At 37.3% G+C, this 66,274-nt stretch overlaps 5 protein-coding genes across 7 annotated transcripts in view; 4 read left to right on the top strand and 1 right to left on the bottom strand.

The window, feature by feature from the left end:
- The first annotated feature begins 12,164 nt into the window (after positions 1-12,164).
- On the top strand, positions 12,165-25,226 carry polr2a (RNA polymerase II subunit A). The gene is made up of 28 exons (XM_065242367.2): positions 12,165-12,511; positions 13,321-13,453; positions 13,527-13,663; positions 13,778-13,951; positions 14,049-14,330; positions 14,421-14,582; positions 14,698-14,918; positions 15,149-15,281; positions 15,374-15,498; positions 15,601-15,811; positions 16,208-16,417; positions 16,501-16,669; positions 16,743-16,837; positions 16,925-17,128; positions 17,217-17,439; positions 17,595-17,778; positions 18,296-18,467; positions 18,577-18,682; positions 19,384-19,589; positions 19,694-20,165; positions 20,244-20,344; positions 20,565-20,669; positions 20,770-20,952; positions 21,049-21,252; positions 21,396-21,582; positions 21,671-21,784; positions 21,892-22,041; positions 22,131-25,226. Exons 1-28 carry the CDS (start codon positions 12,425-12,427, stop codon positions 23,276-23,278), a joined length of 5,898 nt encoding a protein of 1,965 aa, XP_065098439.1. The 5' UTR covers positions 12,165-12,424; the 3' UTR covers positions 23,279-25,226.
- A 2,632-nt stretch (positions 25,227-27,858) lies between these two features.
- capgb (capping protein (actin filament), gelsolin-like b) lies at positions 27,859-43,418 on the top strand. Its single transcript, XM_065242366.1, has 9 exons — positions 27,859-28,023; positions 37,506-37,699; positions 39,315-39,469; positions 40,814-40,975; positions 41,168-41,317; positions 41,530-41,616; positions 42,309-42,441; positions 42,583-42,674; positions 43,091-43,418. The coding sequence occupies exons 2-9, from the start codon at positions 37,507-37,509 to the stop codon at positions 43,154-43,156; spliced, it is 1,038 nt and encodes a 345-aa protein (XP_065098438.1). The 5' UTR covers positions 27,859-28,023; position 37,506; the 3' UTR covers positions 43,157-43,418.
- A 638-nt stretch (positions 43,419-44,056) lies between these two features.
- Positions 44,057-50,088, top strand: LOC135720317 (uncharacterized). Its single transcript, XM_065242365.2, has 11 exons — positions 44,057-44,412; positions 44,628-44,681; positions 45,296-45,432; positions 45,535-45,633; positions 46,603-46,734; positions 46,865-46,999; positions 47,527-47,655; positions 48,420-48,471; positions 48,693-48,719; positions 48,884-48,910; positions 49,014-50,088. Exons 2-11 carry the CDS (start codon positions 44,651-44,653, stop codon positions 49,556-49,558), a joined length of 1,314 nt encoding a protein of 437 aa, XP_065098437.1. The 5' UTR covers positions 44,057-44,412; positions 44,628-44,650; the 3' UTR covers positions 49,559-50,088.
- Positions 50,089-51,615: 1,527 nt separating this feature from the next.
- mfsd8 (major facilitator superfamily domain containing 8) lies at positions 51,616-63,605 on the top strand. 2 transcript variants are annotated; one of them, XM_065242364.2, is made up of 12 exons: positions 51,616-51,752; positions 54,723-54,796; positions 55,405-55,448; positions 57,078-57,318; positions 58,175-58,288; positions 58,377-58,521; positions 58,613-58,671; positions 58,814-58,922; positions 59,016-59,150; positions 61,760-61,863; positions 62,212-62,438; positions 62,529-63,605. In XM_065242364.2, exons 1-12 carry the CDS (start codon positions 51,739-51,741, stop codon positions 62,733-62,735), a joined length of 1,473 nt encoding a protein of 490 aa, XP_065098436.1. In that variant the 5' UTR covers positions 51,616-51,738; the 3' UTR covers positions 62,736-63,605. The 2 variants fall into 2 exon arrangements, with proteins under 2 accessions (XP_065098436.1, XP_065098435.1); XM_065242363.2 differs by lacking the exon at positions 51,616-51,752 and adding an exon at positions 53,817-54,131.
- A 2,531-nt stretch (positions 63,606-66,136) lies between these two features.
- The window catches only part of zcchc4 (zinc finger, CCHC domain containing 4), a 13,591-nt gene continuing 13,453 nt past the window's right edge, over positions 66,137-66,274 (bottom strand). For both annotated transcript variants that reach the window (XM_065242359.1, XM_065242360.1), the window contains exon 13: positions 66,137-66,274. This exon is cut by the window's right edge and continues 350 nt beyond it. The gene's annotated coding sequence lies outside the window, so the exon portion shown is untranslated.

The following is a 66,274-nucleotide window of genomic DNA, read 5'->3' as shown; positions in this document are numbered from 1 at the left end:
CAATTAAGAGAAAACACTTCCCTGCCAATGACGCTTTCCTGATGAGTTTTTACGGCAATATTAATTTCCGCTATCATCCACTAGGTGGCACTCTTACCCAACTTATAAAACACTAAAGCATCCATGGATTCAAAACCGGTAAAAACTCAGTGTATGTTTTGATCATCATTCTGAATCTGATCTCTAATAAAAGTCCTTTTAAAATATGCAATTATCTCAGCTTTTTGTTCAAAATTTGGTATTTTTGAATAAACCTGTAGGTGATAAAAAGAAAACTAATGAGAGAAGATGGGTGATTTTTTTTGTTGTTTGTTTATTTGAAAGCAGATGGTCTGTTGTTTAATTTGATATATTGTATGTGTATATATTTGTAAAAGAACATTTTCTGGAAGGCATTAAACTTTTGTGAAAATCATAAAAAATTCTGATGATGGCTGGCAACTTTTTTAACAACATTGGCGGGGTAAGAGTTAACTTAATTTGTTAAAGTTAAGTTAAAGTAACATAAAAATAGGCTATATGTTGATTTGACATCATTTTTACAGTGTATTTATACTGTATAAAGGTTTCTATCTCAGTGAACGCTTTGACAGTGTGGATGTTTATTGTGAATTTACAAAAAACAGGTAATTGATAAGAAAGTCATAGAAGATTAGAAGAATAATTGATTTAAGATACTTTTGAAAGAGTTCAAGTCAATAGTTACAGCATAGCTAAAAACATGAGATTGAAGCATTCAGTAATGATGAAACATTTAATATCAGCTTTGCTCAAATTTGTTTAGACAGTAAGTTTGTCTTAACAAATTGTTCACTATTCAGCTATTCAACACGGCATTGTCATATTTCAAATGATCGTTTTTGTCATTAATTTTCTCCAATCTTTGTCTGCTGTGAACTTGCTCAAATGTTTCTCTGCTTACTGCTGATCCAAGGCCATCTTTAACATGACATATGGATCAGCAGACACTAATGAGAGGGCAGTGGCCAGCTGAATCGCCACGGTAACAAAAGACCATGGACATCTGGAGTTAGCCACACACAGACTCCTGGTGAGTTTTGGGAAAGAGGGAGTGGCAAATGTGTGCCTGGAATGGGAGCACTGGATAGCAAATATGAAGCAGTGAGCTGATGAGTTAAATGTCAATTTAACCCTATAGCTTTTGATTAGTGTGGGTGTATTAACAGTGGAAATGATCAATTTTAACATGAGATTAGTTGGAAAACATATACAGACTAGACTCCATCTTTCAATTTATTTCTAAATGTTTAACTATTAATAATTTAATTTGTTTAATGTATTAAAAAATAATTTATTAGAATTATTAGAATTTGAATAAAATGAATTTTAAAAGAAAGGTAAAAAACTAAATTGTTTGCCTTTATATTTGTGAATGATAAACAATGTAATTTCAGTTATTCAAAATAAATGTGTAATTTTAAAATGTATATTTTGCATATTAAAAATGTACTACACTTTTGACTTTTTAAATGCTACATACAAATATGGATTTGCAAAAATGTTATTTAATTTAATGTGAAAACTTTAGTCAACATATTGCTTTCCCACCAGTGTTCAGTGGCGGCCGTTGACTTCTTTATTTCAAGGGCGCACGATGCAAAGTTCGTCACATGTATGTAGCCCGTCATGTGTGTGGTTCGTCATTTCAAAATATGTGTTCTTCGCTTTGTGCATTATGTGTCTTGTCAAAATAAGTGCCTGCTGCAGATGTGTCTAAAGGGTTTATGATAAAGAGACGATACTCGCATAATCTCATGCATAATCAGAGTTTACTGTTACGGGAGTGTCTTGCATGTATGTTGTGAACGTCTTATCATAAACGGTTTTGACACTTGTGCAGCAGGCACTTATTTTGACAAAACACATGATGCACATGGTTCACATGACACAACAAACACATAATTTGAAAACACGAGCAACACACATGACACTTCAAACACATATTTTGAATTTGCACCCCTTGGAAGAGCAGTCACGAGCCGCCACTGCCAGTGTTTATTTTTTAAATGTACTGTTCAATGCAATGAGCTTACTAGGACAAGTAGTCTGTATTTGAATATATTTAATATACAAATGTAACATATTTATACATAAATTTGACTTTTAGAAGCACAAACTGGTTTGGGAAGAGCTTTATGCATGTTAGTGCAGCTGATGGCACACCCTGAAAATGATTAATATCTGTGGTGTAGTGTTCCCATTTCACCAAAATGAGTACTTTTATATGAAACTGTACATCCTGTACGGTGTGTTCTTTTAGAGAGGACATTTATGAAAACAATGTTTTGTCATTTATAAGATCTGTGTACCTTATTTAATCAGGTTAAGTCAGTTTCTCACTACTATTCTCAAACATTTGTTGAATCTCCCTCAACTACTTAAACATATTAGGCATAGGAATAATTTTTTTCTGTTATTTCTAATGCATTTGTGTTTATGGAAGTCTATTTCTTTATAACGTTCTGGTTTACGTTTTCTATAGAGAAAACTTTACATACTGAATCAAACCATTGTCTTATTAATCTTAATAGGCTTTACAATTACGTGTGTGTGTGCGTGTGTGTGTGTGTGCGGCCGGGTAATTATCACGTTGGGGGGACCAATTGTCCCCACAAAGATAGGAATACCAGTGTTTTTGTGACCTCATGGGGACATTTTGATGTCCCCATGAGGAAACAAGCTAATAAATCAAACAGAATGATGTTTCTTGAAAATCTAAGGTATCAGACAGTTTCCTGTGATGGTTGGGGTTAGGGAATGGGGCAGGTAAGGGGAATAGAATATACAGTTTGTACAGAATAAAATGCATTACGTCTATGGAATGTCCCCAAAAAACATGGAAACCAGAACGTGCGTGCGTGCGTGTGTGTGTGTGTGTGTGGCACCACTCCTCCAAACTCAAACTCTCTCTGACACCGTTTTTACACTTTAAGCAGTTTTGTTATGGTTGAATGATTTCTGGTGTTAAATAACATGTCATATTTATCTTTAAAGATAATAATGCTCCTGCCAGAACAGAGATTGTGTAACAATGCTTTTTTTGTCACTGATTTTATTTTATTGGATATGTCTTTAGATATTTTTATTAGTTTCTGTATGGACACATTCCTTATACTCTTGACTGCAATAAAGCTATTGAACATATCCACTACTGTTATTCAGAATGCATTTATTGTCACCAAACTATTATAAATATTATAGCATTTACAACTCATGTGACAGCTTGACCCAACAATATGAGAACTATTTCAGTGGTTTCACTTTCACAATATATTGAATAAAATCATATTTAAATGTACAATAGTTTTACACATCAAAAGCTGATATTGTAAATATCAGTTTATTTGCATATTGTAAAGTTTCACTTAGTTAAACTAGTTAGTTCCTGTTTCCACGTCTAATTTTAATATGTATTTATTTTTTTGTGGTATTTGCTTGACATTCTTAATTTGTTAAAACTTGAAGGTTTAATATAAAAGTTTTAATTGTTTATGTCAGAAAAAATGGCCGGAATACATTACTGGAGTACCTTTTAAAAGGTCCTAATATATACCATTTACGTATAGATACATATACATTTGGTACCAATATGCATGAAATTCTAATATAAACACCTTTGGGTGGTTTCCTGGACAGGGCTGATCCTAGTCCCAAATTAATATGCATGTTTGAGCTGCACTTATTTAAAAACAACTTGCACTGACACATCTTAACACATATCAGTTCCATTATTGTGTCTCAAGATGTACACCATGTAGTAATGTTTCTTCGTAAGGTATGTTTGTAAAAACTACTTTAATGTCCTATAACTAAGGATTAATCAAAACCCTGTCCAGCAAACTGCCCCTTTAGGTGCAAAATTGTTTTTTAAAGGGTATTGTATAGTGGTGGGCCGATACGATATCCAGTATCGATTTTTGTCTCATATTTGCGAAAATGGACGGATCGAATATTGTAGAAGTTGGGGAGTACAATCCGATCTAATACCAACAATGACCTTGTCATGGCAACTTGGCGTAAAGCACGACTTGCTAAGCAACATGAAATTGCACAAAGTTTCACTTTAAATTGTCCAAAGTTTCACCTCAAATTTCATTATAAATGTTTGTGCTGCTGACTAACTAAAATGTTGCTACTAGTCTGTTTGAAACATTTAAATAAAAATAAAGCAGCAGTATTGCACAATGTTTCAATTAGTCTTGAATCATTTGTTGCACAGTAAAACATTTGAGTTCTGTAGCTCTGTTTAAGCTTTTTGTATGGCTAACAAATGTGTTATTTGCAGCTTAATTGATTAAAAGGGCGATAGAGATGGTATTGGATTGGTTTCCACAGATACTCAAGGTTGTGGTATCGACATCGGAATCAGACATGAAAAAGTGGTATCGGCCCAGCCCTAGTACTGTAGCGCCCCCAGTGACATGGACCATTTTTTTTGCTGACTGTGTTTTTTCAGAAACTGTTTATTTTTTTAAGAAAGAAACAGAGCAAGAGAATCTATTATCATCACAGGTGTTTGATTTTTGAGTCCATAGCACAAATACAAAAAATAATAATGTTGAGAAAAGCAAACATTATCTTTCACTATAGATTTCGTATCTGCTTATGACTGCTTTGCTGTGTAAGAGGAGGATCTGGATATAAACAAATTTTTTGTAAATTATTAGCTTGAGAACATTAAAAATTTAGATTTAACACTATAGGGCGGTTTCCCGGACTGGTATTAGTCTTAGACTAAAATAAATATAAGAGCTGCCCAAACTGGAAACAACTTGCTCTCACATGTCTTAAAATACATCAGTGGCCATTGCTTGGCCTCAAAATGTACACAAGTAAAGTGTTTTAATAAGGCATGGCTCCAGACTAACTTTCTTCACTAGGAGCACAGTGGCCCCCAACTGAAAATTTTAGGGGCACAACCAAAAAATTTAGGGGCACACACCGTAAATCAACATGCTAATCAAATAATGACATTTCTACAAATTTCCACTGTATTACTAATAAATACTTTGATGATAGATGCAGAAAGTACAATGCGCTGTTTCAAATTCAGTGTCACATCACAAAAAACAGTCAAATTTACTGGTTGCACATGTGCGACCGGATGTAAAATTCAGTGGCACACTCTCAAATTTTGGTGGCAAAATGCCACCATTTGGTGGCAGTCTGGAGCCCTGTAAGGCATGTTTGATCAAACTACTTATATTTTCTAATTGAACTAAGGCCTAGTCCAGGCTTAAACTAATCCCTGTTCGGGAAACCACCCCTAACCCAGCAAGCAATTTGGGCTAAAACCAGGCTAAATTTGGGCTGTCAGTGAAAATCTAATAGACGTCTACCATAGCCCAAGAATAGACGATACGTATAAGTTTAAAACAAATGAAAGCAACCACCTTGAACACCTGTTGACTTTGCTACATGTTGGAATATCATACATCTTCAAGTTAAAAATGGCATGTAACCAAATTCAAGGCTATTTAGGGTAGAAGTGGGTTACTCATAGCCGGTCTATATTGGGTCTATTGTTAGCCGTCATTTCAACGTCCTGGTTTTTGCTTGCTGGGAAGTATTCACATAAAATAAATCTGTGTGATAAATCTGTAGAATATTACCACTGTGCTTATAAGATTTAGTGGCTTTGATCTTCTCTTTAACTCTTTTTGATAAAAGGCCAAATTGCACACGCTTCTATTCAAGGACATAACAATATATCAAAGACCATTTAAGCATCTACACACCAATATCATTGTTGTGTTTGAAACAATGCAACTACAATTTATTGTGGATAACAATACTTTCAAATGTCCATAAGAGGTTAAATTACAAAAAAAGGTTGAATAATATAATAGACACAGATTGAGACAGAAAGTTCATATATGGAAAATCATTTGGGAGGGAGGGGGTGTCTCATTTGGAGCATGGGGTGTTCCTTTTCCACAAGCATGGAAACAATGGCTAAATCAAATGTATTTGCTTCTTCCTACCAGGTACCAGGAAAGAGAAAGTAACAGAAATATTGATCTAGTTGGGCAAGATCCTGACACCGAAATAAACTGAGAAGAATATGTTTTTGTGTATGTCTGCATGCGCTGATGCAGGCAATTTGGGGAGAGGGATACTGGTGTGAATGTTGTGTATGTCTGCTTTTCAGAGTGCCTCAGTTATAAGCAGATAAGTAGGATGGATGTTTTGCTTGTTTCAATAGTAAGGATAGGTGTATGGTTGCCGAATGGCGGATCTATATGCAATGTCAGAAATAAAGGTACAAAACTGTACCTTTTCTGTCACTGGGGCTGTACCCTAAGTTCCTGTTTGGTACCTTTACAGGAATACAAAACAGAATACAATTTTGGGTAGATTACCGTACCTTTAGGACCTACATTGTTAGAAAAAAGTCAAAATATGTACCCTGGCTGTCAGTGGGTCACCACCCTTTAAAAAGGTAATTGTATGGACCATTAGGTACAGATATGTAAACATTAAGTACCCATATGTACCTTTGAGATACTAATATGTATTTTTCAGCTACAAATAAGCTCTCTTTGGTCCCAGTATGTACCTCTGAGGTACTAAAATAATATCCTTAGGTGCAAAGCTGTACTTTTTGAAAGGGTACAGCCCCAGTGACAGAATAAGTACAGTTTTGTACCTTTATTTCTGACAGTGTACCACACTTTTCAAAGCATCATAGGCAACCTTGGCCTTCCCTTCCTATAATCCAGTGGCTTTCAAACTGGGGGGAGCGCAGTTTTATAACATTTTATTAAATACATTACTTTATCATAAATTCTGTGCAATCAAACCTGATGAATAAATCCCTCCCGAAAAATCACCCAGAGTGGCGGACTGAGAGATACTACATGAGTGTGAGGAATAGGAAGAGGAAGAAAGAAAGAAAAAAAGAAAGAATGGCAGCTGGATCAAAGCAAGCTTTAAAAAATGGGAGAAAGGTGCAAGAAATCATTTGAAGGCCGGGCAGACACTTGACAACATTTAAAGGAGTGGCAAATTCTTGTAAATACAGGTTTTTTTTGAAGGGTGTTTGAAAAAAAATGATGCGATTTCAGTAATCCAAGTTTGGGATAATCAGTGTTCAAGTCATGATCAGAGATTATGTTTTAATTGACACTGTTATACATAATGAGAAAATTATCAAAATATAGATTTACAAACATTTCTGCATGGTGGGTCTAACTTTCTTTAGCATTCATTTCCATCTCGAAACATGATTTTCTTGGTGGGCGTGTTAATTTTGTATGGGTACATGTGGAGCCTTGTGATTACTTAACTGGAACCGCAAGGTTTCCTTAGGAGCCTGTGATCAAAGCACCGTCATTTTCTGCATGATTGTGGCTTCCGCTTTGAAGAGAAAGATCCAGAGACCTCAGTCAGTTGTGTGCTTAGTTCCATCTAGTGGTCAAGTCTCTTTTTTGATCTGTATCCTACAATCTACATCTAGAGAACATCAAGGAAAAGGTTTACAACTTAATCAGATTACAGCAAGTGTGTTGTTAAAAGTGGTTTATGATATAGGACATAAAATATTATGGACAACTTGTTTGGCACACAAAATAGTTAAATGTATGTAATATGTGACCATGGACCACAAAACCAGTCATATGGGTCAATTTGTTTCAAATTGAGATTTATATTTCATCTAAAAGTCAAACAAATAAGCTTTCAATTGATGTATGGTTTGTTAGGATAGGACAATATTTGGCCAAGATAGAATGCTATTTGAAAATCTGAAATTTAAGGGTGCAAAAAATCAAAATATTGAGGAAAAAGTCCATAGCATCCACTTACAGAATAAAAGTTTTTATATATTTATATATTTACTGTAGGAACTTTACAAAAAATCTTCATGGAACATGATTTACATAATATCCTAAAGATTTTTGGCATAAAAGAAAAATCTATAATTTTCTATCATTTAAATATATGATATTTTTAAAAGGGTTGGAAACAGCTATTCTGTATTTTGATTATTAGTCTATGTGGGATAGTACATTTACATTTATACATTTTGTCATTTAGCAGACGCTTTTGTCCAAAGCGACTTACAAGTGAGGTAAACAATAAAAGCGATTATGGCAACACAAGAACAGCAATACATAAGTGCACTGGAAATAGTCTCATCAAGTCCAACACAATATACATAGCAAAGGGTATGTTAGTAATTTTTTATATATATAGAAAAAGAGGAAGGTAAAAAGAGAAAGAGATAAGGAGAAGGGTAACTAAAGAAAGATAGTAAATCTGTAATTAGGAAGCGAGGTAATGGCAGAAGAGATGGGTTTTTAGCAGAGTCTTAAAGACAGATGTGTCAGCGGATCGTGTCACGACCGGCAGATCATTCCATAGTTGTGGAACAGTTCCTGAGAAGGTACGCGTTAGTGTTTTCTTCCCTTTTTGAGATGGTACCACAAGCCGTCGCTCAGTGGCAGAGCGCAGTGATCGAGAGGGTACATAAGGCTCTAAGCAAGCGAAGGTAAGGGGGTGCTGACCCAGTGGTGGTTTTAAAGGCCATGAGCAGAGCCTTAAATTTGATAGTATGTACAGTATTCAGCGTTTTGTATACATTGTCATTACTATTGTTTTGTAATTTACTAGATATTAAATACTATGTGGTTTATGTTCAAAGGATAAATGCTGAACTTACATTAAGGCATTTGGTAGACGCTTGTACACCCACCAACCTACAGTGCTATCCAACATATATTTTTTGTGTGTGGGATCAAACCGATGACTTTTGCGTTGCTAGCACAATGTTGTACCAGTCGAGCTACAAACAATATACTTGAAATGTTTGCAAACTCTCTACATACCCTTTCAAATGAAAAATCTAATGTAATTTTTTCAAAGATCTTTGTAACCAATAATTATTTGTAAACCCTTGTATTATCAACATTTTATAAAAAGTATTATTTATTTATTTTTACTATTATTTATTTATTTATTTTCCCTTCTGTTTAATTAAAAATGGTTTCTTCATTATTTATATTTATTTAATTCCTTTAATTTTTTTGCACTTTCATATTTGAACTGTAACTGTTTATGGTGCAATGTGTCTGCCTTTCACAGTTGTAGTTTGTCTGTTTTCTATCGCATGCCTGTTTTTGTATGTACATTTAACATTCCATTAAAAAAAGAGCTACAAACAATAAACTTGGTTACCTAGTGAGGTAACTCTGTAACTAAAGTTCCTTTATTTGCCACTAGGTGGGGCTGCCTGTTTGGGATACAAGGACACCCGTGTAACCATCATCACTCAGGTAAACAAATAACATTAGGCAATGTGTACTTATGTTCACCTCATGAAGGTACATGATTTTGATAAGAATTCGGTCTTGAATAACAATAAAACTGATTTTGATTAATATTTTTTATTAAGACACATATAAACGTGATAACAAGTGATCAAATACAAAACTATTAACTTACAAACCCTTCGCAACAAGTTGTGTGACGTAATTATTGTAAACAACAATAGCCCGCGTCTTTGACAACTGAGATAAACGCAGATTACAACTTGTTTCCAAGTTCATTTAAATAGTCAAATGTCTCAAAGCGAAACCTTGCCAGGTGTGTCCTATTCTAGTACAATTTCCTATTCCAAAGTTTTTTACACGATGGCCGTATAAAGAGTGCCACAGTTCTAGAAATTGATAACTTTTGTGACAGTCAACAATATTATGATCATCATTATCTTGCCTAATGTGTCAAACAAGGAAACATTTTACACGCAAGGAATGAAAAAACAGCATGCCAAAGCACACCAGACTCCATGTTGCACAGGCTAGTTGACGACCATACGATCCGTACTTTTATGTGGATTGTCAAGTCTAGTTAACACTTGTTTTCATGCATAACGATTCATTTCGAAAGCATCTTATTCCCTTCCACGTGTAACTGCTTGAAAACTGTGGAAGAGACGAGAGTTTAGCTTTCGTTTTGTAAAAACAGTGAATGTTAGCTTAAGCTTCACTTTAGTCTGAAGTTACGCAACTCCGCTTCCCTTTCTGCCCTATAAACCCGCCCAAGTACACAGCGACTCCATGTTTGTTCATCTTACTGTACCCGCCATATACGAGATTATTATTTAAACAAACGTATAATATAATGTATCGTATCTAAGCACGTTGGGAATCTGACGTTACTTTGACATTTACTTAAATATGTACGTTTTAATAGAACACTTGATATTCCCGCTCAAGTATTATAACGTTTTTCACAGTACAGCTTAAACCAACACATTCTAGCCTAACGTTACTTTAACACCCAAATAAAACCATCCAACGAAAACCGGTGATATATTTTATATCCCTTGATACATTTTAAATACTACAGTACGGGATGAAATGAGTCGATTTGATACACGACGTGGAAGGCAAGTTCTTCCATTATCCGATTAGCTTTGTTAAGATGACAATTATAAGCATCTTTTTCTTAAACTGTAAAACTACTCGTGTATTAAACAAATGGCGTGTTTGTTAGATTCGTTTCATGACAAATCTTAAAGTCAACTAATCTTCATTTAATCAAATATCTAGTTACATACACAACCACTTAACCTCGATGCTAACGGGCTAACATGGACGTGATAAAACACATGCTCGGTTAAACAACGACAACTACGATCAATAAAAAGATAAAAAAAACAAGTTTAATGAAAGTATGAAACAAAAGTGACAAATTAATGTTCATCAGAATAACCGCCTGATGCTTAATCTCTATAAACATGTAAGTTAACGGATAAAATTAAGTATTAAATATTTGAACACGCAAGGAACAATTTTAAAACCTTATTCTTACATTAAACCAATTTGTGTAAACGATTATTTAAGAAAGAATTACCCAGTGTCTACAAAACAAAGCAACTTTGGTTCTTTAGCTTAATGTATTTATTATATCTGATATAAACTAACCGATATTTTTAAGAAAACAGACCTAAAAGAGGCTAACGTTTTACACGGGATGTTGTTTAACGTTCCCATTCCACAAAGGACGGAGGCTACCAAACTAGCATAAACTCGCCACGGTCGCCAAGTAACATATTACGTTACTATACTCGTTTTTTCGTGTAGGTTTTACAATAAGTATGATTAAAGTTATTAGACTATGTAAACTAAAAATAAATCGTAGACTTGCTATAATTTTTATAAACGATCATAAAAAGACGTACAAGCTAGCGTCTTTCTAATTGGCCTAAAACGTACAATTCTGTTTCTTATTTCATAATAAACCTACAGTTACAAACTTTTCACAATCGCTTAAAAAAAACACAAAGTGTTTACAACGACACTATTTCTGTAATGTTTTTCTCTTTTAAATAGATTTTGCAAAGCAATAGGCTTTCAGCGGACTTTCCAAATGAGCATACCGAAAAAAGCGCGTGTCGTCCAGCCTTTGCTTTAACTCAACCTCGTGGATTCTCGCTTTTTCCCGTACAACACCAATAAATCAGGGAAAATCCCAATTATTACTTCGAGCGATTTTAACAAACGTACAAAATAAAAGCAATCTGATAATTTGAATGATCTAAAAAATTATATTTCAAGCAAAAAATACACGTGTTAATCCCCAACGTAAGATGTAGGCCTTGCGCACGAGCTTCTTTTCCAACACTCTTCGCTGATCCAGAGCGAGACGGACGAAACAGCACGGGTTTTTTTTATTTTTGTTCAGATGGTGAAAAAAATACCAGTCGGGTAAAATCGGCAATGCTCGTAAAGAAGGCGGGCGGTAAGACCGTTTTAAACATTTGTTGCAATTGGACGATTTCTCACTGCTTATGAATATTAACAACAAATTTGACAAATAACGTTTCAGAAAGTTGAAACTTAATTAATATTAATACAGAAAGCACTGAAAGATCCTCCCTTGGTTTATACGGACCTATTAAATCTCTACATACGTTATGTCCCGCCATCAGCTGCATGTGATTGGCGGGACTCATCAGCGCAAGGCCTCATTGGTTCCGATTGATATTCACTAAATGATTCATGAGCTGCAGTCTCTCCGCCAGTAAAAGCTCAGAAATGCCGATCCATAACCCGCCCTGTGACTGTTCAGCCCCTGCCATGTAGACTGTGTAAACCTGTAGCAAAGCATCCAGTCTATATAAAGACGTGTGAGAGCGGTTTTCTCTCAGATGCGCTTAGAGCGCACCGGAGTGTAGATCAGGGGAAGGGAAGGGGCTTGCCGGTAGCTACAGTAGTTAGTATATGAACACAAATTTAAAAAGCACATTGAGTAGCAAGACACGGTTGTCACTGGGAAACCGCCATCGGACACGTTCCGGTCACCATTGTGTGCCAGGAGAGTCTTGGTGGCGTTTCAGAGGTGTTCCTTCTTACAAAGCGGCGTGCCGGGGGAGGACGCGTCTCTTTGAATAGACAGGATGCACGGACCGCCTTCCAGCGACAGCGCATGCCCATTGCGCCTCATCAAGAGAGTGCAATTCGGCGTCCTCAGCCCTGATGAACTTGTAGGTTTCGCTCTTGGGAGGGAGTATTCTCTTCATTCTTTGAGTATTACTGTGTTACTCAGTACTCATTGTGTTAAAATCCTATTAAATACGAAGAATATCATAAACAGTCTTGTGTGAGCCTGTGTTTAGCTAGCATAGCTAGCCGGCTAGCCAACGCTTGTAGTACGAGCATGTGTTAGAAAGTAGATCAAACACTATACAAGAGTCATACTTTAATAGTAAACAATCACATTGCTTTAGTTTTTTATAATTATAATACGTTATATAGTTTAATGATGATTTTTTTATTGTCCGTTTAGCTTTGACTGTTCTGGAGCTACATGGTAATACTCAAAGTTAATCCCAAGTTTCCACATTGTTCCCTATGTTTCCCTTGATGACAATAAATTTTTGAATTTTTATATGCATGCTTTGGTTATTATTTTTAAGGGGTCAAATACATGTACACATTCACATTTACAGTTTTTCAAATCCAGTTTTATGTGCTAAAGGAAATTTGCAATAAACGTGAGACAAACGTGTTTAAGATGTAACGTTAATGTTTAATAAAAAATAACTGGGCTTTAGTTTTTATTAACAAACATTTATTTTGTGTAATAGGGAGAAGTTTAAGAAAATGTGTTTATATTTATGTTCTTGTAATTTAAAGAGTTTTTGAGCATCCATTAGATATCCTTTAGAGGTGTTCATGTAGTCAAACAAATGGTTTAAGTTTTATGCTGAAGATTTTTGTCAATTCAATGTTGCTTTTGATGTCTCTGTGTATTTGTATAAAGTGTTTCTCACTTTAGTGCTGTTATTTCCAGAAACGGATGTCCGTTACTGAAGGGGGTATTAAATACCCAGAGACTACAGAGGGAGGACGCCCTAAACTGGGTGGACTCATGGACCCAAGACAAGGGGTCATTGAGAGATCAGGCAGATGCCAAACATGTGCAGGTAAGTTCACATGCATACAAATATTTTTGTATATTAATTTTAAAAAAAGTAACACTTATTTCTTGTCATTTAGGTAACATGACTGAATGCCCTGGTCATTTTGGTCACATTGAGCTGGCCAAGCCAGTCTTTCATGTTGGCTTCATCACAAAAATCATGAAGGTCCTCCGCTGCGTCTGCTTCTTCTGTTCTAAGCTGCTTGTGGATGCGGTATGTTGTGTTCTCAGTAACCATTTTTATTTCTTTGTCATTTTGTAAAATTCAATTCTCAGTTTATGCAGAGCTTTTTTTAAAACCATTTTTTTACTTTTTTTTTTTTCCCAGAACAATCCAAAAATCAAAGACATTCTGACTAAGTCGAAGGGGCAGCCACGAAAGCGCCTGACCCACGTCTATGACCTCTGTAAAGGGAAAAACATCTGTGAGGGTGGAGAGGAGATGGACAACAAGTTTGGTGTGGAGCAGCAGGAGACTGAAGAAGACATCACCAAAGAAAAGGTGAGATCTATAACCTGACATTGTCTTGCATGCTCACCTTTGCATTAGAAGTTTATCCTGTTTATTTACCAAACTGACTGAATTTTCACATCTCAAGGGTCACGGAGGTTGTGGCAGGTACCAGCCACGGATCCGTCGCTCTGGACTGGAGCTGTATGCTGAGTGGAAGCACGTCAATGAAGACTCTCAAGAGAAGAAGATTCTTCTCAGCCCTGAACGCGTGCATGAGATCTTCAAACGCATTTCCGACGAAGAGGACGTAATCCTGGGAATGGAGCCCAAATATGCCCGCCCAGAGTGGATGATTGTCACAGTTTTGCCTGTGCCCCCTTTATCCGTGAGGCCGGCTGTGGTCATGCAAGGCTCTGCTAGAAATCAGGTTGGTATTTTATTAAACTTGATGGAAATAAGTCTGTGTTGCAAAGGTTTGTAGTAATTGTGGTTGCATTATGCACCCTTTGTCTCATAGGATGACTTGACGCATAAGTTGGCTGACATTGTAAAGATCAATAACCAGCTAAGGCGAAATGAGCAGAGTGGTGCCGCAGCTCACGTTATAGCAGAGGATGTCAAGCTGCTTCAGTTTCATGTGGCCACCATGGTGGACAATGAACTTCCAGGTCTACCCAGAGTAAGTTCTGCATATACATGTTCATTAGTAGATAGGATATTAATCCTCTAGTAGACAGTGACATTTCATATGCTTAAGTCCCACCCCAGTTAAGACTCTGTGCTTTTTGATTTAGGCAATGCAAAAGTCTGGCCGCCCGCTAAAATCCATCAAGCAAAGGCTTAAGGGGAAGGAAGGACGTGTCAGAGGTAATCTGATGGGCAAGCGTGTAGACTTTTCTGCCCGAACTGTCATCACGCCTGACCCCAACCTGCAGATCGACCAAGTGGGAGTTCCTCGTTCCATTGCTGCAAACATGACCTTCCCTGAGATTGTCACACCCTTTAACATTGACAGGTAACATTTGTATGAAGTTACTTTCTTATCTCTCTAGCCTTTAATTCTAGGTGATTTCCATAACAGTGCACTCAATTTTTTGCATGATGTTACACCACAGACATCTTAAAGTTATTTAGGGATTGTAAGTCTAACACTGGAAGAAATGTAACCTTGAAAAGTACCCTTAATTGCTTTAATATCATCCTTTTTTGTATGAATAAACATACCTCTTTTTCTTAAACTTGCAGACTTCAAGAGCTTGTGAGGAGAGGTAACAGTCAGTACCCTGGAGCCAAATATATCATCCGTGATAACGGGGACAGAATTGACCTGCGATTCCACCCAAAACCAAGTGACCTTCACCTTCAGATAGGATACAAAGTTAGTTCGTTAGGAAAAGATGAATGTAAAAATGTCCGTTTCCACATAACATGGTGACCACAGTGTTGAAAATCAATGTGTTTTTTTTCCAGGTCGAACGGCACATGTGTGACGGAGACATTATTGTGTTCAACAGACAGCCAACGCTGCACAAAATGTCTATGATGGGCCACAGAGTGCGAATTTTGCCTTGGTCTACATTTCGACTTAACCTTAGGTATGTAAAATCTTTCTAAAACGTAGGACATGGTGTTTAATGCAAGATCTGAAATAATGTTTTTTGACTATACTGTATTAAAAATCCTTTCTGTACATTTAGTGTAACCACCCCATACAATGCTGACTTTGACGGTGATGAGATGAACTTGCACTTGCCACAGTCTCTGGAGACCCGCGCTGAGATCCAGGAGCTGGCTATGGTGCCTCGTATGATTGTCACACCACAGTCCAACAGGCCTGTCATGGGCATTGTACAGGACACACTCACAGCAGTGCGCAAGTTCACAAAAAGAGATGTGTTCTTAGAAAGGGTACGTTTACAAGCTAGTGATGCATTGTTGCGAAATCTTTGTATTGTTGATCGTGTGCTGTTAAGGTCGGGACACTTTGATATTAAGATGGCTGTCAAAAACTGTTCCAGTCAGCCTGAATATTAACCCGGTTTTATTCAAATATCTCAGACAATTCCAATTCGTTAAATGTTGATTTAAAGGTTCGATGTATACTTACAGTGCATTTAAGTTTTACATTTAATGTATTTAAGATAAATGCTTTTGCCAAATTTAATGTAAAGCGGTTTTTGGGGGATGTCAGGAATTTGAAAATGATGTCAAACTTTTGTCTTGGGCATACAAAGTAATGGGCACATGTGGATAAGAATAATGCCAATTATTCATGAAACACTCCTGTTTTTTGCTCCGTTTCAGGGTGAGGTGATGAACCTCCTGATGTTTCTTTCCACATGGGATGGTAAAATGCCACAGCCTGCCATCCTGAAGCCTCGGCCACTCTGGACAGGCAAACAGATCTTCAGCTTGATCATCCCAGGGCACATTAACGTCATCCGCACACACAGCACTCATCCTGATGAAGAGGATAGCGGTCCTTATAAACACATTTCCCCTGGAGACACCAAGGTGCAGCAGCAACACCGGCAACTTTTTTTAAATACATTTATCTTTACGCAAATCTTGTTTTCTAATCATGATGCATTTTGCAGGTAATTGTGGAGAATGGGGAGCTGATCATGGGGATCCTGTGTAAGAAATCTCTCGGAACTTCTGCGGGCTCACTGGTCCATATCTCATACCTTGAGATGGGCCACGACATCACACGACTCTTCTATTCCAACATCCAGACTGTTGTCAACAACTGGCTTCTTATTGAGGGTAAAAACAAATAAAAATGTAAAAGTTGCTTCAATATATTTTCTTGCACCTATTGACACTTTTTACGCTTCAGGTCACTCTATTGGTATTGGAGATTCCATTGCCGATAAGGCGACATATCAGGACATTCAAAACACAATTAAGAAAGCCAAACAAGATGTGATAGAGGTGAGATCATGTGATGTTGAATATTAGGGACTTTTGCAAGTCTTCTGTTTTCAAGCTTCCACAATTCATGTTTTCACTTCCTCATAGGTCATTGAGAAAGCCCACAATAATGAGTTGGAGCCCACCCCAGGTAACACACTGAGACAGACCTTTGAGAACCAGGTCAACCGTATTCTGAACGATGCTCGTGACAAGACTGGATCCTCTGCCCAGAAATCACTGTCTGAGTACAACAACTTCAAATCTATGGTGGTGGCTGGTTCAAAAGGCTCTAAAATTAACATTTCACAGGTGAGGAAAAGTCTTTGATGTAACTGGTTAACCTTACACATTTGATGTTGAGGAAATGCGTTATATTTGTTGTTCTTCATTCCTCCAGGTTATTGCTGTGGTAGGGCAGCAGAACGTTGAGGGTAAGCGAATCCCTTTTGGTTTCAAGCACCGCACTTTGCCTCACTTCATTAAAGACGACTACGGTCCAGAGAGTAGAGGCTTTGTGGAAAACTCCTATTTGGCCGGTCTGACACCAACTGAGTTCTTCTTTCACGCCATGGGAGGAAGAGAGGGTTTGATCGACACAGCTGTCAAAACTGCTGAGACCGGTAATAACCCCAGAATGAACTAATGGGGGCTAAACTTAAACGCAATCTGCAATGCCTGATTCTGGTCTTTCATTTAGATGCGTCATGCGAACTGATTAATGTTTATAAGCGTTGGCATTTTTTTTTTAAATGTTCAATTCCTCTTATTACCTCAGGTTACATTCAGCGTCGTCTGATCAAGTCTATGGAGTCTGTCATGGTCAAGTATGATGCTACAGTCAGAAACTCCATTAACCAGGTTGTCCAACTCCGATATGGAGAGGACGGGCTGGCAGGAGAGGCTGTGGAGTTTCAGAATATGGCTACTCTTAAACCATCCAACAAAGCCTTTGAGAAGAAGTGAGTCTGCATTTAGGCCCTGTCCGCACGTACATGGGTATTTTCAAAACCGTAGGTTTTTTTGCCACATGCAAACGCAGTATCAGGTTGCTGAAACCAAACTTTTATGAAAAAACTTCTACTAGGGTGAAGAATTTCAGAAACTCCAATTGCAGTGTTTTCGTGTAGCCGGTGAAACTGGAGGTTTTGGCTTGCAACCTCGTTGTTAGTGCAGATGCAAGATTCTGAAATGAATTCTGATTGGCCAACGTTACTTTATGGTTAAGGATATATTGCCATCTGTTGGTTTGGCAAGCTCTTGACAGCGCCTTATACCCGTTTTTTGCATGTTCGTGTGAACGCAGAGATTTTATTTTTACAAAGGAGGGAAAAAACTGTATGTGTAGACCTTAGATGCTTCTACGTTTTGTGTTGTGCCAAACACAAATTGCTAACAAACTGTATAAGCCAACAAATAAGCATGTGTAAAATTATGTACAGTAACATTATTAAATTATTTCTCTATTTAATCATACAGGTTCAAGTTTGAATACACCAATGAGCGAGCTCTCCGCCGCACTCTGCTGGAGGAGGTGGTGAAAGATGTGATGACCAATGCTCACGTCCAGAGTTCACTAGAGAGGGAGTTTGAGAAGATGAGGGAAGACCGAGAGATCCTGAGGGCAATTTTCCCCACAGGAGACAGCAAGGTCAGACTCTACAAAAGTACCATTATGCCCTGTGGTTAAGATTGCCATCAAAAACACTAACCATGACATACCGACCCTCTCTTAATCTAAAATACTACGTTTCCTGTAGGTGGTACTGCCGTGCAATTTGGCTCGAATGATTTGGAATGCACAGAAGATTTTCCGGATCAATCCTCGAACACCGACTGATCTAAACCCAGTACGAGTTGTGGAAGGTGGGTGACGTGAACAAATTAGAGGTGCATTTTTCGACACTAGTCACCTTTTGGATTTTTCATGAAGACACCTGATCAATGCCATACAAGAATTACCGAAATGCCTTTCTCTGAGGCAAATCTTAACACTTGCCTTGTTAGGATTTGCTGTTTATACGCTTAAGGCTGTCAGCGATCGAGCGAGTCTCCTAGCTAAATAAAGACTCCTACTTGTGCTATCTAAATAAAACCTGCTGAAGGACTGATCCCTTTAGCTTTCACTGTCTTGAGGCAGATGAGTGCAAGCTGATTAAAAAGACCAGTTACATCTTTTCTTTGCCTCAAATGAGGGAATTTCTTATTAGGCTGCTTTAAAAAATCTTTGAGTTTTCAGAATAACACCTGTTTTTAAATTAAAGTTTGCACACCTACTAGGTGCATTGTTTAATACATGGGTCTGTTCCTGTATATTTTTGGTTCCAACACACCTGCATCTAATTTTTAGGTAGCCCTGAACGACTTGATTAGCAGGTTCAAGTGTGTTTGATTAGGGTAGGAGGTGAAATCTGCAGGACAGTAGGCAGGAAACTGGGTTGGAGACCCATGGTTTAATACAAGCATACTTGATTAAAAAAAGTAGGTGGTGCCACCATGATCATAGGATATTGTGATTAGAACGGTTTCCTTGTAGCCTAATGCTGTTTCCTTTTCCCTATTTGTAGGAGTTCAGGAGTTGAGTAAGAAGCTTGTTATTGTGAATGGTGATGACCTGTTAAGCAGGCAGGCACAGGAGAACGCCACTTTACTCTTCAATATCCACCTGCGTTCCACCCTTTGCTCCAGACGAATGACTGAGGAGTTCCGCCTTAGCACAGAGGCTTTCGATTGGCTCCTGGGAGAAATCGAGACCAAATTTAACCAATCCATCGTAAGTTGGAGTATAGCTAAATGAGGAAATTTCCTTGTTATGGAATTTGCTCTTTAATTCATATTAAATTAGTCCTACAATTCATGAAACCTTTTCCCCATTAGGCTCATCCTGGAGAGATGGTTGGTGCCCTGGCTGCTCAGTCTCTAGGAGAGCCTGCCACTCAGATGACCCTGAACACATTCCACTACGCCGGTGTGTCCGCCAAAAACGTCACCCTCGGTGTGCCTCGTCTCAAAGAGTTGATCAACATCTCCAAGCGACCCAAGACCCCCTCCCTGACAGTGTTTCTTCTGGGTCAAGCGGCCCGTGATGCAGAGAGGGCCAAAGATATCCTGTGTCGCTTGGAGCACACCACCCTTCGTAAGGTCACAGCCAACACGGCCATTTATTACGACCCCAATCCACAGAACACCGTTGTGTCTGAGGATCAAGAGTGGGTGAACGTGTACTACGAGATGCCCGACTTTGACGTGACCCGTATTTCACCCTGGCTGTTGCGTATTGAACTTGACCGCAAACACATGACTGACCGTAAGCTGACCATGGAGCAGATTGCTGAGAAGATCAATGCTGGTGAGCATAAGGAAGAAGCTTGATCTATTTGAAGTCAACAATGCACAACCAAATACTAAATCCCTGTATGTCTTCTAGGTTTTGGTGATGACCTTAACTGCATCTTCAATGATGACAATGCTGAGAAGCTGGTGCTGCGAATCCGCATCATGAATAGTGACGAGAACAAGTTTCAAGAGGTTGTCGTCTTAATACTTGGATTCATTTAATGCATGCATATCTTTTGCGGTGTTTGACAATCATGTTGCACCACTTTTATTCTTTGAAAGTTGTTTTTAGGAATTCTAGATGAAAATTAAGTTTGGATGCATGAATGGTTGAACTAAACGCCAAAGATGGTTTTGTTTGTGGTGGCGTTATTCTGTAAACCCAGTGTTAAATGTCTAATCTTGTGTCCAGGATGAGGAGGTAGTCGATAAGATGGATGATGATGTCTTCCTCCGTTGCATTGAATCCAACATGCTGACGGACATGACTCTGCAAGGCATTGAGCAGATCAGCAAGGTACTTTGCCTGCTTTGGTATACAAGCAGTAATGCAGCTAAGCTCAAAAGATGTATTTTACACTGCATGGTTTTTATTGACCGTTTTTGTGTCCCTGTAGGTGTACATGCATCTTCCACAGACAGACAACAAAAAGAAAATCATCATCACAGAAGATGGTGAGTTTAAAGCCCTGCAGGAGTGGATTCTGGAAACCGATGGCGTGAGCCTCATGAGAGTCCTCAGTGAGAAGGACGTGGACCCTGTCAGGACCACCTCTAATGACATTGTGGAGATTTTCACTGTAAGAATTTACCAGGCACCATATTTATGAATGTAGTCTTTATCATTTTGCCTTTCTAGGACATTTTTTTTATGATTTCTGCTATGTTTATTGCAGGTCCTTGGTATTGAGGCAGTGCGAAAGGCTCTGGAGAGAGAGTTGTACCATGTCATCTCTTTTGATGGTTCCTATGTAAACTACCGCCATCTGGCCTTGCTGTGCGACACAATGACCTGTAGAGGGCATCTTATGGCCATAACACGTCATGGCATCAACAGACAGGATACTGGACCACTCATGAAGTGCTCCTTTGAAGAGACGGTGAGAACATTATGATGGCTTGTTACTCTCTGCAAATATGATTTGGCTAAACTGTTTTTAAAAGGATTTGCATAACCATTTGCATGTAACCTCCAGTTAATTTCAGCTTGTTTTTATACATAATCTTACACTTTCAATTGCAGGTCGATGTGTTGATGGAAGCGTCATCTCATGGTGAAAGTGACCCAATGAAAGGAGTGTCTGAGAACATCATGTTGGGACAGCTTGCTCCTGCAGGCACTGGATGCTTTGACCTGTTGTTGGATGCTGAGAAGTGCAAGTATGGTATGGAGATCCCTACCAATATCCCTGGCATCAGTGTTGCAGGACGTAAGTGAAGCAAGAGCTTTAGATTTTTTGTTAACCTATTTGCTACTCAAATGTAAACCTTTAACAACCTTCGCTTTCTTCGTCTTAGCCACGGGTATGTTCTTTGGCTCCGCCCCAAGCCCAATGAGTGGCATGTCCCCAGCCATGACTCCTTGGAACACCGGAGCCACTCCTGCATATGGTGCTTGGTCACCCAGTGTTGGTAAGTGAGAGATTTTGCTGTTACATTCCAGCGTTTTTGACTTACCTTTCATCTGACAGTCCCCTTTTTGAGTGTTTATTAAATGTACTTATTCCTTTCCTAAACAGGAAGTGGAATGACACCTGGGGCAGCAGGATTCTCTCCCAGTGCTGCATCTGATGCCAGTGGTTTCTCACCTGGCTACTCTCCTGCCTGGTCACCCACTCCTGGTTCTCCAGGATCACCTGGACCAGCCAGCCCTTACATCCCCTCACCAGGTTACTCAGTTGATACTCAATTGGATAATGCTTGTGTAGTTGCATTTGTAAACATGTTAGTAATCAATGTTTTCCTTCACCCCTTTCAGGAGCCTTGTCTCCCAATTACTCTCCAACTTCTCCTGCCTACGAGCCTCGTTCTCCGGGTGGTTACACCCCGCAGAGTCCCGGCTACTCCCCAACTTCACCATCATACTCTCCGACTTCTCCATCTTACTCTCCGACCAGCCCGAACTACAGCCCCACATCTCCGTCCTATTCGCCCACATCACCCTCCTACTCCCCCACGTCTCCGTCTTATTCGCCCACATCTCCGAGCTACTCTCCAACGTCACCCTCTTACTCCCCGACTTCGCCATCGTACTCTCCAACCTCACCATCGTACTCGCCCACATCACCCAGTTACAGCCCAACTTCACCAAGCTACAGCCCAACATCCCCCAGCTACAGTCCCACATCCCCATCCTATTCTCCAACCTCTCCGTCTTATTCCCCAACCTCTCCGTCCTACTCTCCTACCTCTCCCAGCTACTCCCCAACCTCTCCATCCTACTCTCCAACATCTCCAAGCTACAGCCCTACTTCACCTAACTACACGCCCACCTCGCCCAGTTACTCCCCAACTTCTCCATCGTACAGCCCCACCTCACCCTCCTACTCTCCCACCTCTCCCAATTACACCCCGACCAGTCCCAACTACTCCCCCACGTCTCCTTCATACTCCCCCACTTCACCATCCTACTCTCCCTCTAGTCCACGCTACACCCCGCAGTCTCCCACCTACACCCCAAGTTCACCGTCTTACAGCCCGAGCTCTCCGTCATATTCCCCTACGTCTCCAAAATACACTCCCACCTCTCCTTCCTACAGTCCAAGCTCCCCGGAATACACCCCAACGTCCCCCAAATACTCACCCACTTCGCCGAAGTACTCTCCCACTTCACCAAAATACAGCCCCACCTCTCCGACCTACTCTCCAACTACACCCAAGTACAGTCCCACCTCTCCGACTTACTCACCAACGTCTCCCACCTACACCCCAACCAGCCCCAAATATTCCCCCACGTCTCCGACCTACTCTCCAACTTCTCCAAAATACTCACCGACGTCTCCTACCTACTCTCCAACTAGCCCCAAGGGCTCCACCTACAGCCCCACGTCTCCTGGATATAGCCCCACCTCTCCAACTTACAGCCCAGCCATCAGTCCTGATGACAGCGATGAGGAAAATAACTAAAGATGGTTGGTGCCGCCAGGATTTATCCCACTTACCTGATTGGCACTCTGACCCTGTGAAAAAGACTGAAGGAAAGCCACTCAGCTGGTGTGGTGGTGACCTACAGGGACGGCTGAGAAACATGGGCTCCTACATGTGAAGTTTTTTGTTGTTGTTGTTTTCTCCTTTTGGACTTGGACTGTTCTTAAATAGCCTCACTAAACAGGCTTATTTTCAGTGGTTGCATCCATATTGTCACAGGTTTGAACTATAAGCCCAACAAGGCTGCCTTCATAAAAATCGTTTTGGTTGTTGGAGGGAGATTACCGAGCAGTAACTCAAAATGAGTGGAAATATGCTGTTTTTGGAGCGAAAGATTCTTCTTATTCCTCCTTTCCATCCATTCATTTCTATCTCCTTCTTTTCTTTAAAAGTCAGTGTTGGATGTATAGGAAATCAAAGATCTTGAAGTATTGCCAAAAGCCTTCAAACAGAAAACCGTGGATTGTATCGATCTAAAAAGTTTCAGAATGAAACCTTGAAAAATCTTTATAGCTTAAATAGAAAGGCGAAAACTGACCTTTCGTATTTTACAGAAACCTATCTTTCTTTTGTCTATGTAAATAAGCGCTTGTTGCCAGTTTTGTTTTTCCCCACGAATGGAGGTCAGAACTGACAGCTGTTTAAATGTTAATGTTAATTTTTGTCAAATGGGTTAACTTGCGAAAAAATGCTACTTCTAAGGAGACCGTAGCGTTTTAAATTGTGTTAACTCGTACAAATTAAAAATGTCTTGTAATACTGTAGTCTGTAATGTATGCCGGCCCGTGATATGGGTAAAAGTGTTGTGTAGTAATTTACCCCTTGGAGAGCAGGAAAGAATGCACGATTTGAGGTGTTATCTTTCCACTCGATTGTCCCCAAATCTCTCCATCCCCAAAAGATGCAAGCCTTATCCTTCACCAGCATCTTCCCAGTAATTTTCCATTTCAGTAACTGCAAAAAAGAAGAAATGTGTAACCAGCAGTCTTGTACCTTTGTGTATACAGAGGAGTGTGAATTTGATTTTACTTTTTCTTAAATGTGGGGTTGAAAGGAAGGAAGACTCTTACTGCTTTGCGTAGCCTGAAAACATGTTAAACTTTTTAGGTTCGGAGTCCTTCAACCCTTAAATTAGGGCATGTGTATATTTTTTCCTGATTTGAAATCACTCTTCAAGTTATTTAAGTATAATTGCTATTCTTTTGTGTGAATTACTTACTGAGAAAAGCATTTTTACTGTTTCATGTGCTGGCTTCGTAGTTGCCCCTAGGGCAGCGTCAAAATTTGTTTCGTTTTAAATATGCAGTTCATAATTGGTCATTTAGGCTTTGGTCACTTGTTGAACTTAATCCATCACATAAAGAATCAATTTGTTTCTAGTTTTAAATCGCTATTTTGTTATTTGATTAAACAGTAGAGGGAGACAGAGACCGATCTGATGTGTGAACCAGGAGTCCAAAGTGGCGTTTTGATAACTTTATATTGTTAAAGAAACAGAGCGAGCTCCGTTAACCTCTGCTCCGAGGGGATGGTTGCAGGTGTTTTGTTTAAACTAAAAAGACTGATGCGCTTTCATATTTCTGCTTTAGTTTTAAGGCCTTAGTTTGCATTGGAGAGAGCCGTTTTGGCCGTGTCTCTAATGCCTTTGTTTGCCTTCAGTTTCATGGATCTTTAAATCAAGTCTAGTAAATACTCTGTACCTGGGCTCCCAGTATGTATGTTAGTGCGAGTGTGCATGAATGAGGGCATAATGGTGAGACAGGGTTTTCTTGAGCTTGACTAAAAACTGGGTAGGGGTTTATGGGGAGAGGAGAATTTAAATTAAGAAATTGCCACTGTATAGAAATCGATCTGATTACTTCATTCTCTGTATCTATGTTTTGTTTGTTTTTTTTTTTGACTTGAACAAATAAAAAGTTTGACTAAACCGGTTTTTGTTTTTTTAACACATCATTGCATACTTGGATGAGATTTTCAGTAGTGCAGTTAATTGAGAAGTATCTCAAAGAATTAGAGAAGTGAAGTCAAAGATGACAAGATAAGTCATGTGCTTTGATTCATAAGGGCTGTGACTCAGTGATTGAGTACTGTAAGCGAGAGGACACTTTTTGCAATTTCTGTTGAATTTTAACCCTGTTGAAAACACAGCTTAATTCATTTCTGTGATTTACCACATAAAATCATCCTACATAATGTAAAGAATATTCTGTTAAAATATTGAGCAGTTGCAGTGTAATGTATGTGACATTTCTCAGAAAATGTAATTCTCAATATATTGAACAATATGCATTTTCCTAAAACCCTTGATGATAGTGTACATGCTTCAGAAATGTATCCGTCTATATTTATGTTTTCTACTTTAGATAAGGGAATTACATGTGTTATGGATGTGATATGTTTTTGGGGGGACAACATGAATTACTTTGTAGGAATTTTTGAATTAAAATGCACAAACCAGAACCAGTAATATTCAACAAATGAAGTTTATTTAACTGAGTTTGGGAGGAGCATGGTCCTGTAATCCAACCAATCAGCGCAAAGAGGTCTCTATATATCGCCTCACTCTCTGCTGGTATATCTATCCCAGTTAAGGAGGCCGCCTCCTATTTTCGGTTCGGCCTAATATTCCAAGCTTGGGCCCTCCCCTTGAACAGCATGCAAATATGCTTTATCTCGCTACCTTATTGATTACATGTTAATGCAAACTCGTGAAATGGAGACGGGACAGCTCTTTAAAGAACAAAAATAATTTAAATGTTTTAATGTGTGCATTTATAAGGAAGAACTGTGTTATTTATTTGACATTTCTGAAATTTTACTTAACTGAAAAAAATTGGGTATTTAAACATTTAATATTGACATCTGCGATATCAGTATGGTTAAATAACTTTGTTTTTTCATGGTAAGGTTGACATTTGCATGGACTTGGTCTGATGTCTTTAAAGGGGACATTTCACAAGTCTTTTTTAAGATGTAAAACAATCAATGGTGTCCCCAGAGTACATATGTGAAGTTTTAGCTCAAAATCTCATAAAGGTATTTTATTACATGTTAAAATTCAGTGGTGGCCTGTGACTTCTTTTTTTGAGGGAGCTCGATGTGAAGTTCGTTACAACATGAATGTAGCCCATTCTTTTTTTTTTCAAAATATGTGTTCTGCGCGTTGAAAGATCCTGTGTGCATCATGTGTCTTGTCAAAATAAGTGCCTGCTGCAGATGAGTCTAAAGGGTTTATGATAAAAGAGACACTCGCATAATCTCATGCGTAATCAGAGTTTATTGTTAAGGGAGTGTCTTGCGTGTTTTGTAAACGTGAGCGTTTCTTTTATCATAAACGGTTTTGACGCCTGTGTAGCAGGCACTTATTTTGACAAAACTTGTGATGCACATGATTTACATGATGCAACAAACACATATTTTGAAAACGCAAGCAACACACATAACACTCCGAACACTAATTTTGAATTAGGGCCCCTCGGATGAGAAGTCACGAGCCACCACTGTTAAAATTGCCACTTTGTAGGGATGAGCAAAAATGTGCAATTTTTGGGTGTGTACTTTTAAATGCAAATGAGCTGATCTCTGATCTGTGGTAGATAGTGCAGATTAAGGGGCAGTATTATCCCCTGCTGACATCACAAGGGGAGCCAAATTTGAATTAGCTATTTTTCACATGCTTGCAGAGAATGGTTTACCAAAACTAAGTTACTGGGTTGATCTTTTTCACATTTTCTAGGTTGATAGAAGCACTGGGCGCCCAATTATAGCACTTAAATATGGAAAAAGTCCAATTTTCATGATATGTCCCCTTTAATATTGAATAAGACCATGTCAAAGATTGAAACATATCTCATATCATTAGAATAAGATTAATGATACTTTAATTCTGTAATTTTCTCATCCTCCTGTTGTTCTAAACCTGTATGAATTTCTGATGAACACAAGATGATGTTCACATACAAAAGATATGTTCCCCTATCCCCTCCTATGCATAGGTGCTGGACCTTTCAACCTACATTTATGCACTTGGCAGATGCTTTCATCCAAAATAATTAAGAGTGCATTTAAAGTATACATCACAACCTTTTGTAAAACAATGCTCATCCAACTGAGCTACAGGAACATTTTATAACCAACTGGTTTTTATTCCCAGCAAAACCACAGATGCCACAAATCAACCTCTGAATGTCAGAGAGAATGCAGTCATAGCCGTTGGATATAAACTACATCCAATTGCTTCACTTTAAAATGGTTCTCTTCAGTTATGCAGATCAGATGCCTTTAAGGTTCTATGTTCCTTACAACAAGCCCTGACACAAAAAACGAACGCTTTGTTACACAATGGGTGTGACTCTGTACAAAACTAGAAAAACCGGGAAAGAAAGCATTCAGCTAAACCATGATTTCTGCAGATATTTTGGTGTCTTTTAGTCACCATAGTCCACAGCATATTGCTGTAGTCAAATCTAGACAAGCAAATGACTTGCTTAATAAACAAATGTGTGTCTTCTAAGCTCTGTGCTCTTTCTATTGGATTTTTTTAACTCCCTCTCAAGTTAAGACCTCTGTTTGGTTAAGTGGGGGTGTATTTAAAGGGGCTGGGCCAGAATCTGGAACAAGAGGCAGGAAGTAAGTTAACTTTGTACTGCTGCATCTTCTCTACACAATCTCTTCCTTTCTTTCTTGAGACTTAGTAGGATCCTCCAAACTTAAACTACCATAAGGTAAGCACAACATCTTCTATACAAATTGACTCAGTCTATACACACATTGAATGCAGTATTTTATGGTTTATTTTCTGCTGTGAAAAAGCAGACACTCCCTTCATGCTTTACACCTTCGTTTAACATCTGTGTGTTTAAGTAGAGGTGCAATTGAGTGCTTGTTTAAATGAGAGTTTACTTTACTTTTAAAATTATAAAGTAAATATTACTTCGTGAAATAGTATAAACTACTTTACAACAACATATTTTTGTGCATGCTTATATATTTCAGACTGCACTGAATCAGCAGACAGATTATCTTGCTTGATTGTCTGCAATGTCTTGCCATGTCTCTGTGGTGATTCATGCAAAATTACAACCACATCGGTTTTAATTAACTTTATTGTAGCGTGACACCGCCCTGTTTCTTGCTGTTTATCTATTCATGATTTACCTTCATATTTCTCCATAATTGTCAGTTTCCCTTAACATCCTCTTTAGCGTTATGCATGTCACACATTCTTCTGTTTTTTTTTTTTTTTGCTGTATCATCAGTTCCACTTAGAGTTGTGGTCTGTCATTCCCCGTGTCATTTCACTTTGGTCAGGATACTATAACGTTTTTGCGTTTCTTAGAAATATTTTTAACAACCCTGAACGCAGAAACGTTAACTTACTGCTTATGTTGGTAACACTAGGGTAATAGCCACAGATGCATTTTCAAATATTATCCTGCAGTTTATTTACTAAAATAAGAAAGTAACATTTCCATATCTACCAATCGTCAGTTGTATAAGTCATGCTGATTAAAATGAATACACAATTCATTATTACACGGCTATTTGGAATACTTGATTCTGATTGGTCAGTCGTAACAGCACACTGAAAGCACACCCCGGTCCACTCATCTGGATACTGCATCACTCCATTGTTATTTTTTACTCATGCTAACATAAATTTGTTACAAATGGCCTGAATAATTTCATATTAATATTTTGTGTTAAATTATTAGAGAAGGGTATACCTACTATATCATATGGGGTGGGAACTACAAAAGGAGGCGTGGTTTCTACAAAATGAGGCGTGGTTTCACACTAATAAGAGCAAGGCTCTGAGTAAGAGGTTGACAGGACACGCCCAACCATATCACTAACCCTACCCGCTCCCTTTTTGGAGGTACCGCCCTCTTTTGGTTGAAGAGATGCAGTCTGCAGTTATGTATACTTGGATTATTAAAGGCAGGGTGCATGATCTCTGAAAGCCAATGTTGATATTTAAAATCACCTAAACAACTACTTCTTTTGATAGACCCGCCCCACACATACACAACCCTGGCAACGATGTTGGTTAGTAGACACGCCCCTTACTGCTGATTGGCTACAAGTGTGTTTTGTTACTAGGCCTGAGCCCCTTTTCCAAAGTGTTTTTCAAAAAATAACACCTTTAACTCATGTAGCTCTGTATTAAGGGAACTTAGTGTAAAATTGACTTCTAGTGGTTAAACTTGATATTTTTTTTAGTACAATTTTGCCCCAGTGACTGTTGTGTTGGGTGTGAGCTCCTTTTATTTTCTTCTGTGATTGTATGTTTTTGTATTATTTAAATAATCTGAATTCATACAAAATCGCCACCTTGTAAAATTTTAAGTGAGTGTCATGATTGACCAATCAGAATCAAGTTTTCTAGTTGACCATGATAACTAAGGAATAATTGACAACGGGCCAGTGAATAATCCGAAAATAATGCACACTCGCAGTGTAAAGTCCGACTTTTATTCAGCATGCCTTATCCAGATGACGACTGGCAGACATCTTGTAATTTTTTATAATGTACATCAAAAAAACAACTGGCCGAATGTACATGATCCCTTATTTATGTAAATTGTTACAATTTATGCCACAACATTTTTATTAAAACACCTTAAATAAAAGCGATAGTTCACCCAAAAATGAAAATTCTATCATTTAGTCACTCTCATGTTGTTATAAACCTTTATAAATGTCTTTATTCTGATTAACACAAAGGAAGATATTTTGAGAAATGTTTGTAACCAAACCATTTGTGGACCCCATTTACTTTCATACTATTCTTTTTTCGAACTATGGAAGTGAATGGGGTCCACAAACGGTTCAGGAACAAACATTTTTCAAAATATCTTCATTTGTGTTCATCAAAACAAAGAAATTTATTCGGGTAAATGATGACAGAATATTCAGTTTTGGGTAAATTATCCATTTAAGGATTAAAACAATGACCAAAAAAAACGTAAAACATTAACTATGACAACACATCAAAAGTTTGCTCTAATTGTCCCTGATGAATGGAGGAGAGATGGATGAGGCCTTGCAGTAATTATGTTGGCTTGAGAAAGCCAACATACTGTTGTTGCACTTAAACTTATTATTATTATTATTATTATTATTATTATTCTTTTTCTTCTGAGACTAAAATTTCTAACTCTAACTCGTCCTAGAGCTTTCAAGCTACAGCCATCAAACTTTGGACAGACTTTCGGTCTGATCTGACGAGGTGTGCTATATCTTTTCTAACTGATGGGACCTTCCGAATTCCTAAACGGGGCGCTGAAACACCCCAAAATTTCCATTGACTTAACATTGAGACAAACTTTGACGGGTCATAGCTGCGAGTGAGAAACTTGTAGAAACTTGTGGCTTACCACATTTAAGGAGGCTGACAGGCTGTGTAAGAACATACCTCACAATGGGGTGTAAGCTGTACCCCTGGGGTGTAAGAGGCCCCCAAAATTTCCCATTGACTTATAATGGGGCAGGAAACATGCCCATAAAAGGGAATAAAAGCGTCCCAGATGGAATATCTTCACTTTAGAGTGTCTTAGAGACATGGGGGTGGGCTCATTTTACTCAAGCATCCAATCAGTCTCTTAGGATCACCCCAGAGCTATTAAGCCACGCCCCTAGCAACAATTTTGGGTACCCTAGCAACATCTCCCATAGACTACCATTATAAAAAGCCCAGATGGATATCTTTGCACCAGAGTGTCATAGAGACATAGGGGTGGGCTCATTTTACTCAGGCATCCAATCAGTCTCTTAGGATTCTTATTGAGGTATTAAGCCACGCCCCTAGCAACAAAATATGAAGACCCTAGCAACATAATAAACAAAGCCTTATATCTCTGGATCTGAACATCGTAGAGACACATGGGTTGGACCGTTTTACTTGTGGCTTGAAGTGTAATCATTATGGGATGCCAATTTTCTCCCTAGCAACCAAACTTAGTACCCTAGCAACGGAATAAACAAAGCCTCATATCTCTGCATAAGAACATTGTAGAGACACGGGGGTTGGACCGTTTTACTTGTGGCTTGAAGTGTAATCATTATGGGATGCCAATTTTCTCCCTAGCAACCAAACTTAGTACCCTAGCAACGGAATAAACAAAGCCTCATATCTCTGCATCAGAACATTGTAGAGACACGGGGGTTGGACCGTTTTACTTGTGGCTTGAAGTGTGATCATTATGGGATGCCAATTTTCTCCCTAGCAACCAAACTTAGTACCCTAGTAACGGAATAAACAAAGCCTTATATCTCCGCATCAGAACATTGTAGAGACACGGGGGTTGGACCGTTTTACTTGTGGCTTGAAGGGTGATCATTATGGGATGCCAATTTTCTCCCTAGCAACCAAACTTAGTACCCTAGCAACGCAATAAATGTTAGCTTCATGCTAGCTTCCTGCTAATCATGCTAGCTTCATGCTAGCTTCATGCTTATCATGCTAACATCATGCTAGCTTCATGCTAATCATGCTAACTTCATGCTAGCTTCATGCTAATCATGCTAACTTCATGCTAGCTTCATGCTAATCATGCTAACATCATGCTAGCTTCATGCTAATCATGCTAGCATCATGCTAGCTTCATGCTAATCATGTTAGCATCATGCTAGCTTCATGCTAACTTCATGCTAATCATGCTAGCTTCATGCTAATCATGCTAGCATCATGCTAGCTTCATGCTAATCATGCTAGCATCATGCTAGCTTCATGCTTATCATGCTAGCATCATGCTAGCTTCATGCTAGCATCATGCTAGCTTCATGCTAATCATGCTAACATCATGCTAGCTTCCTGTTAATCATGCTAGCTTCATGCTAGCTTCATGCTAATCATGCTAACATCATGCTAGCTTCATGCTAATCATGCTAACTTCATGCTAGCTTCATGCTAATCATGCTAACTTCATGCTAATCATGCTAACATCATGCTAGCTTCATGCTAATCATGCTAGCTTCATGCTTATCATGCTAGCATCATGCTAGCTTCATGCTAACTTCATGCTAATCATGCTAGCTTCAATGCTAGCTTCATGCTAATCATGCTAGCATCATGCTAGCTTCATGCTAATCATGCTAGCATCATGCTAGCTTCATGCTAATCATGCTAGCATCATGCTAGCTTCATGCTAACATCATGCTAGCTTCATGCTAATCATGCTAACATCATGCTAGCTTCATGCTAATCATGCTAGCATCATGCTAGCTTCATGCTAATCATGCTAGCATCATGCTAGCTTCATGCTAATCATGCTAACATCATGCTAGCTTCATGCTAATCATGCTAGCATCATGCTAGCTTCATGCTAATCATGCTAGCATCATGCTAGCTTCATGCTAATCATGCTAACATCAAGCTAGCTTCATGCTAATCATGCTAACATCATGCTAGCTTCATGCTAATCATGCTAGCATCATGCAAATCATGTTAGCATCATGCTAGCTTCATGCTTATCATGCTAGCATCATGCTAGCTTCCTGTTAATCATGCTAGCTTCATGCTAGCTTCATGCTAATCATGCTAACATCATGCTAGCTTCATGCTAATCATGCTAACTTCATGCTAGCTTCATGCTAATCATGCTAACTTCATGCTAATCATGCTAACATCATGCTAGCTTCATGCTAATCATGCTAGCTTCATGCTTATCATGCTAGCATCATGCTAGCTTCATGCTAACTTCATGCTAATCATGCTAGCTTCAATGCTAGCTTCATGCTAATCATGCTAGCATCATGCTAGCTTCATGCTAATCATGTTAGCATCATGCTAGCTTCATGCTAATCATGCTAGCATCATGCTAGCTTCATGCTAACATCATGCTAGCTTCATGCTAATCATGCTAACATCATGCTAGCTTCATGCTAATCATGCTAGCATCATGCTAGCTTCATGCTAATCATGCTAGCATCATGCTAGCTTCATGCTAATCATGCTAACATCATGCTAGCTTCATGCTAATCATGCTAGCATCATGCTAGCTTCATGCTAATCATGCTAGCATCATGCAAATCATGTTAGCATCATGCTAGCTTCATGCTTATCATGCTAGCATCATGCTAGCATTATGCTAATCATGCTAGCATCATGCTAGCTTCATGCTAATCATGCTAGCATCATGCTAGCTTCATGCTAATCATGCTAGCTTCATGCTAATCATGCTAATCATGCTAGCATCATGCTACCTTCATGCTAATCATGCTAACATCATGCTAGCTTCATGGTAAATCATGCTACCTTCATACTTAAACATACTAACAGCCAGATAGCCTACTAAACTAAACTTATGTCAAACCGTTTTAAACGTTCAGGCTACGCTTTCTCAAGCCAACATAAAGTTTGTCTTCAAACTTTACTATCTAGTTATTACACTGCTGTTTAGCATGTCAGGCAACTTGACTCTCCCCGCTGTGGGGCGTCCACGGCAGGGCCGCTCGGATTATTCCCCAGTGTCCAATTACTGGCTAGATATAAGCTAACCAGGCCAGGTAAACACACACACAGGCATATCCAAACATACTGGCAGAATGGAGCCGGACTCAGAAAGCATGGCAGAGCTGAATGAAAGTGTTTTGCAGTTAAGTGGACCAGTGTGGTTTTTTGCTCTTCTTTGTAATTAACTTACAAAGCAACACATATCTTAGATCTTCAGTTGATAACTTTCTTCACAATTTCTGTCTTGCCATATATTTGCATCATTCTCTTCTGTTACGATACCAGGAATCAGCAACATCTCTTCATATTCATGCCACCTTCTCTCAAATTTAATGCTGTTTTGTATACCATCCTGCTGTTTTAAGTGCAATAGCATTGTAAACTTTTCATCGTATATTATTACATCGGTATCCTAAAATCGGTATTTAAAACTTAGATCATGCAAACGTTCATCGACATTGTCCTTGTGGGGACATTTTTTCATTATGTAATTTTTAAGATGAATCATTTTTGTGTCATTTAAAGTGCATTGGCTAGAACAGGGGGTTTCTCAGGGTGTCAGTGCACATAGCAAATGTGTATTTTGTCCACCGTATTTCCATTTTAAAACATTTTGGTGGAATACGTGGCTACACCTGGGCTATAATAACAGATGCATTGGCTATCCCAGCTATCACTGTTGAACCCTGCGAACTAAATTGTGTTAAAATAACTGAAGGACGAGTGTACCACGGGAAGCGAGTTGTGGTTGGTACGCTTGCATTTTCCTGTCTGTGGTTCATGACTCACTGTTGTGTTATGCCTTATACAAAAAGTAAAGCTGTGTGACTTTCTGTAACTGAGCTTAAACTGACACCTCTTGAGAAACTAAAATGAATGCCGTTTAAAAGGTTTTTTTTGCGCTATAAGGTGGGGCACTGTGAACACTGAAGGTTTATAAAAAGCACAATGTGTCATTGTTCATATCAGCAAGTAGTTGCAACTGTCTAGCTCACTTCTCATTTCGTATGATGTTGTGCCAGCCCATCACGTCTCCTTTTCCATAAACCACAATGATCACTTTTGTCATAAGGAACCTTTATATTATTTAACAGTTTTTATGACATAAACATTATCTTTCATTTTATCTTCATTGCTACATTTTATAAGCTTAAAACGTTTATGTAGAAATTCAGTAAATTATACTTTTATGACGGAATTAGTTCTTTGTTATACTGTATTGCAGTTTATGATGTATGGTATCATGCCCATTGTAGATGAACTTTGCAATGCCATGCGCTGAATGACTGATCGATGATTCAGTCTCTGTGTGTGACTGTGTGGACAGATAAAGAGGGAGGCATGATTTACCTTCACTTTGGCATAGTTTTTTTTCAGAGGTTAGCACAGGACATGCAATAAGAAACATTCTTTCTCATTGTAAAGTATGTGAGGTGACATCTGCTGTAACTTTATATGGCATCATGTGGCATGACATACATCTCTGACAAATCTTCTTCACATTAGGGTTGTGTTTAGACACGTCACTACGTCATTAAAGAGCCTGTTAGGTTGATATAAAGTATGCATGGCTTCCTTCACATAAAAGGTGCTGCAGATAAGAAACCATGGGAGAAACCAAGACTCAGGCAGACATGTCCACCTTGTACTTGCATATATTTACACCTGTTTTTTGGCATGATTGTCCTCCCCAATGATTTGATTTGCTGTTTTGCTACTTATGTTTTCATACCTGGTTCGGTCCACACAACGCACTTCTGTACCATGATCTGTTTGGCAGTCGAGTTACTTTTCCTAACTGTGAAAACTATAAATTATCTAACAACTTTATTTTTATATGAACAGGCATTTTCTATAAAGCTGCTTTGAAACGATATGCATTTTGAAAGTGCGATGCAAATAAATGTGAATTTAATGACAGGTCAAACAAGTAATCAGATAACAGCTGTCTTAAACTGACACCTCTGTTAGTGAAGGCTGTAAACAAAAAAGAAAGTGTATTGGGCTTTTATGATAAAGCTGCATGTTAGGTTTCTTTAATTGTGGCAAAAGTTCCCCTGTAGGGAAATTCAGGTTTTTATTGATGTTTGTACGTCTATGTGGTGCTTCTAATATGCTTTGCAACAAATTCATCTACTGGTTGAAGGTTGAAAAGGGAGTAAATTCCCATAGACCTTCATGTTAAAATGCACAACTTTACAGTAGAAAATAATATGTTTAGAATCTGGTACAAAAACTGTTTTGATCTACATAGCTCATTTTACCCTTCATGACAACTGTGAGGGGGGTGAATTTTTTTTGTACCTCATCCGTTTAAATTATATTGCTAAGGGCGTGGCCACTTGAGTGGCGGCTGAACAGCCACTGCGGTCACTAGAGTCAAGCAAGGCAGGCTTGGTTTCAGCAACCAGCCACCTCAGCTTTACCCATGTCCCGCCTCTTTACCCATTTTCGTTTATCTGCAAGTGATGCGCGGTGACGCATGGCCAAGATGGCGATGGCAGGCACCGCCTACTTGAAGCTTCAAAAATGCTCTTCACAAACCTATGGGTGACGTCACGGACACTCTGTCCATATTTTTTTACAGTCTATGGTCTGAAACTGCCAAATGTAGCATCTATTTACATATATATCTATGGTCCAAGATGTGCGATTTAGTAGAGGTGGGGACTTATTCACATATTTATAGATCTGCATATACTAAATGAGGCAAGGGTGTAGAGTAACATTCAAACTGTTTTACAGCGTAAAGAAATGATTGTGACAGGTAAAACTATGTCACAGTAAGCTATTTATGCTATTAGGATGCTCAAAGATGCATTTTAACTGATAAAATGATTGACTACATGGAGACTTTAAATAATATGAGACTTTGAGCCTTTTAGTGTACGCCCATACCACACAGATCATTAGATAGCCACAACGAAACTTGCATGATTTTGCATTTCCGGTGTGGTGAATTGCTATGTAAATATATTTTTGTGAGAAATCCAAAATCACAAGCAACTGCATTGAATTGCAAAACACATTCCAGTAAATAGAATGAGAATAGGCTTTGTGTCCAGCTGCACTACTTCCTGAACTTCAGCCAGCTCCTTGTTTCCTGTCTGCCATTATTGCACAAACTGATTAATCCAGGTGTGCCTGACCTCAGTAGTCACAACAACAATAATCAGACACACCTGGATTAATCAGTTTGTCCAATAATAGCAGACAGGAAACAAGAAGCTGGCTGAAGTTCAGGAAGTAGTGCAGGTGGGCATAAAGCCTATTAAAGGGACACTCCACTTTAAAAAAAAAAATATGCTCATTTTCCAGTTCCCCTAGAGTTAAACATTTATTTTCCATCGGTCTTAGTACACATAGTAACTACCGAAGAGTCAAGTTTTAAATAGGAAAATATCAAAACTCTTTGAATATTTTTTTAGCGCGATGCTAATGGTCTAATCAGATTCAATGGCTTATGCTAAGCTATGCTAAAAGTGGTACTGCCAGACCCGGAGATCAGCTGAATTAATTCCAAAACGGTAAAAATCTAATGTTTGACTCTAGGGAAGCTGGAAAATGAGCATATTTTCCGAAAAAGCTGAGTGTCCCTTTAAGTATCCAGGAGGTCTCTAACCAGCCCATAGCCTGTATGCAGACAGTTTTCAACATTGACTATTTACGTTCTTGCTAAATAACTGACTTTATTTCACTGTTTATTCACAATGTCTTTCGTCCTCACTAGTTCTGTTTGTTTCTTTACAGAATGCTCCCATTTCAGGCTGCACCAGGTCAGTTTGGGGAAGAGGCGAGACAGCCGGGACTCAGATGTTGGCGAGTGGAGAAAATGAAGGCCGTTCCTCTGAAGTCCGCTGAGGTGGGGGCTTTCTTCAACGGTGACTCATACCTTGTGCTGGATAACCGGGGCGATCAGGGAGCAGATCTTCACATGTGGATTGGTGAGATGATAGATGTGGATTTTCTTAAAACTGTAATCTGTCACTTTTTCCTCTCTATCGCCATCTCTGTTTTAAACAATTACAGTTAGTTTGCGCACTTATCTTTTCGTTTGTTAGACAAGTAATTGGGAAATCTGACATGACAAGTTAACTTATGTGTTCATTCGCACATAAATCGCGTGTGATTTTCTAGTCATTTGAGACATTCACGCATAAATTCGCATCATGGGAGGGGCTTTTATAACTGGTGGTCACCAGCATACCAGCACCAAAACCATGACCAGTATGACCAGCATGGGATGTTGGTGCTAATGCTGGTTTGATACTGGTTTAGCTGGTGCTAATGCTGGTTTGGTGCTGGTTTAGCTGGTGCTAATGCTGGTGCTGATGCCAGTTTAGCTAGTCTTCACTAGCAAACCAGTACCAAAACACAACATATGCTGGTCTTGCTGGTCTGCTGGTTTTTTTCAGTAGGACATGTCCACTTGACATATGACATCCATACAAAAAGTTAACCCAGGACAGAAAACGGTCCTCATCCATCTATTATATAGATGAAAGAAAAGAGTGAATCTACACCACTGTTCGGACTCACGTCACGGTCAGTAACATGGGACGATGAAGCGGGGTATGGGGTCTGATGCTAAAAAGCCAAGATAATTGCTTGCCGAGTTAAAACGATACGCTTGATCAGATGCTCGAATGCATCTGCAAACATGCAACAGAACAAATGGAAGAGAGAAGAGAGGGATAAAGAGGGATAAGTCCCAAGGGAAAATGGGAAGGGCGGGTGTTCATTAATGTTTCACCAAGCCACAGTTAGGCCCATTGTCTTATTGTGTACCACCATGTGCTTTAGGTAACACTAAGCTGGTTTTCAGCGTGACATGAGACCATTCCTAGCATCTTCTTAACAATCTTTCATCCATAATCGCCCTGGTGACAATGTCTCTAACCCCTTTATATGATGCAATCATATTATAATGAACTTTAGTTTTCCTAAAATTTTGTTGTTTTACAGCCCGGACAACACCAAGATGTTCTGCAAAACCGTTTTATTATTTTGCATTCATGATTCTTTAACCCACAGCAACTTTAAATTGCATTTGTCTTTTGTTCAGACCTGTGACCTTTACCAGTTTTATAAATAGAGTTTTTAAACAGTGTTTTTGTTGGTTGTACACCGCAAACGCTTGCATTTAGACCAAGACCAGAAACTGTCACTCTCTGTCTGTTGGCAGAGACGAGGGAAGTGGCTGATGTGGTCACATGGTTCAGAATTGTGCAAAATTGCATGGGTGTTAACACGCACAATATTTCCAGTAACATGTGCAAAATTATGTCAAATCAACATATATTTTTATGCTACTTTAATTTAACAATTTAAGTTAACTAATTTAACTTGTTTTTATAAGTTATGCCAACTTATAATAGAAATAGTATGTTAAATGTACTTGATAAACCAAGTTTTTAACTTCATGCTGCAATTTTTTACATATTTGACAGATCAGTCAATTACAATTACTTACTTTATTATATGCTTTCATGAATGCATTTGTAAAAGGTTCAAAAATGATTTAATTCATCTGCATTAATTCTGTCTGTCCCTTTACAGGTGAGAAATCCTCTCGTGATGAGCAGGTGGCCTGTGCCATGTTGGCTACACAGCTGGACAACTTCCTTGGTGGAGAGCCTGTCCAGCACAGACAGGTTCAGGGTTATGAATCTCCAGAATTCATGACGCTCTTCCCCAGAGGGGTGAGCTATAAGGTGAGATGTGTGCCAACACACACACACAGCTACATATATCTATACATGCAATTTTCAAATCAATTCATATGGGAACAGGCAACAATAGGATATGTCAGGTATAACTGATGACTGGCCGTTGAATTATTCAAAATTATACCACAGGTCTGTTGAATGCTTTATTGCATTGCACCTTGGGTGTGCATTATTTTCTTAAAAATCAATGGCCCGTCGTCAATTATTCCTTACATAATGCACAACCAAGGTGGTAATGCGGGTGTGCATTATTTTTTAATAATTCAAAGGACCGGAGTCAATAATTCTGCTTTTATACCACGGGTCTGTTGAATGCTCCATTCTGATTGGCTGAAAAATTCCGTGGGTATGCATTAATTTCTGATAATCGCACACCTAACTTGTCAAATGTCTTAAAAATAGGCACCAGAGCAATGTTTGTGGTAACCGTGGTATAAGAGGAATAATTGACTCTGGTCCTTTGAATTATTTGAAAATAATGCACACCCGCTTCGCGTCGTGCCGCATTGCACCTTGGGTGTGCATTATTTTCTTATAGTTCAATGGCCTGTCGTCAATTATTCTTTACATACCAGAGTTACCACAGACATTGCTAAGACATTGCTCTAGTGGTTATTGTGAAAAATTTGTGTTTTTCGGAAAAGGATGCATTGCGTTTACTTACAAACGTTGTCATGTTACTGGTTTCTCTTGATAGAGATAGACTTGAAAAGATTTAATGTGTAAAAGAACATATTTTACCCAACAGATTGCTGAAGTTGTGATTGGTACTTTATACACATTACTTGCCAGATTATAATTTACACTCTCAAATAAAAAGTTACAAAAGCTGTTACTGCAGTACCCTTTCAAAAGTACATCTTTAAACCAAAATTTTCATATTAGTACCTCGAAACTACTAAAAAAGGTAAGAACCTAAATAGTGTATATATACATTATTTTTTTAAAGGGTACCATTCCAGTGACAGCTTTTGTACCTTTATTTCTGAGAGTGTATAAGTTTTATTTTAACCTCCTAAGACCCGGGTTTTGGTTTTTCTTTTTTCAGATTTCTACCAGCTATTTTGGGGTTAGGAAGAACCAATAAATACAATAACCAAATTGTTTTCTAAGAACATGAAGCAGTGTATTTGTCCATGTTTGTGAACAACAGGTTCCAGTTACATAGAATTAAGTGCAAACATCAAAAGAATTTCATGTCCACATATGTGGACATCCAGGTCTTAGGAGGTTAATAAATATGATCTTATGAGCAAAACAATTAAATCCGAAATGCCCTAATGAGTGCGAGTGTTTTGATTATCCAACACTTTTATTTGTCTTTCACAGGAGGGAGGTGTGGAGTCTGGATTTAGGAAAGCAGATTCTGGATCTGGTCCTGTTAAGCGGTTATATCAAATTAAAGGGAAACGAAACATAAGAGCCAAAGAAGTAGCACTAAGCTGGCAGAGCTTTAACAAAGGGGACTGCTTCATACTCGACCTGGGAGAGGTGTGACTGTCTGTCTGTGTGTTTGCCTATTTGCTTTTTTTTATTTGGTATACTGTATGTGGGTGTATTTATTTAGTTTTTTTACTTTATTATTAATGGTTATAATTATGATATATATCTGTACACTTTATACAAGTGTAACAGTTGTTTTAATGGCAATTGACTGAAAGTGTATGCGTGTATTTTTTCCAGACAATTGTGTCATGGATCGGCTCTCAGGCAAACATCTTTGAGAAGCAGAAGGTGAGGGAGATCGCCGCTTTTATCCGGGACACGGATAGACATGGCAAAGCCCAGATTACCAACATCAGTGAAGGAGAAGAGACACCGGAGATGCTACAGGTACTTCACTTGATTCTTTTTAGCTAGTTTGATACTGAATTTCTATATTTATGGCTATCAGATTTATAGACACCATTTATAGACAGTATTGTTGTTTTTCTCTTTTCACATTATTCACACATGCAGTGATTATTTATGATGTGAATTAAATGGTCGATGATGAGCTGTAATTGTGTCGTTGTTTTTTGTTTCCATCTGTTATTAACTAACAGGTTCTTGGTCCAAAGCCCGAGTTGAAAGAGAGCACTCCAGAAGAAGACAGTCAAGCTGATGCATCAAACTCTGCCTCTCTATACAAGGTCCCACACTCATAATTTCATTTAACAAATCTTGGACAGGGTTTAGATTAAGCCAGGAGCAGGGTGGATATATAATAGGATATTTCTACACAGTCTCCTGAGGATGTGTATAAATAGCACGAAGTGTAAAAATCGTGCAATACATACGCCAAATTCCACTTTGGCGTGCATATGATACGCCAGTCCTTCCCATTCACTTAAACAGTGCATCTTTTTTTGTCGTTTTATTTATTGGTTTCTCAATTTTGTTGCTATTTTTTACCATTTTCGCTTGGGTTTAGGGTTAGATTTTAGATTTGCTTAATGAGGTTATTTAATATACAGGTTTCTCCATGTTTTTGTCCATATTTAAGCCATGGTCGCTTGGAGTTGGGGTTAGAGTTGGGGTTTGGGTTAAGATGTAATTTTTATATAACAAAAAGTTGTTCTAACCCTAAACCCAAGCGAAAATGGTAAAAAATAGCAATTGAGAAAACAATAAATAAAACGACAAAAAAAGATGAACCGTTTAAGTGAATGGGAAGGACTGGCGTATCATATGCACGCCAAAGTGGAATTTGGCGTACGTATTGCACGATTTTTACACTTCGTGCTATTTATACGCATCTTCAGGAGACTGGGCTGGATATTTAAGTAGTTTTTACAAATTACTTATCCATTCTTAGTTCACCCTGGTATATGCATCTTTACAGGTTTCAGATGCAACAGGGTCAATGAAGTTAACCAAAGTGTCGGATAAGAATCCAATAGCCAAGGACTTGCTGGTACGGGATGACTGCTTCATTCTGGACAATGGGGCTAATGGAAAGATCTTTGTTTGGAAAGGTAAGAAAAATAATCATTTTTAATTAGGAATTAGGTTAAACTATATGGTGAATGCTTATATTATAAAGCGATAATTTAATGAAAGTCTGTTTGTTTGTTTTCTAGTTAAATAAAATATAAATAAAATGTTATATTTAACAGGAAGTGGAGCCAATGCAGATGAGAAGAAGGCCGCTCTGAAGATGGCAGATGATTTTATCACTCAGATGAATTACCCCAAGATGAAAACACAGGTCTGTAATTCTTCATATGGATTTTATAGCTGTTATTAATGAACTTGCATCACTAACTGCACCAAACAGAAAACAGAAATTTAAGCAAAATAAAGGCACTGCTAGTTGCTTCAGACTTGTATTCTTAAACTTAAGTAACATTCACATAAAACATATTTAGGTTACAGTCTGCTTTCTATATCCAAGCATTATACAATTTTGCCTAAAAGCAGTATACATATATATGTTTTTGAAATAAGAGAGAAATGAGAGAATGTAGCATGAAATGAGAGAAAAACACCTAATAAAAAATAAAAAACAATTCTTTGAAATTTTTCTGGGAACCCTAGAACCTATTGGGGGTCCCTGGACCCCAGTTTGAAAGCCCCTGTACTAAAGTATATAATATATATAAACAGTTGTTTTTTGTCTTACAGGTGGAGATTTTGCCACAGGGCAGAGAGACTGTTATCTTCAAACAGTTCTTCCAAAATTGGAATTAAACCACTCCATTGCATTGCATTGCATGATCCAAAAATTAACCTTTTCCAATCAGTAATCAAAGAGAGACTGTTTACTAAAAAATAAAGATGCAGAGATGATACATTATATAAATGTATAATTTTATTCAATAGGATAAGGATTTATTAAAGATTGCAGTAATAATGCATACAGGAGTGAATCAGACTTTGTTATTTGTATGTGAAAATTTTTACTTTAAAAAGGTGTTTGTATTTCATGAATAAATTTTTAAAGAGCTTTTAATGTTTTTGCTTTTTTTCATTGAGAAAATTTGTGTTACAGTCTTAACCACAAATTCTACTTATAAAATGTTACCAGTTTTCAAGACAATAAACATGTTTTACTCGTTTTGTGTATGCAACTGGAACTATAAAATGCAAATGCGACCGAGCAAAGAATTCTGGAATTTATCTTTCAAAAGTTTTAATGACCCGGAATCCTCCTTAGATAAGACAATGACACAGAATAATGTTACCTAACAGCAGTTATGAGTTATTAGATCTTATCAGAGAAATGTGATAAATTATCACCGTGGTTACCATGGTGTTCATTAAAACAACACAAACTTTTGCTTGACACGAAAGTCTATCGAAAGTCGGCAACTTCAGATGTGAATAATGACAGTGTATTAATATGATGACTGAACCAACATAAGAATAATTATTTAAATAAAGTTTCATGTAAAATATGTATCTAACCAATTTAGAATGATTATATATATATATATATATATATATATATATATATTATAGGAAATTTCAGAACAAATATACTGCATATTCTCCCCAGAAAAAACTTTTATATTTTACCATTATAGTTGTATAATCTTATAAACCATTAAGGTATATGACATTCATACATTGCATCTTCAGATTGATAGATACGTAACCTGGTCACATTTAGCAGTGATCTTACTGGCTTACAAAAACTAAAGGAAGGAATCATAATAAAGGTTGAATTTTCTGTAAATCAGTGAATGTACGTGGGGTCAAACATTTGTGGGTTAATGTATTATCTCATGTTACTGGCATCCTGACACCTTTTCTATTGACTTCATGTTGCTGGGAAATTATAAACACTTTTCCTGACCTTCAACACGCAGTTACAACAGTAATAAAACGGGTTTAAAGTTCAGATTACGTTGGCAGTAGGTAAAAGAGAGCGTGCGGATGCTCTTAACGTTCAGTCCTAACAAATGCCTGAAGGATTCACTTCCCATCCAGATCTTTCATCTTGGGTAGGTTTCTATCATTCATTATATGCAGAACAGTCATCATTATAAGGTGCCATTACTGATGTTGCTTACTATTATTGATCATGAAGTGTAATGTTGATATTTACTATGAAGACATTTTGGCAAAACTTCATATGCGTTCATATACGTTGATGGTAATGTGGCTTGGAAATACTTTTTCAATATTCAATGATTTTACAAAAACTTTTCTCCCATAGGAGAACAGGAAAAGCCATACAAGATGAAAAGCATCCTGAAGGACAAAACCCTAAGTATGACTCTTACAGATGTTTGATTCACAAATGGGTGTAATGTTTAAATTTGTTATGATATGTAAAGCCAGTCTGTGAAAACCAAGCTAAAGTCATTTTTGTTGTGATTTACTTTTTTTTAAATCATCCTACTTAATTTTAGGAACATTCTGTGAAGATATAACCTTGATATGTTTATTATTGCCTTAGTAAAGCCTTGTCAAAGATTGATTTTTTTTATGTAAAATTGTTATGACTACATTGATTCTCCTTATCTCACAATTACATTGAGACTTTAGCCTGAATTTCACAAACAGGGTCACATATAATAAGCATAGTGAAACCAAAAGGAAAATGTGTTTAAAGTAACCATTTTCACACAGTAATATTCTATTTAATATTTCTTGTCTGCATATATAAATCACATTTGGTTATGAATTACATGTCTTTTCACACTTTATGAAGTGTATTTCTTGTCTCTATTAACCATAAATGCCAGAGAAAGTATCACCCAACCTCCTTGTATTTCTTTTTATCAGTACAGTATTTCTTTAAACTACTGATTGTGGCAGCACAGTCAGACGACCACAATGAAAGTTCATTCATAACCCCTCACTCTCACTGTTTTTTTACAGGAGCGCCCCATTTTGAGATGCAGAGTCACTCAATTGGTGCCGTACGCTGGACGCTACCTGAGAAAGATGTCCAGGTCCACAACTCTGCCCCCACCAGCCCCTTCAAGTGCTCCACCACCCGTACAAACCGTTCACAGGTAACTAACTTCACTGCTGCTTTGGAAAACGAATAGTCGGTAAATGACAGTAATTTGTACTGTACATCACACAATTGGTAAACATTATGTGTGTTTTTCCAGCAAAGGCAACATCAGCAGGGCTTAAAGGATCTTAAGAGTTTGCAAGAGTGCATCAGATTCATCAACCATTGGAAGGACCAAGTGGCACAAGTTTGTAAGGTATGCCAAAATACTTTTTAAGGTTTTAAAAGCGTTTTTTGCAGCAATGCAATAGAAGAACCATTTTTTGTCTTCTTTTAGTCAAAAGTTTTTTTGTAGTTTTGTAGAGGGATTTACTACAATACATTGGGCAACTTTCTGACAGTCAAAAAGTTCATCTAAATGATGCTTAAGAAAGTTTGACACAGAATACAGTGAATATCAACATCTTTATGTTTTCTTATCTGTGCCATTCTATTACATAAGTGGAAGGTAATTTAATATATTTAATAATCTAGTGATATCATATCATTCACTCAGCAAAAAATAATTATTGCTTTAAAGGAAATTGACTACATCAGAAAATATGAATTAATAAAACATTACAATAGAAAAGTCTTAATATTTTTACAATCCTCAGGTATAATCCCAACAGATCATTTCCCCAGTCAACTTCCCTGTGCGTGCAGACTTCATGACCTTTGGGTTTTTATAACCCATGTCGTAATACGATAAGCGTTGGCATGAGGGACGTTTGCCGCAGCAACTAATGAAAAAGGCGACTGACACATTTTATGAAGCCCAATGTTGGCGATAATGGCAACGTCTATCTCTGTCTGATAAACTCTTCATCTTAAAACAGAGATACTGACAAACCTTATCACACAATCTTTGCAGTTTATGTGGTGAGGAGGTGGGCTTCAGAGGTCTTATTTCAGAAGATATGAACTGTTGAACATACACTTGCTATTGTAAAAATGTTAAGATGCTTTGAAAAACATTCTCCTTATCTTTTATCGGTCATTTAAAAGATTGAGCCAATTTCCCCACAGAGCCACAGTGTTTCAAGAAAACCATTTTTGAATTAATGACTTCCTTATCTTCATCTTTGTGTAATATTAAACTGTAATAGGATGAATATAGTTTAACATTATAAAACTGACCAGCTTTAAATTATAACGTTATACCATGTTTATATGTGCTTCACAGGATGAAACGGATGCTGGTGAAGGTTGCAGCAAATGGGCAGACCAACAGCCAGATCCCAAAACTGAGCGCAGTCTTGAAGAAAGTCGCAAACTTATTATGCTGTGGGCCAATGAACTTCAAAGTGTGGACAAGGTGAGGAAATGCCTTAAAAAAAATTGTTAAAAGAAAAATCACACTATATAAACAGGTGATCCTAAAGACATTATTAGAATAGGTAAAAGATGTTCAGTTTAACTTATGTGAATGTTTTTGTGTTCCTCAGCTGTCTAAAAAGCATCCATGGATGAAGGAGAGGTTTGATGAAGAACATGAGGACACAAAGCAGAATGTGGATCACAATGAGCTGGTGGACAAGAGAATCATGGAGTGGGCCAAAGAGCTACAGAGTGTATCAGAGGTGAGAATAAGAGGATCTGATCTATTATTTTCCAAAATTCTGTCAACCTTTATTTGCCTTTAGGTGCTCCATAAAAATGCTGGGTCAAATATAATAATTTTCTGGGTTCATTTTACCCAACGTCTGGGTTTGTCCCAATACTGGGTTGAAAATAACCTAGGATTTTGTTAGTGTGTCTGACATTCTTTCGCCAATGAATTACAAAAGAAGAAATGTTTAGGACTGTACTGTTTTTTCATGCAATTACAATGAACAGAGCTTTCAAGGTTCAACAAAGACACCAAAGTACCACTAAACTATTACAGAATAGTCGGTATTGATACGTGTGGTGAACAAACGGATACTTAAGTTATTGTTGACTCAGAATGACTCAAGAGTTCATCTGTTTGACTCACTGACCCATTAATATCTCTACAAATCCTTCAACATCTTGTAAAACAGTAACAGTAAATTTAACAAGTGTTTAAGCTACATTTATCCAGTATAATAAAAAGCCGACTGTATGTCCTTTTCCTATGTGAATGCAGAGCTATGGAATGCTGGGAGATGAGCTGGCACAGATGTTGCGTCTCCTAGGACTGAGGAAGAAGAGGCTGGCTGGCCTCATGCCATTATTGGAGTTCATCACTTGGAGCTTGTTGAAAGATGAAAGCAAGGTGGGTGAATGCACTTCTTGATTTCACTTCTAGTATTTTTGGTCTAGACAAAACAAAAGTCTGGAAAAAACAAGCACACAGCCACCGAAAATGTAAATGTTTCTTTGTTCCTGTAGCTCAAATGGTGGAGCATTGTATATGATTGTGGATTCGATACCCAGGGAATGCAAATATTAATCTATACCACACTCTCAAAAAAGTTGTCACTGGGGCAGTACCTTTTCAAAAAGTACACTTATGTACCTAAAAAGTGCATGTGCCTTAAAGGTACACACATACTGGTACCTTTTTTCTGAGAGTATAGGTCAGTTTGGATAAACGTGTCTGCCAAATACATTAATGTAAATAAATAAAACTTTATTGTAGTCTATATTATTATTATTTGCAATATTGTGGCTTTTTATCATATTTAGAAAACATAAAAATCTACCTCTTTAAACTAAACAAACAATAATTCACCTATGCCCTGATAAAATAAATGACTAAATGTGCGCCATGCTTATCAAGGGCAATTGTGAAGCTATAAAAGTAAATTGCTTGTATGATATGATAGTGCTGACAATTTTATTGAGGGCTAAGTGGGAAGCAAATTACATTGTGGTTACATAAAGAGCAGAGTTCAAAAGAGAGCATCTAGGGTCAGCGTGAATCAGAAAACAAACTGTGCAGGGTTTTAAAAAACTTTTCCAGATCTTAGAAAGCTTAACAGTCCTATATACAAGCCACTATGTTTGTTTATGTATACGTTTTTGTATGTATTGTAGGGCATGGTTCCTCATCTTTGGCTTTCAGCCAAGCAGCGCACCTGGAAAGCAGGTAATGAATCCCAAATACATATTAATTATTGAATGAATTAATCGTTTTAGAAATAATCTGTTAAAAAACATCAGTGCACATACTGTAATGTATTGGCTCTGTACTTATACTAAGAATTTGCACTAATAATCATATTAAATCGTCTACTATATTACCTGCTGTCTTATTAAAAATATGAATACACTAATGACAAAATATTTTTTTTCTAATTTCTCAAACAGGCACGTCACGATACATCCCAAATTCAGGTAACTCTTTCTAACCCTTTCAAATGTAGAACTGTAGTGTACAAAACAAATATTACACTTGGTACTTAATTCAAACATAAAATGATAAAAAACAACTTTCTTTTTGAGTATCTGTTTTGTAACCTTAAGTCACATTAATAAATAATATTTCAAATTTTTTATAGTTTGGAGCTGGATTGTCAGTGCAGCAGGTAAGTTTCATATTTAAATATTAGTACCCCCTCGTAAAAAATACACATTAAATGTGTCACTAAAGTATTTTATTTTCTAAATCTTTGCTTCTCTCTTTCAAAGCTGATGTAACACTTGATCCAATGACCAACCACCCCTGGTTGCAACTCTCTGATGATCAAAAGAAGGTTCAGGAGGCTCACAAAGAGGCTGATGTGGCCCACAGCCCTCAGCGTTTCAACAGCTGGCCCTGTGTCTTAGGCTGGGAAGGCTACATGAGCGGCCGCCATTACTGGGAACTTGATATTGCAAACAATGGTTACTGGAAAGTGGGAGTGACAACTGCTTCGGCAAGAAGACATGGTCGCATTCCGATGATTCCTTCTAATGGTTACTGGTGCCTGTGGCGGAGCACGAGACAGTTCTTTGCCTGCACCGATCCCGAAACAACTCTGCCATCTACTCTGGTGCCCCAAAAGATGGGGATCTACATCGATTATGAAGAGGGACAGATTTCTTTCTACAACGCAGAGAACAAGTCACACATCTACACCTTCACAGGAGACTTTCATGAGAAGCTGTACCCATTCTTTGCCCCACTGGATGGTAGGACCCTTATAACCCTCTGGTCCCCTAAAGAACTTAGCAATCAAACAGTGCAGGTTTAAGATATGTGCTTCTGTTTGAACATCTATATCTCGACGAATGATTCATAATAAGGACAAAGTTAAATCTATTTTATACTCGATATTCACATTCCAAAACAAAGTAGACCAAACCAGACCTTTCCATTTGGAGATTGTTCGCTCTACGGTGGGCTGGACCCACTCATTGAGAGCCAATGAAACTAAATGCTTTCATCACACAGAAAACTTTGCTCTTATTCATTATTTAAAAATAATTGCTTAATTTATGTACATCTCTAGCCATTTATATATATCTATGCTTGTTGCACTGTTAATAAGCTTCTTCTCTGTCTGTGTATTTAATGTAAGTGAGCGTATATGTGTTTAGCACAAACATTTCAGAAAATTACAAAAAAGTATTTTATTCCATCCTAATACATGAATAAGATAACAAGAATCAAATATTTATTTTGTCAGTGTTTATATGTGTAAATAATATCTATTAAAAGTGTAACCACTCTATTTTTTATAAATGTTCTGGATGATCTGCTGTCTTAATAAAATGTAATAAACACAGGACACCGTGTGTTCGCTTATTGTCCAACTATTCACACTACACTGCTGTACTTGACAAACACATGCATTTACCATCCGACTGACATACATTATTAATGTATTAAATAATATTTGATCACACTTCACATATTCATTTGGAACTGCTTTGGAAAAATTCTTCTTTTATTTTTTCATAATGGCTACAATGAGATCAGTGAAGATCTGCATGCCCAATAATAAAGCAGCTATTAAACAGGAATGGTTTGGAAAACATCACTAAAGAGACAAAGGAAACATTTAACTGCATAGATCATCAACCAATAAGCATTAGTTCACCCCAAATTAGCCCATATTTTACCTTTGACTTTTTCAGCCAAACACAGTTAGTGGATAGTGCCCCATTGGATAGCAGCTCATTTTTAAAGCTCTAAAAAGCCTAATAAACTAATCCACAAAGTTATTAAATGTCTTCTGAGGTAAAGCAATAGGTTTTTGTAACATTGGGTAAGAGCTCATCTTTCCACCTGACCTAAATTTTTTCATGTGAACAATGGACTGCCGTAGTTTAAAGTTTGAAATATAAATGTTTCTTGACAAAAAAACAGCTTTTTTAGTATAACTCAGACTGAGTATGGCTAACATAAAGAAAGTCATATACTCCTAGGATGGCATGAGGGCAAGTAAAACATGGGCTAATTTTCATTTTTGGGTAAAGTATTCCTTTAAAATTATGCTGAAAGGGTGTAAATTTGGTTTGGCCATTGGAGGGGGTTGAAGTGTCAATATGTGAATGTTTCATTAATCATACATTTTAGGTGTGGGGGTGTTATTCCTAGTTCTTAGTTTTGATTTTTGGAGAGTACGGAAATTACGCCCCTGGATGTTGACATAATAAACACAGCTCCAGATAATGAGTCTACACAAGCCAAGTAGCAAGCGACCTTGAAGTTGAACTAAAAGTCTTGTTATTACATCACAGCAGTGCCAGCAAGTGGCTCCTTGGGAAATTACAGTAAGTTTGCCTTTATCCTATTTTTAGATTGAGGATGGAGAAGCAGAAACTCTGAGAAGAGGAATTAAAAAGTGACCCTATGGACTTTAAAACATCTACTCAGGAAAAAACTACTTTTTGCTTCCTTTAATCAGTCATTTAAAGTTTGAAAGATGTCAATAGACAATTATGTGACTTTAAATAATTAGTAATAACTAAGATAAATAGGAACCAGTCTCTAAAAACATAAATTGTTTATTTCTATAATTAAATTAAATCTCAATGAGCATTCATCAAGAATTTGCTATTATTTAAGCAAACATTTTAATGAGTTTGTTAATCTAATCAAGTAAATAGGTTGGTTTATGTAGCCTACTACTATCTTGTTGTAGCTAGTTTGAGTACCGGTATATCCATTTTTTTTTAACTGCTAGGGCGATGTCTTTGCCATTCATCGTGGGAGGGACATTCATTCGCTCTTGTGCAAGTGGATTTCCGTACTCCCTTAATTTCATGATAATTTCAATTTTCCCATAGGAAATCAGTCTATGTGAAAAATCTGATGTCACTCATTGTAATTATGTTATTTTGCCACACGGTGATGCTCGGAGTGTTGTAAACTCAAATATAATCTGATGGTGTACAAAAGCGCACGGATTGGAAAGAAACAGTATTGATGTTCGTGAAAAGGTTTGTTGTGACAAGCTTTTTACAATCTCTACCTTACCTTTTCAGGCTGGGCGGTTTTGGATGTAAGCCTATATAAACTAACTTCGGAATCTTGTTCTTGTTTTTTTTTTTTTTATTGAAACCAGTGTTTCATTACCATTCATATGTTTTTAATAACGGTGCTATTCTAATATTGTAGGATGTTTATTGTTTGTTAAAAACATTAGCTAGACTTCTTTTAAACAAATCTTGTAGGCTACTGTACCTTCCTGTAACTGTTTCGCTGTGGTTTTGCCACAGACACCCGAGCATTGATCCAGGTTCAGATGGATATATTGATATATGTTGATATATTTGTCTTGTTTTTGAAGTTTCTTTTTATTATATCCACTTTGTCCAGTAGCAGAAAGGAACGTGCCAGCACGGCAGTCTAGTATGTTGCATTTTATTACGAACCTGTTTTGATAAAATCACTTGCTGTCTTTTACCTCTTTGACTTGATGACTTCATAATTATTTGAGATGATTTAAATGATTTCCTGGTGGTATTCCTCCGCATTTATCTAACTTTTCCTTGGGAAAAGATATCAGCCAGTATCTTGGGTGGGGTGTTTAACGCTAACGTTCCATTGGATCAACTGGCAAAAAACTCAGTTAGTGGGTGTGGTTGGCCTTTTCATGAAAAGTTGTTAAACCATAGGCTACTTAAATACTTGTCTTTGATCAGTAGGTTCACCTGAATTTGCATTTTTTTTTTTTTGTGCCACTTGGCTTTATCTTAGCTGATCGTATCATCTCCATTAAATTCCATGATCAATCTTTCGCATCTTTCAATTTTATAGTGTTGCATTTAATTAACACGTTAATGATTTTCTTTTGTGAAAATTAGTGTTTTATAGATTTACAACATGTTTTATATTTAACATAAAATTACAATTATGCTTATCGAAAAAATGGTTTTAAAGTGAAAGTATTTTTTTGTGACAATAGACAATCATTGTTATTTTGTTACCACAAGGTGTCACTTTTTAACCATCTGTTGATCTGATTTGCAAATTAAACGGAGTTAGTCAGTTTACACATTAAATTGTCATGTCAAAAACCATTAAATTCTGGGGGCTTATGTGGCAAGAAAAGACACAATTTCAATTTTGTAGATGGCTGCAATATTTTCAGATCTGTCAGGTGTTCTAATAATTTTGGCCGCCACTGTGTATACCGTTTTATATGATTATAATACATTTATGAGGCAATGAAATTTGCAATAATACCAAATATTTTACTGTAATAAAGCCTATTATATTTAATAACTTAAATATAAAAATATAACTTTAATATATTTATTCCCCCGTTTTTTCTTTCATGTAAAGCTGCTTTGAAAGTGAAACAATAAACAATTGTAAAAAGCACACTATAAATAAATTTGGTTTGACTTGACTATATTGGTAATAAAACAAATCATGTCTGCTTAAAGAAAATATGGATGAAGTTAAATACAGAGTTAACATTTCACAATCTTACAGTCTTTTGTTTGATATTCAGACTTTGTCTTGTTTGTCTTTCTCTGGTCACAGGTTCGTTTTTTTCTTAATTTGAATACAGTAGAAAATTTGAATAAACAAATATATGGCATACAAATCACTTGAGAAGTTTAGAAAAATTTAATTATCCCTTATATCAGATGTCTTCAACCTTTTTTCAGGCCAAGGGCTTATTAATGAGAGGAGGCTCGAGCAGGGACAACTCAGTACATGCAAGAAATTAGACTTGATTACATACGTTGTTATGTTGTTGTTACAATGATATCAAAATTATATTTTTTGACATACTCTAAGATTTTAATGTAACTGAAAAGATTTTATCGTGGCAAGGTTATGCTCTTCATTTTAATCAAGTTTTTATTAGCCTATTAATGCATTGACTGAAAATTTCATTTCTAAAAAAAACACCTAAAAAAAACGTATTTTGCATACAAAGAGTAACACCACCACGTACCCCCGTTATATCCTTATATTATTATATCATGACTTTTATTTTGAAGTTCCGTATTAATCATTTCTCATTGGTGTTTGTTTCAATCTGCTCACGTGGTTTGTGTTTGAGGACGCAAGTTGATTCAGTTACGCTGAATCAACATCGCAGTTGGACTTAAGACTGTGCGTGAAACAGTTTCACTTAACACTATACACATCATAACACATAACATGGGAACGTTAGATAAAACCCTGAACCGGTTTTTAAGATCTTTATTTTGCAATCCCAGCTATTTGAAAGCGTAAACTTGACGTGTCAATGTAAAACGAGCATTAATCGAGTATTCGCGAACAGCTTAACGTTACATAATAATGTCACTGTTGGACTCAGCTGAAAATACTCCTCTCCTCAGAGATGATACTGCAGGGTAAGTTATTAATAGCAAGTTGCCTGACTGATTGTGTCTGAACTATGCCTGACTGGTTGTGTGGAGCTAACATTGCCTGTTTGTCATGTCAATGGTATTTGTTCTTTTGTAACATAAAGTTAACTTCTAAATAGTCAAGTCATGTGAATGTTTAAAGCCATTAGTAAAAGCAGTGTAGATTCAACACACGCCATCTGTGTAATATTTTTGTATGCATGATTTTCTGTTTGTACCTTTTATTATATACACGCATGTGTAATGCATCATAAATAAATGGACCAAACAAGTGCCCGAGGTCATTTTCAGTACTAGCACTTTATAAAAAAATATAAATATACATATATTAAAAAAATTGTATGCATGTTATGTAGTAGTTGTGCTTGAAGTGTAAACTAAAGCTCACGTTTTTTGGCACATTTGCAAACCTTATTGAGTTAAATATGACATCTGTCATCAAAAGGATTTTGTTCTGATTGGACATTTAAAGCAAATATTATACTGATATACCCTTCAGACGTCACCTTTGGCCTCTACTGTATGTCAATGTTTACCCTATGTATTTTAAAAGCGTTTTCTTTTTCTCTTTTTCAGGGATGAAAATGCAGACAGAAGCCGGTGGAGGTCCATCAGGGTGATGTACTTCACCATGTTTCTTAGCAGTGTCGGTAAGTAGGAAACATCATCTCACACTCAAAAAACCCGTATTTCTGCTTTTGCTTTGCACTATCTATAAATATGTGTTTTGCTGCTGTGTTAAATAGACTTGAGAGACATAAGAGGATGGGACAGCACCCATTTATCATAGAGCTGTACATTTTATAAGTACAAGTTACTTCTAAAATGTTTGAACACTGAGCTAAATTGTACATTGTGCAACTGAACTTTAATATTTAATGCCATCTAACCTCAGTAGTACCTGTGTAGGGTAACTACTCTGTAAAAAGTGTAAAAATTATTTTTAAAGTTAAAAATGTAAGTTTAAAATGTTTAAATATTTTAGGTGTTACCAATTGAAGTGAATTAAAATAATAAAATACTTCAAATTTTTACTTAAAGTGAGAAAATTTAAGTTGAAAAAGCTTAATTTTTAGGTGTTACAAAAATAAAATTTTTAAGTTGAAACAACTTTTACTTTTTACAGTGTTCGAATCAGTCAGAATGTTTACAGTATATTTACATTATTTAGTAGATTTACATCAGAAATGTTTGCACGCTACAAAATAAATGCATGTGTTTTATAATATGTACCAGTGATTGCATTGTTCTGTCTTAGGTTTTACGATTGTCATCACTTCCATATGGCCTTATCTCAAGAAAGTAAGTAAAAACTAAGTGTGACTTCTGCAAATTATTTCTGTACGAACTACCAAGTATGATTACCTGAGTTATGATTTGCACAAAACTGGAAGTGAAAAAGGGAAGTAGTCATATCTGTAAGAAACATTTTGTTTTCTAAGAAAGAGTGCCAAAATATCATCTCAACTGGAACTGTTAATATTTGAATGATTACCCTTTACTGTAGTTAAATGTCATCTAAAATAATCTATACAAGTGTAAACTCCACTACTGAATACTTATGAGGAGTTCAGATGCAAAACCCTCTTAGTGCGTCTGACACGTTTTCTTGTGAGTATTTTTTATCAGGTTCTTCTTATGTTTAGTAATTTTACTTTAATGGTAATGAAAGAGTTATTCAGTAATTGAATTATTTTACAAATGTCGCTTTAGTAATTTCATTGGTATTTAACAAAATGTACTGTCTTTCACTGCAAAACCCTCTAAGTACATGCAAGCTTTTTTGACAAAAGCCTCTTTTTAAAAAAAAAATCTACTTTTTTTATGGTGCTTTTTCATTGCGTAGAACCCAATGGGTTAGGTCGGGTCAGCTTACTTTTAAAAACTTTCAACTGGGTACAGTAGTTACTTAGTACTCAATACTTTTTTTAGGACCACCTCGGTTGGGGTTTCAAGCCAGCTGAGCTGATACTAAAATGTGATGCGAAACACATCGATGTGGCATTTAGTGAATTCTGCCAACAAAGTGGTATTTCTGAATGGCCTGAAGACAGGATTAATCGGATTTAAACAGGACATATCATGAAAACCTGACTTTTTCCATGTTTAAGTGCTATAATTGGGTCACCAGTGCTTTTAAAGGGACACTTCACTCATTTGCATAAAGCTTTGTATAGTTAGAACCCCAGTCATGTTTTTGAATGGTCGTGCATAATTTTCTCAGTTGCTGCTGAGACAGGAGAAATACAGATTTCAGTGTTTCCCTTCCTTCTTTCAATGATGTAAAAATGTAAAATCATCATTTTGCATCATTGAAAGAAGGAAGTCCAATATCTTTGTTGAGGGAGTGAGACTACAAACACCCATTTTCTCTGTCAAATAGGCACCAAATTCTAAATGTATGTTACATTTCACCTACAAATATAACACACTTTTTAATAAAGATTAATGTTTCTATGGGTGAAATGCTTTTTTAACAACCTAGAAAATGTAAAAAAAAGAAAAACCCAGTAACTTAGTTTTGGTTAACCGTTCCCTGCAAGCATGAAAAAAATTGGTCATTGAAATCTGGTTCCCCTTGTGAGGTCTGAAGGGGATAATACCGCCCCTTAATACCATGGCACTGCCATTTAGTGCAGACATCAGCTCATTTGCATTTTAAAGGACACACCAAAAAATTGCACATTTTTGCTCACACCAACACAGTGCCAATTTTAATATGTTATAATAAGTTATCTATATGGTATTTTGAGCTAAAACTTCACTTACGTACTTTGGGGACACTAACGATTTATTTGACATTTTAAAAAAGTCTTGTGGAATGTGTGCTGCCAAATACCACAGAACCTCTGGTACAGGCTGCAGGACTTCTCGCTCTGTAACAGAGTTTGTGTGTCAGTCATTCATGCCCTTTATCTCTTTTTTTTTTAGATCGATGACAGTGCAGATGCCAGTTTCCTGGGATGGGTAGTTGCTGCATATAGTTTGGGTCAGATGGTGGCCTCGCCCCTCTTTGGATTATGGTCTAATCACAGGCCTCGGCGAGAGCCTCTAGTCTGCTCTATATTAATCAATGTTTCCGCTAACATCTACTACGCCTATGTGCACCTTCCCACATCGCACAACAAAATTCACATGCTTTTGGCTCGTGCCTTTGTGGGCTTCGGAGCAGGTACACTTTTAAATAAAACAACAATTAGCCATATACTATAATTATTTTTTTTTATTAAAGGAATAGTCTACTCATTTTCAATATTGAACTATGTTATTACCTTAACTAAGAAGAGTTGATACATCCCTCTATCATCTTTGTGCGTGCACGTAAGCGCTGGAGCGCGCTGCGACACTTTGATAGCATTTAGCTTAGCCCCATTCATTCAATGGTACCAATCAGAGATAAAGTTAGAAGTGACCAAACACATCAACGTTTTTCCTATTTAAGACGAGTAGTTATACGAGCAAGTTTGGTGGTACAAAATAAAACGTAGCGCTTTTCTAAGCGGATTTAAAAGAGGAACTATATTTTATGGCGTAATAGCACTTTTGGAGTACTTCAACTCGCCTGAAAAATCCACTCCCCTTCTCCCTCTCATAATGGGAGAGGGAGGGTGTTACTGCGCCGAGTCGAAGTACTCCCAAAAGTGCTATTACGCCATAAAATATAGTTCCTCTTTTAAATCCGCTTAGAAAAGCGCTACGTTTTATTTTGTACCACCAAACTTGCTCGTATAACTACTCGTCTTAAATAGGAAAAACGTTGATGTGTTTGGTCACTTCTAACTTTATCTCTGAGTGGTACCATTGAATGAATGGGGCTAAGCTAAATGCTATCGAAGTGTCGCAGCGCGCTCGAGCGCTTACGTGCACACACACAGATGATAGAGGGATGTATCAACAATTCTTAGTTAAGGTAATAACATAGTTTAATATTGAAAATGAGTAGACTATTCCTTTAAAACATAGCTTAAAGCAAGCAGATGCCGTTGAAACATTGGTTATCAGTCACAATGTTAATGTCTTGTCTGTAGGTAATGTAGCAGTCGTGAGGTCTTATGTGGCAGAGGCTACGTCTCTGAAGGAAAGAACCTGTGCGATGGCTAACATGAGTGCCTGCCAAGCTCTTGGTTTTATACTTGGCCCAGGTTTGTAACCAGATGATAAAGACATTCACTGTATTTTTTTTTATTATAAATTAGAGGATTAAAAGATGTGTCCTGTTTGTGTTTGTAGCTCTCCAGGCTTTGTTGTCCTTCATTGGAGAGACTGGGATTACTTTGAAGCTCATTCAGCTTCAGGTTAATATGTACACTGCTCCAGCACTGCTAGCGGTCGTCTTTGGGATCATAAATATTTTACTGGTTATCATAGTCCTGAGGTAATCTTTTAACCCATGGCAGTCTAGCGATATAAATGCAAATCTGTGTATTGTTTTTTAAGTGTTTCTGTATTTCAAAATGAACTTTTAGGGAGCACTTTGTGGACGACAATGGGAAGTACATCCGTTCAATTAACTACACTGCAGAAGGTATTATTTTATTTTTGTATGGATTTACTTTTTGGTTCCAATGCCTTGTTTTACTACCACTGTACTTATTTGTTTATATACTGCATTATGTATATATGTGTATAGTAATATTAAGTGCCATTTACTGTTTTTTTATTTTCAGATCAAGTAGCTGTGGCTCCTGAGGTGGAGGGTGATATTGACCAGATGGCAGTGCTGACATCTAACATCCTGTTTTTTGTGATTCTCTTTATTTTTGCTGTGTTTGAAACGTAAGTGAACTTCAGTGCTGTGACTTTAACTTAAAGTGACGTAAAAAAAAATTAAAGAGCAAGCTTACATTTGGTTTCATGTTTTAACTGCAGAATATCTACACCTCTATCAATGGACATGTTTGCATGGACAAGAAAAGATGCAGTTTTGTACAATGGCATCATATTGGCTGCGATTGGCTTTGAGTCAATCATTGTCTTTCTGGTGGTGAAGGTTGTTTCAGCAAGGTAAATTCAAGATTAAGATTTATATTCGAATCTCAGGCTTTGTTATTATTTTCTCAATTCTATTGAATCTCCCTCATATACTGATGTTTGTTAAAACTTAAACTATTAGACCTAATTTTAACTCTTAAAGGATTATTCCACTTTCTTTAAAAAAATCCAGATAATTTACTTACCCCCATATCATCCAAAATGTTTACGTCTTCCTTTGTTCAGTTGAGAAGTATATATATATATATTTTTTTTAAGAAAACATTCCAATATTTTTCTTCATTAAATAGACTTTATTGGACCCAAACAGTTTACAGTTTATATGCAGTTTAATATGGCAATTTCTATGCAATTTCAAAGGGCTCTAAACGATCCCAACCAAGGCATAAGGGTCTTATCTAGCCAAACGATCATTTTCGGCAAGAAAAATAAAAATATGTACTTTTAAACCACAACTTCTCTGTTTGACGCGCCAGCTTGACCTTTACACATCATGATGCATTGCATGAGGTCACACTGGCACGTCAAACAGAGAAGTTGTGGTTTAAAAGTACATATTTTATTTTTCTAGATAAGACCCTTATGCCTCGGTTGGGATCGTTTAGAGCCCTTTGAAGTTGCATAGAAATTGTCATTTTAAACTGCACTTAAACTGTTAACTGTTTGGGTCCAATAAAGTCAACTAAATGAAGAAAAATCTTGGAATGTTTTCCTGAAAAAAAAAAACTTCTTCTCTAAGAACAAAGGAAGACGTAAACATTTTGGATGATATGGGGGTGAGTAAATTATCTGGATTTTTTTTAAGAAAGTGGAGTAATCCTTTAAGAGTTAAAATGCACATTTTTAACAATAAATATAACACAAGCACATAAATTAATATCATTCCACATACAACAACGTTAGAAAGGCCCTCTTCTCCACACATCTAAACACTGGGGTGGTAGTTTCGTATACGACATCATGACGCATTACGTGAGGTCGCGCTGTGGCTCACACAGAAAGTGCAAGACGAGAAGTTGTGGTTTAAAAGTACATATTTTTTATATTTAATCGTTTTGCAAGATAAGACACTTATGCCTCATATGGGATCGTTTAGAGCCCTTTGAAGCTGGGTTGAAACTGCAATTTTAAACGGCATTGAAACTGTTGGGGTCCAAAAACGTCTATTAACTCTTTCACCGCCAGCGTTTTTAAAAAAGTTGCCAGCCAGCGCCAGCGTTTTTCATGATTTTCACCAAAGTTTAATGTCTTCCAGAAAATGTTCTTCTTCAAACATATAAACATACAATATACCAAATGAAAGAACAGACCTTCTGCTTTCAAACAAAAAAAAAAAAAACGTTTTATCCTACCTTTAGTAGTTCTTTTGTAATCAGCTTTTGAATATGGGTAGGTTTCTGCAAAAACACCACATTTTGAGCAAAAAGCAGAGATAATTCAATTTTTGTGACGGACTTTTCATAGAGATCCCATTCAGAGCGATCTTTAAAACAGACACGGACATGCAGCCGCTTGCCACAGGGCAATACTTCCGGGTTTAAAAAGTTGCGTAAGGGCGCCACCTAGTGGATAATAGCGGTATTGCGGAAAGACGGAAAAACTCGTCATTGGCGGGGAAGCGTTTTCTCTTGATTGACGAGATATCTCGTCAATGGCGGGGAAAGAGTTAAAATAAGAAAAATCCTGGAATGTTTTTCTTTAAAAAAATTATTTCTTTTTGACTGCACAAAGAAAGACATGAACATTTTCGAAGGGGGGTGAATAAATTATTGGGATCTTTTTAAGAAAGTGGAGTAATCCTTTAAGTGGTATGCCTTCCAGAGACATTTAAAGGAATAGTTCACCAAAAATGAAAACCCAACATTATTTATTCAACCTCATGACTCAACGTCTTTCATTGTTCTTCAGAACCTAAACCTAAAATGTTTTAAGTTTTGTTTGGGGTTTTCTGGTTACTTTGTGAGTGGATGGTGACTACCTCGGTCACCATCCACTTCTATTGTTACAACCAAATTCCAAAAATAATAAATAATTCCACTTGACTTGTGTCATGTATTTTAAGTATCCTGAAGACATTTACACTTGGGATCTTTCTTCTTGTGTATATCGCCATTGTTTTAGTTGTTTAAACTATTTAAAAGTAAACAGTTCACACACAACACAAAGAATGTGCACTGAAAGAGAGGCAATACTTTTAAAATCTGCATTTGGTTTCTAAAGGACAAAGAAAGACACTGGGGGTTCAATCGATGTGAGGGTGATTCAAAAATAAATGTTTTGGGTGTACTATCCTTCAAGGTAAATAGTCTGCTTTTTAGCATGCAGGTTGTATGCAACGCCATGTACTGTGAATCCAGATTTGTTTTGTATAAATAATAGATGAATCAAGCTGCATTATAACCCTATTGTGAATCTAACCTTTAAAGCAAACCTTTTTGTGTGCTGGCTGTTCTGGGTATTGAAACTGTTTAGTCTTCTTAGCAAAACCTGATTTTGTATACACTGCATTTTGAGCGTCAGCGGTTTATAAGCGCATGACTTCCTCATGTTGCTGTTGTAGGCTGATTTACTAGAACACAGATCAATTTCTGCTCTTTTTTTCTTCTCTGTGTGTTTTTCAGGGTAGGGGATCGACCTCTGCTTTTGGGAGGCTTAATTGTTATATTCGTTGGCTTCTTTTTCCTTTTGCCATGGGGAAATCAGTATCCTAAAATACAGTGGACAGGTAACTTGTAGCATGTTTACAACCAATTATTATATAAATGGGTCAAAATACTGGTCTAATGTATAAGTAATCAGTATCAGAACTATTGGTCTATTAAAAACCAGTACTATCTGCAAGAACTGTCATATTCACAATTTTTTTTTAAATTATTATCGAATAAGCAAGCAATTTGTGGTTTGTAGCATGCTTTATCCAAATATTCATGCTGTTGTTTTTATAGCGGTTGTGCAATTGCCATCATAAATTGCTGATAACATCATCTTTGTTACTCTTCCAATGTAATAAAGTCCTAGATTTAATTTTGCTTTAACTTTTTATTTTATTTCTTTATTACTCCCATAAACACAGACATAAAGAACAACACTATGCCAACAATAAGTCTGGCAGTCACACCAACCTCTAATACCACGGTGGAGCCCACTGGATGTCCGTCTGAACAGACCTGGTGCTTGTTCACACCCGTTATTTATTTAGCACAGTACATCACGTCTGACATCCTGATCGGAGTGGGTTATCCGACATGCAACGTCATGTCTTACACTTTATACTCAAAGATACTGGGTCCCAAACCTCAGGTATAATATAAACATTGATTCTGTTAAATGAGGTAGTGTTGATGATCATGGTTACTTTATATGATGCCTTTTATTTTATGCATTATGCAGGGAGTGTACATGGGCTGGCTGACAGCATCAGGAAGTGGTGCACGGACACTTGGACCTGTGTTTGTTTCTCACGTCTACACTATCCTGGGACCACGATGGGCCTTCAGTATTATTTGTGGAATAGTACTAGCTGCCATCATTCTCCTGGCTGGCATGTATAAACGACTCATTGCTTTCTCTGTACGCCATGGAACGATAGAGGACTGATCGGTGCCTCTGCTAACTACTAAAGGACAGTGCAGAGAAATTGACTTTTTGACAGGATGTTACATGTTTTTAACTTTCAGATGTCCACTAGACAAAAAGCCACTAATGTACATATATTGCTTTTATAGACATTTTTTATAAAATGGGGCGTTTGCAAGTTTAACCATAACTCATAAGGGGTTATAATATACATGGTTTCTCTGTGAAATGCATTTAACTACTACATTCACTCTGAATTCAACAACTACTACAAGAAAATGGCATAGGTATGTTGTCCAGTTTGATAATGTTTTGGATCTTTGGATCTTCCCGGTGCAGGATGGAAATGATTCGGAATGCGCTGAATCAAAAGAAATTTAACACCAGTGTTAAATATGTTTGGCAGCTTTGGGGGTTTAAAGGCATATCATGATTTTAAAGCGAATGTTGTTTAATGCTTTACAGATTTTGCCTTGAATAATCCTTTTAAATAATGTATTACATTGAGGAATGTTTTTTAACAATTGTGACTTAAATGACAATTTTTTTAAATGACCATACGTGCACTAAGGATCAAACAGTGTTGAGATGTTTTAATTCACTAACTCAATAACACTAGGCATAAAATGTACATAAGCCTTCAAATACACAAATAACACTAGGCTTAAGATGTAAACAAGACATTAAGCATTGCTGTACAGATTACTTGTCCAAAATAGGTTGAGTAATCTCAGCATGACATTACATTACTGACGGTTAGCATCTACAAGCTGCAATTTTATCCAGCTGTTTTCCACTATACTTTTGTTTGTGGTTGTTAAAGCACCATGTGGATTTTTCTGACCAAAATGACAATAAATTGGTTCTTTTCAGAATATCTCTTTATTAAAACACACACCACACACACACACACACTTAAAAATACATTTTATAATTTTTAGAAATGTATTGCTGAAACATGTTACAAAGACTATGAACTATGTAGTACTGAATTGTGGAGTTACACCATTAAAGTGATAGTTCACCCAAAAATGAAAATTCTGATATCTACTCACTTTCTGTCACGGTCCTGTCAGACATCTGTGCTAGATGTAGGTCTGAGTGCATCTGGCAGGACCGTGATAGTATTATGTTCTGTGTGGGGACATGTGGAATCACATTGTGTGCGTGGTTTCCACATGTTCCCGGTGTCTTGTTGCTGTCATGTTCTTGCCAGACCTTAGTATAGGTTCAGGTCTGTGTTAGAGAGCAAGATCATGGCAGCATTGTGTCTACGTGGGAACACGTGTGTTTCACATCATGTCTGTGTAACACGTGTTCCCAGTGTTTTGTGGCTGTCATGGTCTTGCCTGACTCTGGTTATAATCCAGGTCGGATGTTGGCAAGATTATGGCAGCATTGTGTTTATGTGGGAACACGTGTGTTTTCACATCATGTATGTGTGACACGTGTTCCCAGTGTCTTGTCACTTTTACCCTACTCCCTTATGTACTCGTGTCTTAAGTGATTAACTAGGTTCACCTGTTCCCCATTCATGTGCTGTCTATTTAATGCCCTTGTGTTCTCTGTGTGGTGTGCGTGCGTTGTCGTATTCAGTGTTTATGTATCCTGTGACCTGTGCAGTTATTTCCCGTGTTTGTGTTTCATCACAGTGTTTCGGTTATCTTCTGTTTTACCCCCTCGTGGGTGTTTCTGTTATCCCTTTTGTAAATAAATCATAGTTATATTTTTATACATCTTTGCGTTTGGGTTCTCCTTTTGTTTTCCGCTTCCCGGTGTTTAACCGGTCGTGACACTTTCATGTTGTTACAAGCCTGTATAAATGTCTTTGTTCTGATGAACACAAAGGAAGATATTTTAAGAAATGTTTATAGCCAAATTGTTCGTGGACCCCATTCACTTCCATAGTAGGAAAAAATTATACTTTGGGAGTGAAGGGTCCACAAATGGTATGCTTGCAAACATTTATTAAAATATCTTCCTTTGTGTTCATCAGAACAAAGACATTTATACAGGTTTGTAACAACATGAGAGTGAGTAGATGACAGAATTTTAATTTTTGGGTGAACTATCCCTTTAAACAGTTTTTTTCCCATATTTCGAGGATTATTTGGGAGGGACTATTACTGCACCTAATACAATCGCTAGCATCCATAGAGTGCCACCAGGAAGATTTATTTTTCTAGGCTAACCCGGAAGTTAGTGGGGCACTGGTTCCCTTGCAAAATAGCCCATTCATTTCTCCCATAGACTTTTGTATTGCAAAAAAAAAAATAAGCTCGGTTTAAACATTTGACACGTTTAAGACACTTACAAGTAGTTTGTTTTAACACAACTTTTATTAATTTAAAGTAAACATTCTGCTTTTTTATATTTCTGGTAAATTAATTTAAACTTCAAAATGTATAAAACTTGCATTCATCTGTGAAGATTTTTAAAAATTGCAAAATTTGGCGCCAACAGTGGACACGACCCCAGCATTTGAGATTAGAAAATGCTGCATATTTTTCCCAGTTTTTGATAACTTATTTCCTTGGTGTTTTTTATCAAACCGATTTGGCTGGTTGGTTAATAACACATTTTTCTGTTGTGTGACAAACTCAAACACATTTAAAATTACTTTGCATAGACTTTAATAGAGTTTCTGATGAAAGATGCTTAAAGGGACACTCCAATTGTTTTGAAAATATACAAATTTTCCAGCTCCGCTAGAGTTAAACATTTGATTTTTACCGTTTTGGAATCCATTCAGCCGATCTCCAGGTCCGGCGCTAGCACTTTTAGCATAGCTTAGCACAATCCATTGAATCTGATTAGACCATTAGCATCACGGTCAAAAATAACCAAAGAGTTTCAATATTTTTCTATTTAAAACTTGACTCTTCTATAGTTACATCGTGTACTAGGACTGACAGAAAATTTAAAGTTGTGATTTTTAGGCAGATATGGCTAGGAACTATACTCTCTCATTCTGGCGTATTAATCAAGGACTTTGCTGATGTACCATGGACAGCAATGATATGACGCAGTTCCCGAAAATAGTTTCCTGCTATTAAAAGTTACTAAGGGGACTATTTTCGGCTGCTGCATAATATCATTGCGTCTCCTGCAGCCATGTTACAGCAGCAAAGTCCTTGATTATTACACCAGAATGAAAGAATAGTTCCTACCCATATCGGCCTAGAACATTTTTAATTTCTTAGTACACGATGTAACTACAGAAGAGTCAAGTTTTCAATAGGCAAAATATAGAAACTCTTTGGTTATTTTTTAGCGCGATGCTAATGGTCTAATCAGATTCAATGGATTGTGCTAAGCTATGCTAAAAGTGGTACAGACAGACCCGGAGATCAGCTGAATGGATTCCGAAACGGTAAAAATCAATATTTAACTCTAGGGGAGTTGGAAAAATTTTCTTAAAAAATTGCAGTGTCCCTTTAATATGAGATCCATTCTAATAGTATTGGTTACAGTGAATGCATTTAAAGGTTTTATGCACTGCTTGATCCAACACGAACAACCCCTCTTTGAATGGTTATACCAGACACTGTTGGTTATTT

The sequence above is a fragment of the Paramisgurnus dabryanus genome, chromosome 1 (genome assembly GCF_030506205.2).
Source record: "Paramisgurnus dabryanus chromosome 1, PD_genome_1.1, whole genome shotgun sequence".
Lineage (NCBI taxonomy): Eukaryota > Metazoa > Chordata > Actinopteri > Cypriniformes > Cobitidae > Paramisgurnus > Paramisgurnus dabryanus.
Note: the sequence above shows the minus strand (reverse complement) of the source record. Positions and strands in the feature narration are given on the sequence as shown.

Bases quoted from the DNA above. Each gene is read 5' to 3' on its own strand.
- polr2a (XM_065242367.2), top strand. From the start codon at position 12,425: ATGCACGGACCGCCTTCCAGCGACAGCGCATGCCCATTGCGCCTCATC. The intron at 17,779-18,295 runs GTGAGTCTGCAT...TTAATCATACAG, and splicing joins AACAAAGCCTTTGAGAAGAA to GTTCAAGTTTGAATACACCA. The intron at 20,345-20,564 runs GTTGTCGTCTTA...TCTTGTGTCCAG, and splicing joins ACGAGAACAAGTTTCAAGAG to GATGAGGAGGTAGTCGATAA.
- capgb (XM_065242366.1), top strand. From the start codon at position 37,507: ATGCTCCCATTTCAGGCTGCACCAGGTCAGTTTGGGGAAGAGGCGAGA. The intron at 40,976-41,167 runs GTGTGACTGTCT...TATTTTTTCCAG, and splicing joins TCATACTCGACCTGGGAGAG to ACAATTGTGTCATGGATCGG. The intron at 41,318-41,529 runs GTACTTCACTTG...ATTAACTAACAG, and splicing joins AGACACCGGAGATGCTACAG to GTTCTTGGTCCAAAGCCCGA.
- LOC135720317 (XM_065242365.2), top strand. From the start codon at position 44,651: ATGAAAAGCATCCTGAAGGACAAAACCCTAA. The intron at 46,735-46,864 runs GTGAGGAAATGC...TGTGTTCCTCAG, and splicing joins AACTTCAAAGTGTGGACAAG to CTGTCTAAAAAGCATCCATG. The intron at 48,720-48,883 runs GTAACTCTTTCT...AATTTTTTATAG, and splicing joins ACGATACATCCCAAATTCAG to TTTGGAGCTGGATTGTCAGT.
- mfsd8 (XM_065242363.2), top strand. From the start codon at position 54,076: ATGTCACTGTTGGACTCAGCTGAAAATACTCCTCTCCTCAGAGATGAT. The intron at 54,797-55,404 runs GTAAGTAGGAAA...GTTCTGTCTTAG, and splicing joins CATGTTTCTTAGCAGTGTCG to GTTTTACGATTGTCATCACT. The intron at 58,522-58,612 runs GTAATCTTTTAA...ATGAACTTTTAG, and splicing joins CTGGTTATCATAGTCCTGAG to GGAGCACTTTGTGGACGACA.